The sequence below is a fragment of the Chiloscyllium plagiosum genome, unplaced genomic scaffold (assembly GCF_037043375.1).
Source record: "Chiloscyllium plagiosum isolate Xiang-an unplaced genomic scaffold, Cpla_swu_hap1 HiC_scaffold_47, whole genome shotgun sequence".
Lineage (NCBI taxonomy): Eukaryota > Metazoa > Chordata > Chondrichthyes > Orectolobiformes > Hemiscylliidae > Chiloscyllium > Chiloscyllium plagiosum.
Window position 1 is genome coordinate 21,768,910 of NW_028270185.1, and position 72,089 is coordinate 21,840,998.

Here is a 72,089-nt window from a genome sequence, read left to right on the forward strand (position 1 = left end):
GGCCTGATTGGCACTGCGTCCATAAGTATCCACTCCCCCCTCCACCGATGCTCAAACAGCAGCAGTGTGTACTATCTACGAGAAGCACTACAGACATTCACCAAACATCCTTAGGTAGCACATTCCAAACCCAAGGCCACACCCACCTAGAAGGACAAGGGCAGCAGATACATGGGAACACCACCCCCTGCAAGCTCCCCTCCAAGCCATTCACCATCCAAACTTGGCAATGTATCACCATTCTTTCATGGTCACGGGGTCGAAATCCTCCCGAAGGGCATTGTGGGTCAACCCAGCACAAGTGGACTGCAGCGGTTCAAGAAGGCAGCTCACCACCACCCTCTCAAGGGCAACTAGGGATGGGAAATAAATGCCAGCCAGCGATGCCCATATCCCACCGAGTGAATAAAAAAATCCAAAGCATCACTGACCCTTTACGTAAGTCTATTATATTGCTCTTTATCAAATGCCTCTCGAAAGTGCACTACCTCGGGATGCACTGGCTCTTTCAAAGAGCAATCTCAGCTGGTCCCACTCCATTACATTTTCCCCATATCCCTGAGTATTAGTCCAATTCCCCCTTTTGAATAGTTCCAGGAACCAGGAATGTGGATTGAGTTGGAGAAATAAGGGATGTTCCCCTAAGAGCAAAAGAGATTTCTGGGAAATCTGACAGAAGTGCACCAGATTAACCATGTAGACACGGTCAGGCTGCTTTCATTCCTTGTTGGTGCTGGGCCTTAGAGCGGGGCTGAAGGAGGGATGGGGGTTGTGAGCAAGAACATTTTTGACTGAAACACCTGGAACTTGCTGCCTACAAAGGTGATGTAAATGAGTGGATTAATTATTCTGAAAGAAAATTGGATCAACACTTGTGAAGAATATATTGGCAAGCGCTGCAAGTGGGAAAGCAGGAATCTGGGAGTGGCTACACTCTTCAATGGAGAGAGACTGAAAAACTGCAGATGCTGGAATCCAAAGTAGACAGGCAGGAGGCTGAAAGAACACAGCAAGCCAGGCAGCATCAGGATGTGCAGAAGTCAACATTTTAGGTGTAACCCTTCTTCAGGACTGAAGAAGGATTACACCTGAAACATCAACTTCTGCACCTCCTGATGCTGCCTGGCTTGCTGTGTTCCCCCAGCCTCCTGATGCTGCCTGCCTTGCTGTGTTCCCCCAGCCTCCTGATGCTGCCTGCCTTGCTGTGTTCCCCCAGTCTCCTGATGCTGCCTGCCTTGCTGTGATCCCCCAGCCTCCTCATGCTGCCTGCCTTGCTGTGTTCCCCCAGCCTCCTGATGCTGCCTGCCTTGCTGTGTTCCCACAGCCTCCTGATGCAGCCTGTCTTGCTGTGTTCCCCCAGCCTCCTGATGCTGCCTGCCTTGCTGTGTTCCCTCTCCCTCCTGATGCCACCTGGCTTGCTGTGTTCTCCCAGCCTCCTGATGCTGACTGCCTTGCTGTGTTCCCCCAGCCTCCTGATGCAGCCTGCCTTGCTGTGTTCCCCCAGCCTCCTGATGCTGCCTGCCTTGCTGTGTTCCCTCTCCCTCCTGATGCCACCTGCCTTGCTGTATTCCCCCAGCCTCCTGATGCAGCCTGCCTTGCTGTGTTCCCTCAGCCTCCTGATGCTGCCTGCCTTGCTGTGTTCCCTCTCCCTCCTGATGCCACCTGGCTTGCTGTGTTCTCCCAGCCTCCTGATGCTGACTGCCTTGCTGTGTTCCCCCAGCCTCCTGATGCTGCCTGCCTTGCTGTGTTCCCCCAGCCTCCTGATGCTGCCTGCCTTGCTGTATTCCCCCAGCCTCCTGATGCGGCCTGCCTTGCTGTATTCCCTCAGCCTCCTGATGCTGCCTGGCTTGCTGTGTTCCCTCAGCCTCCTGATGCTGCCTGCCTTGCTGTGTTCCCCCAGCCTCCTGATGCTGCCTGCCTTGCTGTGTTCCCCCAGCCTCCTGATGCGGCCTGCCTTGCTGTGTTCCCTCAGCCTCCTGATGCTGCCTGCCTTGCTGTGTTCTCCCAGCCTCCTGATGCTGCCTGCCTTGCTGTGTTCCCTCAGCCTCCTGATGCTGCCTGCCTTGCTGCGTTCCCTCAGCCTCCTGATGCTGCCTGGCTTGCTGTGTTCCCTCAGCCTCCTGATGCTGCCTGCCTTGCTGTGCTCCTCCAGCCTCCTGCTCACCTACTTTGTTCCATGGGGAGTCAGTATGGATTTGAGGGGCTGAATGTCCTCCTGTTGTGCCATGGTGGTAGCGAAATGGACAGCACTTAGCTCATAAAATGTGAACTTTCTGGTGGCCTGAGCTTGTATTGTTGAATTATGACGTCTACAATCTGGAATGGAACTGTAACAGCTGCGTCGTTTCAAAGGGGACCCCTTTTGTGAGATCACGATCCGAACCACACAGAATGTGTATTGTGGCATCATCTCCTTATCAACTGGGGGCTTGGGCTCTTGGGTTGAATTTGTTTTCTTTTATTTTTGTGACAGTACCCCGGGCGTCTCAGCAGGATTCCGAGGGATCCCAGGACAATGCGTTTCTCAGCGGGCGTCTGACTGCTCACCGTCATGAACATCGCCCATGAAGCACTGGCCAAGGAACTGTCATGCCCTGTGTGCCTGGAGCTGTATACCCCACCCGTGCTCGAACTGCCCTGCGGTCATAATTACTGCAAACAATGCATCGAGGCAACCCTCTTCTCTCAGAACTGCACCCACGTGAACGGTCACTTCTTTTGTCCCATGTGTAGAAAAGTAGGAATAGATTGTTGTTCTTAAAATGATCGTTAAAGCTTGGGGGCTCTGCCCCCCTCATTGTTTCAAGTTAAGTGTTGTCAGAAAAGCTTCTATTATCTGGTATATCTTAATATACATAATTAGACAATTGGCACTTAGCATCCAGAGTGGAAGTACAATGGGGATATAGGAAAGGTGAGGCGGATACGGAGAGTCTTCAGAATGACAGAGAGAGATTGGTGAAACAGGCAGCCATTTTGTGGATGACGTTTAGGGGAGTGTTTGTGATACATTTTGGAGTGGTTAAGTCCTTAAAGGTCGCAGGAGCTAAAACGATAAATTCGTAAAGGGGGCGCAGGCACAGAAAGATTTGTGCAAACGCAAATCAGTGAAGGCGGCAGAGTAAGCTGATAAAGCTGCTAAAAAGATACTCCAATGATTCAAATGAACAATCTCAAGATAGGGATCAACAGATTTTGAGATAATCACCACAGCGAGGGACAGCACTGGAAAATGGCATCAAGGTAGATGACCAGCCATGGTCCAGAATGGTGGAGCAGCCTTAACTGTGTGAATCGCTTCATTTTGTTCCAACGTCCTGACAGGATTCTTGAGTTTGCCAAAAGTAAACCGGTGCTCACCCATTGGAAATCACAGGTTTGGCCTTTGTTGGAGTCCATGTCTGTGCACTCCACCTTAGGAAGAGAGCCAAGGGTGCAGAGGAGAGTTAGGAAAATGGTACTAAGGAACTAGGGCTTCAGTTATTTGGAGAGGCAACAGAAGCTGAAATGATTCTTGTTTGAGCAGTTGAGATTAAGGAAATTTTATTGCAGCACTCAAAATTATGAAGAAGGGTCAGTAGCAAAGCAAATTTAAAATATTTTCCAAACAAACAGCGAAGATGAGGACAGGGAAAGGGACATTATAAAATGAAGAGAACAACTTCAAAGAGTGTGCAGAAGGAGACATCTGGATGTAATCAGTGAATAGGTTTTATTAATAGGGGCATACAGCCCACAGTCAAGGAAGTTATAATGAACTTATATAAAACACTAATTCAGTTTCAACTGAAGAACTTTATCCAGTTCTGGGCTCCATACTTTAGAAAAGATATGAAAGCTATGGGAGCAGGGTAAATAGACAAGGTCTTTTCCCTGGGGTGGGGGAGTCCAGAACTACCAGGCGTAACTTTAGGGTGAGGGGGGCAAGATTTAGAAGGGACCTAAGGGGCAACTTTTTCAAACAAAGCGTGGTGCGTGTTTGGAATGAGTAACCAGAGGAAGTGGTGGATGCTGGTACAATTATAACCTTTAATAGGCATCTGGATGGGTATACAGGAAGGGTTTGGAGGGATATGGGCCAAGTGCTGGCAAATGGGAATTGATCATGTTGAGATTTCTGGTTGGACTGAAGGGTCTGTTTCCGTGCTGTATATTTCTATGTCTCTATGACTCATAGTCATTCAAAAGGGGCAAGAACATTATCCATTGGGTTTATGTGCCTCCCTCTCCTTCTCTTTGGAGGAGGTTGTAGCCATAGGAACAGGTGTTGATGTAACCTTGGAAAATTGCTGCTGTCCATCTAATATATTTGTGTACGGTTCTAACAGAGCACCTACACAAAGAGGGAGCAGAAAGGTAATGGGGCTGTTGATCAAGTTGACTGTTTCGGCCTATTGAACTATGTAACACTCAAAATAACACCATTCGGTTTTAATGCTAAAAGGCTTCATCTTTGAGCTTACGACGTCAATTAGAGTTTAACTGTTATCTGATGAAGGTTGGTTTATGTGTGGGTTTTAATTGCTTCTCTTAAACTGAAAGCGTTTACAACAAAAGGTGACATGACTATGATAAGGCACACTGTACTTCCAAATGCATTTCTCTAACCCATTGTCCTCTTCATAAAATAACCTTTTAAAATAAATCGCAAAAATTGTCATTTGCAGGTAAAAGCCATTGTTGACAAAGAAAATTATCATTCATGATATCAGTCTTCCCACGTTTTTCAGTCTCTACACACACATTGCATACATAATCATAGAATCCCGACAGTATGGAAGAAGGCCATTTAGCCCATCGAGTCCACACTGACCCTCCAAAGAGCATCCCATGCGGACCCACTCCCATACTCTATCCCCGTAATCCTGTGTTGCCCACAGGCTGATCTACTCAGCCTGCACATCCCTGGTCAATTCAGCATGGCCAATCCACCGAACCTGGACATCTTTGGACTATGGGAGGAAACCCACACGGACATGGGGAGTATGTGCATGCTCTGCTCTCCCACGGCTGGAATCAAACTCAGGTCCCCGAAGCAGAACTAACCATGGAACCACCGAGTGCCCAATCGGATCACTTTCAACTTTAAAGTGATCGGATCTTCGAAGGACCCATGTGCACATTGTTGGCTATTCGTCTGAAATCTGCTCAATGAAGGGATAATGTTCTTTCTCTAGGAGCTGCGAGGAGAGTTCAATTTCCTTGGCAATTCCTTCAGAACATGCTATGATGGGAACTCTGTCCGGGTACATAAAGCCCACAACATGCAGGTACAGCAGTTCATAAGTCATTCAGAGGGAATGTTGGCATTTGGTGCAAGGCGAATGGAAAATAAAAACTGGAATGTGTTGCTATAGTTGCGCAGGTTAATTGGTGGGACCATACCGAGAGTGTGATGTAGTTTTGGTCTCCTTTTCTTGCCTCCCCGCGCTACAAGCTGTAATTTTGTGTAGTAGCATTTAATAAGGCATATCATCAAAAGCCTTTTGGAAATCTGACATACAGTGCAACAGGCTGCCCTTAATCTGTCGAGAGAGTGTTGCTGGAAAAGCACAGCAGGTCAGGCAGCATCCGAGGAGCAGGAGAATCGACTGTTTTGGGCAAAAACTTTTCCAGCAACACACTCCTGACTCTGATCTCCAGCATCTGCAGCCCTCACTTTCCCCTTTATCTGTTCTGATCGTTGCTGTTTCAAAGGGCTCCAGTAAGTTAATGAAATACTGTTTCCCTTCCACAAAACCATATCAACATTGCCTGATTGCACAGAGATTTTCTATGTCTCCTGCTCTAACCACCTTAATAATAAATTCCAGTCTTTTTTTCATGATGGATGGGAAGCTAGCAGGATCTAGTTGCTTGCTTCTTGTCTGATCTCTTTCTTGATCAGAGACATTACATCTGCTGTTTTCCAATCTTACTGGAGTTTTTCAGAACCTCAGGAATTTTTGGAAAATTAGAACCAATGCCAATTAAAAACTATAATTTCAGCAGCTATTTATTTCACCAACCCAGAATCAGTCCTGTGGACTGGTCGATTTTCAGTCCTAATAATATTTGCAGTGCCCTTACCCTGGTGATCGTAATCGCTTGAAGCTCCTCCCTCCTTCTCACCTCCTTATTTATAATTATTAACCGTTTCTATTCTCTACAGTAAAGACAGACTCAAAAATTTATCCACTGGTTTTTCCTATTTTCCTATTTAATTCCCCAACACACTTTCTCCAGAAGACACTCATTTACTTACTTTTTGCTTCTAAGTATCTGCAGAAACTCTTGACATGTGTTTTCACATTTCTAGCTAGCTTTCTTTATTAATCTTAAGTCATTTTTTACTGACCTTGATATTCTGTCCAATCTTTGAGAAGATTTGGAGCTCAGGTTGATGAGGTAACATCAGTGACGAAACGTCTGAAAGCAAACCTTCCAGCTCAGCGAGCTAACTTACAAAATTATTCTGCCCGATCTTCTGACCTTCGACCATCTTGTGGAATTATACATCTTTTCTCTCAATTTAATACTAACTTTAACCTCATTCATTTGCCAGTAGTGATATTTCTCATTATTCTGTACCCTTTTCTGAGTATTCTGAAATATCTCCTTAAATATCTACCACTGTATTTCCGCTGACCTATCCTGTAAGTTAATTTTCCAGGTGCACTTCAGTCTGTTGCCATGTCCTCATAATTGCCCGTATTTAAGTTTGAAATATTAGTTTTCAATTCATTCTTCTCTTCCTCAAAGTAAAATGTGATATTAAGTTCAATTATGATCACTGTTTCCTTGGGGCACTTTCACAATGAGATCAACAGTTTTAATTGCACGTTGCCAAATCTAGTATAGCCTGCTCACTGTTTGGATCTAGAATATGAGGTGTTAAGAAACTATCCTGAAAATACTAAAACTCATTGCCCATGTCACCTTTGCCAAGATTATTCATTCACCCATCATAGTTTAAAATCTCCTAAAATCATCACCGTATCTTTCTCATAAGCCTCCATTATTTCTTCTGTTATGCCTCATTATACAGCGAGATTATTGTTAAAGGGTACATAAACCACATGACGAGTGAATTCTTACCTTTACTATTTCTTGTCTCCACCCAAACTGATTCGATAGCTCAGTGTCAGAAATAAATAAATCAATTCTATACTTCCAATGTCATCGTTGATTAACAGAGCTACTCCTCCATATTTTCCTTGCTGCTAACATCTAAAATGTTATGTACTCTTAAATACTCATGCACTCCTAGGTTGAATAGCTCTGTCACGTCCTGCCACACTCTGATCATAATTTTTCTACTTAGTTCTTTTCCTTCGTTTTCTTTATTCATTGCAAGTTTGATCTCACGTCGCCAGCATTTAGCTTAAAGCTCTTTGTCCCACTTGGCTATACCAGCATGACACTGGCTTTCCAACTCACCAGAGCAATAATCCCAGTGTGGTTCAGATCAATGCTGTCCCAACAGTACAGTTCCCACTTTTCCCAGTATTGGTACAAGTGTCCCATGAATTGAAATCTGTTTATTGCCCATCAATCTTTGAAACCCTCAGTCAGTTTATTAATCTAATTTACCAATTTCAATTCGCAGGCGGCTCATGGAGTAATCCAAGCATATTATCTTTGGGCCTCTGCTTTTCAATTTAGCCCAAGCTGCTCTTTCTTCCTCAGTAAATCCTCTTTCCTAGTTGTATTTATGTCATTAGTCTCCATGGACCACAGACCCCTCCCACTGCAAATTCCTCTCCAGCCCACAGTAGATGTTCCAAACGATAACACTGTACTGACAACTCTTGCCCTCAGCTGCAGACAACTGTGTTGATCTCCCTGACTATATTGTTCCCTAACAGCACCACGTTCCTATTAATGCACCACTTGAATAACTTCCTGTGCCATGGTGCTGTGGTCAGTTTGTAATCCACCCCTCAACCACTCCTTTCATCCAAGCCTTGAACCAGTTTTACAATTGCAAATCAAGATTAGGATGGTGCTGGAAAAGCACAGCAGATCAGGCAGCATCCGAGGAGCAGGAAAATTGACGTTTCAGGCAACAGCCCTTCATCAGGAACTTTCATAATTTCTGATGAAGGACTTTTGCCTGAAATGTCGATTTTCCTGCTCCTCAGATGCTGCCTGATCTGCTATGCTTTTCCAGCACCACTCTAATCTTGACTCTTCGGCCGGCACGGTGGCACAGTGGTTAGCACTACTGCCTCACAGCGCCAGAGACCCGGGTTCAATTCCCGCCTCAAGCAACTGTCTGTGTGGATTTTGCACATTCTCTCCCTGTCTGCGTGGGTTTCCTCCGGGTGCTCCGGTTTCCTCCCACAGCCCAAAAATGTTCAGGTTAGGTCAATTGGCCATGCTAAATTGCCCGTAGCATTAGGTGAAGGGGTAAGTGTAGGGGAATGGGTCTGGGTGGGTTGCTCTTCGGAGGGTCAGTGTGGACTTGTTGGGCTGAAGGGCCTGTTACTCTAATCTCCAGCATCTGCAGTACCCACCTCTGCCTTACCATTGCAAATGCTGAGTTTCTCCTCCTTCTACTTGATGTGCCTCCACACTTTCCTCACTCACAATCACACCTTCCTGAAGCGGAGCACTGACCAAATCAGATGTGACTGCCTCCTGAGGCAGTGTCCAGGTGATGTTCACCACTTCTTGAAGTGTTGCAGTGTCTGCAGCTGGATCTCCAACTCAAATCCTGAACCAAAGTTCCAGGAGTCACAGACTCTTACTGTAGCGATTGCACCAAGGGCAGCCAGATGGACCACATAGAATAGGAGTTCCCTGATTGGGGCTATTAACCCGGTCCAATCAGGGAGCCCTGGCTGACATGTAAACAGGAGTGTCAGAGGATCTGTTCACTCTGAGGGAGCAGGATCAATGTCAAAGGTTCTCCAAATGTAAATAAAGGGTGACTTGGTGATGGGATACTGACCTCTGGAGTTATTTCATTACACCGGACGGATTTACCCTGAATCACATCACCATCCAAGAGCTTCTACATTCACACCATCTGCCATGCTTTTTTTCCTGTGCCTTAACTAATTAGTTATTTCATTATAATTAAATTACTATTTCATCTCACTACCACTTATGGGATAAGTAAACCTTAAATATCCAATAAAACTCACCATTTAAGAATAAATGAATGATGGAATATTAGTTTCTTTTATAACAGTAGATATTTTAGATTGTTCAAAAAATTTTACATTAGTTTTTCCAAATTCCAGCACTTTACACACACTCGCTAATAGCAGCTACTAACCAATCAACTTCTGGATTTCTTGTGATGTTATTGTTTGCTTATTTGCATCTTTTCAGTTGGATCTTTTTCTTGTCCAGCCTCAGGTTTATCAAGCTCTCTCCAGCAGTTATATTAGATTCTGTCTGCGGTCTGCGATGGTTTCCTCAAGTATATTTCCCCATCCATTTAGTCAGGAGATCAGCCATGATAGCGTCCACTCCAGCAAAATCGCTGACTGTCTCATACTCTGCATTGATCCCCTTCTGACGCAGTAGAAATGCCGAGCAGCTTGCACAATTACCTGATTGGCATTCAGTATGTCATTAGAAAGCTGTTCCTCCCATCCAACTTCACTCAACAGTAACCAGCCTTCACATGCCCAGTGATAATGGCCTTTACCCTTGGCGTGCTTAGCAAAATTTCTTTCAATAGTTGGCATGGCATGTTGAGATCTCTTCAAAGCCTTACTGCAGTCCATTACTATGGTTCGAATCCATTCTGCACGAGTTGTCACCTTTGCAATTACTCCCTTCTTTTCTCACTCCTATGTTTTTGTCTTCAGATTGGACTGGAGAGCAACAGGGACTCTCCTTGGCAATTATTGAATTGCTCTCACACTCAACCACTACAATAAATGGCAGATGTACAGATGGATCTGGGCATAGAGGTCCATAGGTCCCTGAAAGGGCCAACACAGGTGGATAAGGTGGTCATACTGCACCCTTCCCTTCATTGGCCGAATATAACAGTTGGCGAGTTATGTTATAGCTGTATAAAACTTTAGTGAGGCCATATTTGGAATATTCTGGTCGCCTCACGACCAGAAAGATGCTTTGCAGAGGTTCCAGAGAAGTTTTACCAGGATGTTGCTTAGTCTGGAGGGGGTTTTAGCTATGAACGGAGGTTGGACAAACTCCGAATTGTTTTCACTGAAAAGGCAGGGGGTGAGGGGACGATCTGTCAGAGCTCTACAAAATTAGGTGAGGCACAGGTAGGGTGGACAGTCGCAGGCTTTTTTACCCAGGGTGGGCGCAGTTCAAAGTGAGAGGGGGAGGTGTGGGGAAAATCTTTCACCCAGAGGGTAGTCAGCATCTGGAATGCTCTGCCAATGGAGGTGCTGGAAGCAGGCATGTTAGCAACATTTAAGGGGTATCATGGTAGACACGTTAGTGGGAGGTGAACAGAAACGGTGTAAGGGCAATAAGTGGTTTGCTGGCCAGTGGGTCCTGTTCTTGTGCTGGATTGTGTACTATATTCATCAGCTAGGCATCAGCTAACCTGTAAAAACATTTCTGTGATCTTCTATGATATGTCCAATAATAAATTGTTTGGTGCCCTGCAAAATGCTGGGACATTTGCGGTTATTAATTCAAGCTTTAACTTTCTTCAGTTGAGGTGAGTGGATTTTGTTTAATGTCCACTGTCTGGAACTGAGGTCTTCATTCTTCCCAGTGCACTGGGCTCTCAGTTTCACTACCTCGACACTGTCCTATCCCCCCTAGTCCAGGAACTCCCCACATACGTTCGAGACACCACCCACGCCCTCCACCTCCTCCAAGACTTCCGTTTCCCCGGCCCCCAACACCTCATCTTCACCATGGATATCCAATCCCTCTACACCTCCATCCGCCATGACCAGAGCCTCCAAGCCCTCCGTTTTTTCCTCTCCAGACGTTCCCAACAGTACCCCTCCACCGACACTCTCATTCGTTTGGCCGAACTGGTCCTCACCCTTAACAATTTCTCCTTTGAATCCTCCCACTTCCTCCAGACCAAAGGGGTAGCCATGGGCACACGTATGGGCCCCAGCTATGCCTGTCTCTTTGTTGGCTACGTAGAGCAGTTGATCTTCCGTAATTACACCGGCACCACTCCCCACCTCTTCCTCCGCTACATTGATGACTGCATTGGCGCCACCTCGTGCTCCCGCGAGGAGGTTGAGCAATTCATCAACTTCACCAACACATTCCACCCTGACCTTAAATTTACCTGGACCATCTCTGACACCTCCCTCCCCTTCCTGGACCTCTCCATCTCCATCAGTGACGACCGACTTGACACTGACATCTTCTACAAACCCACCGACTCCCACAGCTACCTGGATTACACCTCTTCCCACCCTACCTCTTGCAAAAATGCCATCCCGTATTCCCAATTCCTCCGCCTCCGCCGTATCTGCTCCCAGGAGGAGCGGTTCCACCATAGAACACACCAGATGGCCTCCTTCTTTAGAGACCGCAATTTCCCTTCCCACGTGGTTAAAGATGCCCTCCAACGCATCTCATCCACATCCCGCACCTCCGCCCTCAGACCCAACCCCTCCAACCGCAACAAGGACAGAACGCCCCTGGTGCTCACCTTCCACCCTACCAACCTTCGCATAAACCAAATCATCCGCCGACATTTCCGCCACCTCCAAACAGACCCCACCACCAGGGATATATTTCCCTCCCCACCCCTCTCCGCCTTCCGCAAAGACCGTTCCCTCCGTGACTACCTGGTCAGGTCCACGCCCCCCTACGACCCACCCTCCCATCCTGGCACTTTCCCCTGCCACCGCAGGAACTGTAAAACCTGCGCCCACACCTCCTCCCTCACCTCCATCCAAGGCCCCAAAGGAGCTTTCCACATCCATCAAAGTTTTACCTGCACATCCACTAATATCATCTATTGTATCCGTTGCTCCCGATGCGGTCTCCTCTACATTGGGGAGACTGGACGCCTCCTAGCAGAGCGCTTTAGGGAACATCTCCGAGACACCCGCACCAATCAACCACATCGCCCAGTGGCTCAACATTTCAACTCCCCCTCCCACTCTGCCGAGGATATGGAGGTGCTGGGCCTCCTCCACCGCCGCTCCCTCACCACCAGACGCCTGGAGGAAGAACGCCTCATCTTCCGCCTCGGAACACTTCAACCACAGGGCATCAATGAGGATTTTAACAGTTTCCTCATTTCCCCTTCCCCCACCTCATCCTAGCTTCTAACCTCCAGAAACTCGATCCCCTGACCTGTCCGGACTTGTCCGACCTGCCCAGCTCCTTTTCCACCTATCCACTCCACCCTCTCCTCCCTGACCTATCACCTTCATCTCCTTCCCCACTGACCTATTGTACTCTATGCCACTCTCTCCCACCCCCACCCTCCTCTAGCTTATCTCTCCATGCTTCAGGCTCTCTGCCTTTATTCCTGATGAAGGGCTTTTGCCCGAAACGTCGATTTTGCCTGTCCTCGGATGCTGCCTGAATTGCTGTGCTCTTCCAGCACCACTGATCCAGAATCTCAGTTTCACTTGTCCCCCTGGGGTGACTATTATTCCATCAGATAAACCTCAACCTTATCTTCCATGTTTCCATTCCTGGGTCACCATTTTGCACCACGTTGTAAGGTCTGGGATGCTCACGATGTTACAGGAATCACCAGTGTCTGTCTGACACATCATACTCTCCTTCTGCAGTCATCACCTTTAACAGTCACAATCCAGATCTAACAATACCACCTTGGTGTATAGTGTAGAGTGAGTCATCAGCATCATCTGTTATCTCTCCAGCAGCCGGTTTTAAAGACTTGCTTCTCTTCCTTGAAAACAAAGTGATTTAGCTTCTTCCAGTTAAAGCACTGCTTTCTCTATGCTGGATATCTTTCCTTTCCATTCACCAGGCATCCTCCACAACATTTAAATCCTGTCATCTAGCCTTGATCTTTATTCTGCCTCATATGGAAATACTTTACTTTTCCCATTATGCTGGGCTTGTTTACTCTCAGTATAAGGTCTTGACTGTCCTTGCATTAATATTGAATGTAGGTTTGCTCGCTGAGCTGCAAGGTTCACTTTCAGACGTTTCGTCACCATACCAAGTAACATCTTCAGTGAGCCTCCGGACAAAGCCTTTCATATTCTCTATTTGATGACTGATAACCTCAGAGCTTCTGCACAGGGATAGCTTTCCCTCAGTAAATGGCAGGATCTCTTTTCCTAAAACAACCCAATTCCTGATCTCTCAGGTTTGGTCAAAATTAAGATTCAGCCTGACGTCACAGTGCAGTCATGTATTGATCAACATTTTCCCTTTCTTCCTGATCTGTGATGTTAAACGCATATCGTTTACAAGTAAAATTGGCCTTTAATATTTCTCCAATTTAGATTTCCTGCTTCTCAATAAGAACTACGGTACAATAAAGTTTGCAGCACATTTCCCTAGCATTGACAAAATTGCTACCCTTGTTTGTTCTGGTATTCTGTTCAACTCTCTATTTATTTCACAATTTTGTCATTAAGATGAGTAGTCATCCCAACTCTATCTTGTCTCATTTTCCATCACCATTGTAGCAGGGATTGGAAACTTCAAAGCCACCCTGACTCACCCAGTAATGCAAAGTTGTAGATACAATTCCAAATATTCCATACTGTTTCTTACCCTAGCTAGCTCTCCTCCAGCTTTCAAAATCCACATTATTTCACCTGCTCAGTTCTGACACTGTGGTTCACATGTTAGCTTTAATGCTTTGCCTTAATAAATTGAAAGCACTTGGAAAGATCAAGTCACTGTGCGCATTTCATAGAGTCCCTACAGTGCCATTCAGCCTACTAAGTCTGCACTAACCCTCTGGAGAGAATCCCACCCAAACCCAGACCCCTACTCTATCCCCGTAATATGACTAACCCACCTAGCCTTCACATCCCTAGACATTATGGACAATTCAACATGGCCAATCCACCTAACCTGCACATCTTTGAACTGTGGAATGGGAGGAACCATAAACATAGAAAATAGGCACAGGAGGAAGCCATTCGGCCCTTCGAGCTCGTGAGCACCCGAAGGAAACTCACGCAGAGAACGTGCAAAATCCACACAACAATCATCCAAGGCTGGAATCGAACTTGGGGCCTTTGCGCTGTGAGGCAGCAGTGCTAACCACTGACCAAAGTGTTGCCCCCGACTCCTTAGTGGGGGAGTAGGGGTTGGAGTTGGGTGGGGGGTGCATGTCGATTGGTTGGATGACCAGCGTGGATCAGATTGATCCTCATTCTGGCCGAGATGGATTTTGGATCTGTCTCCTTGCCCCACCCACAGTGGAGCTCATTCGGACCTGGACCTGCCTTTGGACTAAACCTGGAGCTGATAAATCTATCAAAACTTGGTACAGATTGAAAAGAATATTGTTTTGAAAAGTGGCTTTTCTGATGTTAAGCAGAAACCAAGAAATGCAACTTATTGCCAATTCGAAAGAGAAAGCATTGCGTATGGAACAAGAGAGGGTTGCTGAAATTAGCCTGTAATTGACCTCAGAATGAGTTAACTTACAATGATCATAGCAGGGATAAGTAGTTTCTCTAGGCCAGGCGACCCATGTTCAAGTCTCATCTGTCCTGAGCCCCATTCCTGATGAAGGGTGCTTGCCCAAAACGTCGATTCTCCTGCTCCCCGGATGCTGCCTGACCTGCTCTGCTTTTCCAGCACCACACGCTTGACTTGTGAACTGACTGGTTCAACCTTAGAACACAGCTCACTGCAATAACATAATGCAAAGCCTTATGTAATGTAGCTTGCTCTGAACAAAACCAACAGACATACACCAGTCACTCATGAGAAGGATCTCAAATGGTGAGAACAGTTGTATTTATATAATGCTGTTAACAACAACAGAATGATCCCAAATGCTTTAAAACAACACAAGGGAGTATACTTAAGTGAGAAATCAGGAGGGCAGAAAAGGGACATGAGATATCTTTGGCAAGTAAGGAGAATCCAAATGGATTTTAGAATACATTAAGGACAAAAGGGCAACTAGGGAGAGAATAGGATACCCTCAAAGATCAGCAAGGCGGCCTTTGTGTGGAGCCGCAGGAGATGGGGCAGATACTAAGCGAGTATTTTGCATCAGTGTTATTGTAAGAAGGACATGGAAGATATAGAATGTGAGGAAACAGATGGTAACATCTTGAAAAATGTCCAGATTACAGAGGACGTGGTGCTGGATGTCTTAAAATGCAAAAAGGTGAATAAATCCCGAGGACTTGATCAGGTGTACCCGAGAACTCTGTGGGAAGCTAGGGAAGTGATTGCTGGGCCCCTTGCTAAAATATTTGTATCATCGATAGTCACAGGTAAGGTGGCGGAAGACTGGAGGTGGTGCCATTATTTAAGGAAGGTGGTAAGGAAAAGGCAGGGAGTTAAAGCCTGACATCAGTGGTGGGCAAGTTGTTGGAGGGAAAATGAGGGACAGGATTTGTATGTATTTGAATAGGCAAGGACTGATTCGGGATAGTCAACATGGCTTTGTACATGGGAAATCATGTCTCACAAACTTGACTGAATGTTTTGAAGAAGTGATGAAGAGGACTGATGAGGCAAAGCGGTAGACGTGATCTATATGGTCTTCAGGAAGGTGTTCGACAAGGTTCCTCATGGTAGACTGGTTAGCAAGGTTAGATCTCATGGAATACAGGGAGAACCAGCCATATGGATACAGAACTGTCTCAAAAGGTAGAAGATTGAGGGTAGTGGTGGAGGGTTGCTTTTCAGACTGGAGGCCTGTGACCAGTGGAGTGCCACAAGGCACTCCACTGGGTCCTCTACTTTTTGTCATTTATACAAATAATTTGAATGTAAACATAGAAGGTATAGTTTGTAAGTTTGTAGATGACACCGTGGACAGTGAAGAAGGTTACCTCAGATTACAATGGGATCTTGATCAGATGGGTAAATGGGCCAAGGAGTGGCAGATGGAGTTTAATTTAAATAAATGTGAGGTGCTGCATTTTGGAAAGGCAAATCAGGGCAGGACTTATACACTTAATGGTAAGGTCCTGGGGAGTGTTGTTGAACAACGAGACCTTGGAGTGCAGGTTCATAGCTCCTTGAAAGTGGAATCACAGGTAGATAGGATAGTGAAGAAGGCATTTGGTATGCTTTCCTTTATTGGTCAGAGTATTGAGTACAGGAGTTGGGAGGTCATGTTGCGGCTGTACAGGACATTGGTTAGGCCACTGTTGGAATATTGCATGCAATTCTGGTCTCCGTCCTATCGGAAGGATGTGGTTGCCAGGGTTGGAGTGTTTGAGCTACAGGGAGAGGCTGAATAGGCTGGGGCTGTTTTCTATATAGCGTCGGAGGCTGAGGGATGACATTACAAAGGTTTTTAAAATCATGAGGGGCATGGATAGGGTAAAGAGGCAAAGTATTTTCCCTGGGGTAGGGGAGTCCAGATCTAGTTCAAAATTGGTGCAAAGATTTGTAGCTCGGGTGCTCGTTGTTGTGGTTCTGTTCGCCGAGCTGGGAATTTGTGTTGCAGACATTTCGTCCCCTGTCTAGGTGACATCCTCAGTGCTTGGGAGCCTCCTGTGAAGCGCTTCTGTGATATTTCCTCCGGCATTTGTAGTGGTAGTTCAAACCACTACAAATGCCAGAGGAAAGATCACAGAAGCGCTTCACAGGAGGCTCCCAAGCACTGAGGAGTCCAGATCTAGAGGGCATAGGTTTAGAGTTAGAGGGGTAAGATATAAAAGAGATCTAAGGGGCAACCTTTTCATTCAAAGGGTGGTGCATGTATGGAATGAGCTGTCGGAGGAAGTGGTTAAGGCTGGTACAATTACAGCATTTAAAAGGCATCTGGATGGGAACATGATTAGGAAGGGTTTAGAGAGATATGGGCAAAGTGCTGGCAAATGGGACTAGATTGGGTTGGGATATCTGGTCAGCATGGATGAGTTGGACTGAAGGGTCTGTTTCCACGCTGTACATCTCTATAACTCTAAATACTTTTGACGCACCGCCTCATTTCAAATTTAGGAAGCATGGCAACCAATTTGCACAGAGCAAGCTCCCACAAACAATAACATGCTAATGAACAGGTAACTTACTGAATTTAGCCAAGACAAGCTTGAAACTCACATAAACAGGAGAACAATTGCTCTAATGGATCTGTTGTTTGCTTAATTAACATCCCTTCTCAGCTCACCTACCTGCGTGGAAAAGGGATCGGGATCTTAAAACGAAACATTTTTGCAGAAAATGTGCTGGACAAGTTTAAGCAGGAGTTGGAGATTATCTGCAACAAGGAACTGAGCCAGAAAACTCAAATGTGTGACAAGCATGAAGAGGAACTCATGAATCTGGTGAGTGTTGCAGCTCCATTTTAAAGAAACTACACACATTTCTTTTTCCCCAAAGTAAGTCCATTTCCTTCATGGTTAATTCAGTTGGCTACAAATTTTTGGACTTGGATAATTTGTTTCGGTGAGGACGCAGACTTCAAACACCAGCTGAAAAGGGGGCGACACCGAGCGAGAAACCACCCCACCCCAATATACCCCCCTGGGTCCATGCCATTTCTTTCGGGGAGCAACATTTCCTCCTGTCTCCCCAACCCTTAAAGTGACCAGAGGCTTTGCAGGCAAATTCCACAAACTTTCCACTTCTTGCCCGTGCTGAGGCTGAACAAACATAAACGAAGCTGAGGAGAAAATGGCAACCCATCACCCTCACACACACTCAACGAAGGTGTCGCACCAGAAACTTCTTGCCTCCTCTGATTCCCAACAACAGTCCCTCCACAACTGGATAATCTGGGAGAGACAAAATACAACTGAGAATACCAACTTCAGGTGAACTGGTCTATAGTTTCTGATTTTCTCTGCCTCCCCTATTTAAAAGTGAGCATTTGCTATCCTCCAATCTGTAGCAACTGTTGTTCAATGGAATCTTGGAAGTTGACCATCGACACGTCCCACTATTTCTAGGGCCTCTTCCTGAGATGTAGCTTATCAGGCCTTGGGGATTTATCAGCCTTCAGTCCCACAGATTTCCTCAACTCCATTTCCCAACGAATACTGATTTCCTTCACTTCCTCCCTCTCACTAAACGCTGTGCTCCCAACATTTCTCGTATTTGTGCCCTCCTTTGTGAACACCGAATCAAAGCGTGAATGTAGCTTATCAGCCATTTCTTTGTTCCCAATTATCAAGTCTCCCATTTCTGTCTGTAAGAGAGCTACATTCATCCTTAGCAACACCTTTCTCCTCACAAACCTATAAAAATCTGACTGTAAAAGTTGTGTGTTCCTCAGAAGCTTACACATGTGCTCTATTTTCCCTTTCTTAATTAATCCCGTTGTCCTCCATTGCTGAATTCTAAACCGTTTCCATTCCTCAGGTCAGTTGCTTTTCCTGGCCGATTTATACGTCTCTTCCTTGGATCTAACACTATCTCTAACTTTCCTGGTAAGCCACGATTTGGCTTCCTTTTCCATTTTACTTTTGTGTCTGAGGAGAATGAATAATTACTGCAGTTCACCTGGGCACTCTTTGAATGTTTGGCATTGCCCTGTCACCTTCATCACTTTAAGGAACATTCCCCCAATCTATCATAGCCAACTCACACCATTGTGGCTTCCTGTATTTGCATCCAGGACCCCAGTCTCAGAATCAACTTGTGTCACTCTTCTCCTTGACTATAAATTCTATGATGAGCTTGGAAGTAGGCCATTCAGCCCATTGAGCCTGCCCTGCTGTTCATAACGATAATGGCTGTCCAAACACTTCACTGCCTTTTAGCCACCCTACATCCACTGTAAACCACTGGTAATCAGAAATCAATCAATCTCTGCTTTCTACACAATCACAGACTGAGCTTCCACAGCCTTCTGTGATAGAAGATTCACAACCCTCTGAATAAACAAAATGTCCTTATCTCGGACCTAAGTGGCATCTCTCTCATTTTTAAATTATGTCCCCAGTTCCAAACTCCACAGCCAAGGGAAACACCAACCTATATCTATCCAGTTGCATCTACCTTGTCTTCCCTTTAATTAAATTTCCAAATCAATGCTCACAGCTGTGGCCCACGTCCGGATTCTTGTGGTCATAGTCTCCCAAAATGAGATCGATCTACTTATGTCGAGAGCGTGGTGCTGGAAAAGCACAGCAGGTCAGGCAGCATCCGGGGAGCAGGAGAATCGACGTTTCAGGCAAACGCCCTTCATGCGTTCTTAATAGACAGAAAACAATCCTCAATCCATGTCAGTATCTTAAAGCATATGGAATAGGAGGCAATGTTTACTGACCAGCCTCCAGAGACACTTTAACAAAAGCCTTCTGAAACTCTAAATATACTACATCCATGGACCCTCCTTTGTGAACACCGAATCAAAGTATGAATGTAGCTCATCAGCTAATTCTTTGTTCCCCATATTCTGTCTGACAGAAAGCAGAGAGTTGGGATAAGAGGTTCTTTTTCGGAATGGTAGCTGGTGACAAGCGGTGTCCCACAGGGTTCACTGTTGGGGCCGCAGCTGTTCACATTATATATTAATGATCTGGATGAAGGGACTGGGGGCATTCTAGCGAAGTTTGCCGATGATACAAAGTTAGGTGGATAGGCAGGTAGTACTGAGGAAGTGGGGAGGCTGCAGAAGGATCTAGACAGTTTGGGAGAGTGGTCCAGGAAGTGGCTGATGAAGTTCAATGTGAGCAAATGCGAGGTCTTGCACTTTGGAAAAAAGAATACAAGCATGGACTACTTTCTAAACGGTGAGAAAATTCATAACACCAAAGTACAAAGGGATCTGAGAGTGCTAGTCGAGGATTCTCTAAAGGTAAACATGCAGGTTGAATCCGTGATTAAGAAAGTGAATGCAATGTTGTCATTTATCTCAAGAGGGTTGGAATATAAAAGCACCGTTGTGCTACTGAGACTTTATAAAGCTCTGGTTAGGCCCCATTTGGAGTACTGTGTCCAGTTTTGGGCCTCACACCTCAGGAAGGACATACTGGCACTGGAGCGTGTCCAGCGGAGATTCACACGGATGATCCCTGGAATGGTAGGTCTAACATATGAGGAACGGCTGAGGATCCTGGGATTGTATTCATTGGAGTTTAGAAGATTAAGGGGAGATCTAATAGAAACTTACAAGATAATACCTGGCTTGGAAAGGGTGGACGCTAGGAAATTGTTTCCGTTAGGCGAGGAGACTAGGACCCGTGGACACAGCCTTAGAATTAGAGGGGGTAAATTCAGAACAGAAATGCGGAGACATTTCTTCAGCCAGAGAGTGGTGGGCCTGTGGAATTCATTGCCGCAGAGTGCAGTGGAAGCCGGGATGCTAAATGTCTTCAAGGCAGAGGTTGATAAATTCTTGATGTCACAAGGAATTAAGGGCTACGGGGAGAATGCGGGTAAGTGGAGTTGAAATCCCCATCAGCCATGATTGAATGGCGGAGTGGACTCGATGGGCTGAATGGCCTTACTTCCACCCTATGTCTTATGGTCTTATGATCTTAACCATAATGCTGAGTCAAAATCCTGGAACTCCCTCCCTAATGGCATTTGTAGGTGTATCTCCAGCACACAGACTTCAGTGATTCAAGAAAGGAGCTCACCACCATCTTCTCAAGGGCAGCTCGGAAAACAATAAATGCCCATATGCCCACGAATGAACAAAATAAAACTCAAAAACTCCAACAATTTTGTCAAACGTGATTTCCTATTCACAAATCCATGCCCAGCATGTCCAACCAGATTATTATCAAAAAAACTGTCTGTTTTTCCCCATCCTTTACAATTGACTGCAGCATTTACCTATCCTGGTGTAAGGCTATCACGTCTGTTTTTCTCTCTCTCTCTCTCTCCCTTCCTAAATAGTGGGGTGACATTAACCAATTTGCAGGAACCATTCCAGAATCTGTAGGAATTTGGAATATAATTTGGAGTTTTATGGGACTGCTGGGGATTACAAAGCAAGGGAGGGGCAGACCATACAGACTGAAGTTTTACATCAAGGGCTACGTTTGACTGGGGCTAAAGTGCTTTGGAAAATTCATCTCGTTCAAATAATGGAAACATTGTAACCCCTCAATCAGCACCTCCATCCTCTCTTGCTTTCTGCTGCATTTGTTTTATTTGTGGGAAATGTAATTGTCTCTCAGACGCTCTGATCTGCCTAGATGCTGGTCTCTCTTCTCTGTCCACCTTACTTAGCCTTAGTTCCTATCTCTCTCTCGCTTCAAACCTCTCATTCCCCACTTTCCTACCTCTTGCAATTTTTCTTTTTGATCTCAATCTTGTCCCTTTCACTACCTCTTCCCATATTCGCCTTCGATCTCGCTCCCTCTCAAAGCGCAATATGGGGGTGGTTTTGAGATTTTCGTCCCCTGCAAAGGGACAGCACGGTGGCTCAGTGGTTAGCACCGCTGCCTCACAGCACTAGGGACCCAGGTTCGATTCCAGCCTTGGGTGACTGTCTGTGTGGAGTTTGCACATTCTCCCCGTGTCTGCATGGGTTTCCTCTGGGTGCTCTGGCTTCCATCCAAGGCCTGCAGGTCAGGTGAATTGGCCATGCTAAATTGCCCATAGTGTTAGGCGCGTTAGTCAGGGATAAATATGGGAAATGGGTCTGGGTGGGTTACTCTTTGGAGGGTCGGTGTGGACTTGTTGGGCCGAAGGGCCTGTTCCCACACTGTAGGGAATCTAATCTAATCAGATAGACTCAGACTCTGCAAATGAATCAGAGGCCAGTCAATTTGCATGTTCCTGACATCACAATGTGCAATTTCTTCTCTAATGTAAGATTCTAAGTGAGTCTCAGGGCTGTGTTGGTGAACCAGAAGGTGAGATGCACCACACAGTGTCTGACAATGTTCCTTCACTATCCCAAGTTGTGCTGTTTTCACAGATGTGCTTACACGATGATATGCCCATATGCAGCATCTGCAAGCTGTTTGGAGACCACAAGTCTCACAACGTCGCTAAGCTCTCCGATGTTTATCAACAAAGGAAAAAATGCTTCACTGAAGATATGAAGTCTCTCCACATGAGGAGTGAGAACGCGTCAGGAACCATCCAGGTACCTGCCCCAATCTGATCAACCATTCTCATCTGCAGAAATATCTAGTGTTTATACTCTATCTCAAATCTGACTGAGCCAAAGACAGGGATGTGGCCCCTTACTGATCAGGTCTGAATCACCTCCCCACTCCCATTGGCTATCAGAGACACCTAACAATGAGCAGGCAGCTTAGCAGGTCGAGGGGGTAGCTCAGTCGGAACATGTCCCATATGAGAGTAGGCAGTTCAGTATTTGGAAGGTTCTCAGGTTCTTGTTTAGTGTCTCAGGGCTCCGAGAACACCACTGACTGCTGCTGATCTGCTGAAAACCACATGTGCCAGGTGAGGAAGACAGGACAGACTCAGCCCTGAAGGCCCAAAGTTTGGCAATCTCTCACTCATCCATCTCCAGGTATTCCTAATGATCAGTGGTTACTCAGGAGAGGAAAGTTTTCCAGATATGAATTAGATCCGGTGTGAGGTATGGAGAGTGTTGGAACAGTCAATAATACTGGCCCGAGACTAAGCAAAACATTGACCATAAACACATCCCACACTGACCCCTATACTAATGTCCATACTGATTCTATACTGAGCTCAGTTCTGATCCTGTACAGAAGATATATTGATGCCCATAGTGATTCCCAAAATGATCCTATACTGACCCCGATACAGACCCTATACTGACCCCTATACAGACCCAATACTGAGGTCCAATCTGACCCAATACTGAGGTCCATACAGACCCAATACTGAGGCCAAAAGTAAATCACCCCACCCCACTCCAATGCTATGTAAACATATATTATGAAGAAATTCTGTGCGTATGCCAATGGAAAACGCAATTCCTACATCTGTATGAACACTACATAACTGTACCAACATCACATAACCAGTACTCATAGTCCATATGAGTAACAACAGTCCAACCCTGTACCGACACCTTTAATGGAAAGGTACACCCGTAACAGTACCTTCACCACATTCCAAATTCCGTACATAGACCTCGTACTGACACACCACTCAGCAAGCACTGAGCACTGTACCAAGACCCAACGGGGAAACCCATGCTGAGATTCAGCACAGACACCACACTGATATCCCACATCAAGACCCCATACCAGTTCCCCTAATGAAACGCTGCACTGAGACCTACGACCCAAACGACTCACCGAGACCCCACACTGAGGGACACAGTGAGACCCCACACTGAGGGACCACAGTGAGACCCCACAGTGAGACCCCACACTGAGGGGACACAGTGAGACCCCACACTGAGGGACCACAGTGAGACCATACACTGAGGGACCACAGTGAGACCCCACACTGAGGGACCTCAGTGAGACCCCACACTGAGGGACCACAGTGAGACCCCACACTGAGGGACCACAGTGAGACCGCACACTGAGAGACCACAGTGAGACCCCACACTGAGGGGACACAGTGAGACCCCACACTGAGGGGACACAGTGAGACCCCACACTGAGACCCCACACTGAGGGACCACAGTGATACCCCACACTGAGGGGACACAGTGAGACCCCACACTGAGGGACCACAGTGAGACCCCACACTGAGACCCCACACTGAGGGACCACAGTGATACCCCACACTGAGGGGACACAGTGAGACCCCACACTGAGGGGACACAGTGAGACCCCACACTGAGGGACCACAGTGAGACCCCACACTGAGGGACCACAGTGAGACCGCACACTGAGGGACCACAGTGAGACCCCACACTGAGGGACCACAGTGAGACCCCACACTGAGGGGACCACAGTGAGACCCCACACTGAGGGACCACAGTGAGACCCCACACTGAGGGACCACAGTGAGACCCCACACTGAGGGACCACACTGAGGGACCACAGTGATACCCCACACTGAGGGGACACAGTGAGACCCCACACTGAGGGGACACAGTGAGACCCCACACTGAGGGGACACAGTGAGACCCCACACTGAGGGACCACAGTGAGACCCCACACTGAGGGACCACAGTGAGACCCCACACTGAGGGACCACAGTGAGACCACAGTGCCACAGATTCACCTGCACTTCCATATCCGCCACAGATTCACCTGCACTTCCATATCCGCCACAGATTCACCTGCACCTCCACCCACATCATCTACTGCATCCGCTGCAGCCGGTGTGGCCTCCTCTATATTGGGGAGACAGGCCGCCTACTTGCGGAGCGATTCAGAGAGCACCTCTGGGCCACCCGGACGAACCAACCCAACCAACCTGTGGCACAGCATTTCAACTCCCCCTCCCACTCCACCGAGGATATGCAGGTCATTGGACTCATCCACCGCCAAACCACAACAACCCGACGGTCGGAGGAGGAGCGTCTTATCTTCCGACTGGGAACCCTCCAACCGCAGGGGATGAACTTGGACTTCACCAGTTTCTTCATCCCCCCTCCCCCCACCTTGTCTCAGCCGGATCCTTCCAGCCCGGCACCGCCTTCCTGACCTGCAGTCTTCTTCTTGACCTCTCCGCCTCCATCCTACTCCGACCTATCACCCTCACCTTGACCTCTTTCCACCTATCACATTTCCAACTCCCCTCCTCCAAGTCCCTCCTCCCTACCTTTTATCTTCTCCTGCTGAACACTCTCTGCTCATTCCTGAAGAAGGGCCTGTGCCCGAAACGTCGAATCTCCTGTTCCCTGGATGCTGCCTGACCTGCTGTGCTGTTCCAGCAATAAAGTTTCAACTTTGATCTCCAGCATCTGCAGACCTCACTTTCTCCCCACAGTGAGACCCCACACTGAGGGACCACAGTGAGACCCCACACTGAGGGACCACACTGAGGGGACACAGTGAGACCCCACACTGAGGGGACCACAGTGAGACCCCACACTGAGGGGACACAGTGAGACCCCACACTGAGGGGACACAGTGAGACCCCACATTGAGGGACCACAGTGAGACCCCACACTGAGGGGACACAGTGAGACCCCACACTGAGGGACCACAGTGAGACCCCACACTGAGGGACCACAGTGAGACCCCACACTGAGGGACCACAGTGAGACCCCACACTGAGGGGACACAGTGAGACCCCACACTGAGACCCCACAGTGAGACCCCACACTGAGACCCCACACTGAGACCCCACACTGAGGGACCACAGTGAGACCCCACACTGAGGGACCACAGTGAGACCCCACACTGAGGGACCACAGTGAGACCCCACAGAGAGACCCCACACTGAGGGGACACAGTGAGACCCCACACTGAGGGGACACAGTGAGACCCCACACTGAGGGGACACAGTGAGACCCCACACTGAGGGACCACAGTGAGACCCCACACTGAGGGACCACAGTGAGACCCCACACTGAGACCCCACACTGAGGGACCACAGTGAGACCCCACACTGAGACCCCACACTGAGACCCCACACTGAGGGGACACAGTGAGACCCCACACTGAGGGACCACAGTGAGACCCCACAGTGAGACCCCACACTGAGGGGACACAGTGATACCCCACACTGAGGGGACACAGTGAGACCCCACACTGAGGGACCACAGAGAGACCCCACACTGAGGGACCACAGTGAGACCCCACACTGAGACCCCACAGTGAGACCCCACACTGAGGGACCACAGTGAGACCCCACACTGAGGGGACACAGTGAGACCCCACACTGAGGGACCACAGTGAGACCCCACACTGAGGGACCACAGTGAGACCCCACACTGAGGGGACACAGAGAGACCCCACACTGAGGGACCACAGTGAGACCCCACAGTGAGACCCCACACTGAGGGGACACAGAGAGACCCCACACTGAGGGACCACAGTGAGACCCCACAGTGAGACCCCACACTGAGGGGACACAGTGAGACCCCACACTGAGGGACCACAGTGAGACCCCACACTGAGGGACCACACTGAGACCCCACACTGAGGGACCACACTGAGACCCCACACTGAGGGACCACAGTGAGACCCCACACTGAGGGGACACAGTGAGACCCCACACTGAGGGACCACAGTGAGACCCCACACTGAGGGACCACAGTGAGACCCCACACTGAGGGGACACAGTGAGACCCCACACTGAGGGGACACAGTGAGACCCCACACTGAGGGACCACAGTGAGACCCCACACTGAGGGGACACAGTGAGACCCCACACTGAGGGGACACAGTGAGACCCCACACTGAGGGGACACAGTGAGACCCCACACTGAGGGGACACAGAGAGACCCCACACTGAGGGACCACAGTGAGACCCCACAGTGAGACCCCACACTGTGGGACCACAGAGAGACCCCACACTGAGGGACCACAATGAGACCCCACAGTGAGACCCCACACTGAGGGGACACAGAGAGACCCCACACTGAGGGACCACAGTGAGACCCCACAGTGAGACCCCACACTGAGGGGACACAGTGAGACCCCACACTGAGGGACCACAGTAAGACCCCACACTGAGGGGACACAGTGAGACCCCACACTGAGGGGCCACAGTGAGACCCCACACTGAGGGGCCACAGTGAGACCCCACACTGAGGGGCCACAGTGAGACCCCACACTGAGGGACCACAGTGAGACCCCACACTGAGGGGACACAGTGAGACCCCACACTGAGGGGACACAGTGAGACCCCACACTGAGGGGCCACAGTGAGACCCCACACTGAGGGACCACAGTGAGACCCCACACTGAGGGGACACAGTGAGACCCCACACTGAGGGGACACAGTGAGACCCCACACTGAGGGACCACAGTGAGACCCCACACTGAGGGGACACAGTGAGACCCCACACTGAGGGGACACAGTGAGACCCCACACTGAGGGGACACAGAGAGACCCCACACTGAGGGACCACAGTGAGACCCCACAGTGAGACCCCACACTGTGGGACCACAGAGAGACCCCACACTGAGGGACCACAATGAGACCCCACAGTGAGACCCCACACTGAGGGGACACAGAGAGACCCCACACTGAGGGACCACAGTGAGACCCCACAGTGAGACCCCACACTGAGGGGACACAGTGAGACCCCACACTGAGGGGCCACAGTGAGACCCCACACTGAGGGGACACAGTGAGACCCCACACTGAGGGGACACAGTGAGACCCCACACTGAGGGGACACAGTGAGACCCCACACTGAGGGGACACAGTGAGACCCCACACTGAGGGACCACAGTGAGACCCCACACTGAGGGACCACAGTGAGACCCCACACTGAGGGGACACAGTGAGACCCCACACTGAGGGACCACAGTGAGACCCCACAGTGAGACCCCACACTGAGGGACCACAGTGAGACCCCACAGTGAGACCCCACACTGAGGGGACACAGTGAGACCCCACACTGAGGGACCACAGTGAGACCCCACACTGAGGGACCACAGTGAGACCCCACACTGAGGGACCACAGTGAGACCCCACAGTGAGACCCCACACTGAGGGACCACAGTGAGACCCCACACTGAGGGGACACAGTGAGACCCCACACTGAGGGGACACAGTGAGACCCCACACTGAGGGACCACAGTGAGACCCCACAGTGAGACCCCACACTGAGGGACCACAGTGAGACCCCACACTGAGGGAACACAGTGAGACCCCACACTGAGGGGACACAGTGAGACCCCACACTGAGGGGCCACAGTGAGACCCCACACTGAGGGACCACAGTGAGACCCCACACTGAGGGGACACAGTGAGACCCCACACTGAGGGGACACAGTGAGACCCCACACTGAGGGGCCACAGTGAGACCCCACACTGAGGGACCACACTGAGGGGACACAGTGAGACCCCACACTGAGGGACCACAGTGAGACCCCACACTGAGGGACCACAGTGAGACCCCACAGTGAGACCCCACACTGAGGGGACACAGTGAGACCCCACACTGAGGGACCACAGTGAGACCCCACACTGAGGGGACACAGTGAGACCCCACACTGAGGGGACACAGTGAGACCCCACACTGAGGGGACACAGTGAGACCCCTCACTGAGACCCCACACTGAGGGGACACAGTGAGACCCCACACTGAGGGACCACAGTGAGACCCCACACTGAGGGACCACAGTGAGACCCCACACTGAGGGGACACAGTGAGACCCCACACTGAGGGGACACAGTGAGACCCCACACTGAGGGACCACAGTGAGACCCCACACTGAGGGGACACAGTGAGACCCCACACTGAGGGGCCACTGTGACACCCCACAGTGAGGGGACACTGTGACACCCCACACTGAGGGGACACAGTGAGACCCCACACTGAGGGGACACAGTGAGACCCCACACTGAGGGGCCACTGTGACACCCCACAGTGAGGGGACACTGTGACACCCCACAGTGAGGGGACACTGTGACACCCCACACTGAGGGACCACAGTGAGACCCCACACTGAGGGGCCACTGTGAGACCCCACACTGAGGGGCCACTGTGACACCCCACAGTGAGGGGACACTGTGACACCCCACACTGAGGGACCACAGTGAGACCCCACACTGAGGGGCCACAGTGAGACCCCACACTGAGGGACCACAGTGAGACCCCACACTGAGGGACCACAGTGAGACCCCACACTGAGGGGACACTGTGACACCCCACACTGAGGGGACACAGTGAGACCCCTCACTGAGGGGACACAGTGAGACCCCACACTGAGGGGACACTGTGACACCCCACACTGAGGGACCACAGTGAGACCCCACACTGAGGGGACACAGTGAGACCCCACACTGAGGGGACACAGTGAGACCCCTCACTGAGGGGACACAGTGAGACCCCTCACTGAGGGGACACAGTGAGACCCCACACTGAGGGGACACAGTGAGACCCCACACTGAGGGGACACAGTGAGACCCCTCACTGAGGGGACACAGTGAGACCCCACACTGAGGGGACACAGTGAGACCCCTCACTGAGGGGACACAGTGAGACCCCACACTGAGGGGACACAGTGAGACCCATCACTGAGGGGACACAGTGAGACCCCTCACTGAGACCCCACAGTGAGACCCCACACTGAGGGGACACAGTGAGACCCCTCACTGAGGGGACACAGTGAGACCCCTCACTGAGGGGACACAGTGAGACCCCACACTGAGGGGACACAGTGAGACCCATCACTGAGGGGACACAGTGAGACCCCTCACTGAGACCCCACAGTGAGACCCCACACTGAGGGGACACAGTGAGACCCCTCACTGAGGGGACACAGTGAGACCCCTCACTGAGGGGACACAGTGAGACCCTTGCACAGACACCCCATTGTGATCCTCCGCACTAAGCGTCTGCGCCGCTCTTGAAATTTAAAGGAAGAACAAATAAAATACTTCAAGCTAAAATGTACCATGTGCAAATCAAACAGAATCCTCAAACTGATTGTTGATATTACGGTGAAAACCTCTCGGATCCTCCTCGTCCTGCAGTGCTGACCTGGTCATACCAGATCCCAGATGGTGGGGACCACTCTCCCCTGTACAGGATCACCTGGAATGGCTGTCCAAGTCAACATCAGAGTGTCACACCCGCTTCATTTCAGCCCCCATGACAACAGAACGAGGAAGAGATGTGCAATCCCTGCCCAGGGCTGAGCTCGGCACTCTCTCGTACAGGTGGCTTGGCACTAGGCCATGAGGGAAGCTCTGATTCACTCAATACTGATTTAAATTACACAAGTCAGTGATTGGGAGAGCAGCCCCATTCATTTCAATGGAGAGCAATTAATCACACAATATGCTTAATTGCAGGGTAATCACAGGACACAGTTGAACAGCATTCAGATACTCAACCATTTAATAACATTGACTCACCTTTCAGTGCTCTTTCCAGCATCTCGAGGGGGGAAATCTTTTGTCATGAGATACGGTTCATGAGTCATGACTAATCCCACCCACGGAATGTCCTCAGGGCTCCTGTTGCTGGTGAACTCACCAATGCAGCTAAATACCAAAGTCTGCATCAAACCACCGCTGTGTTGCTGCTAAACAGAGAAATCAGACACATGTCCGCTTGGGCAGATGCTGACAGCTCTCGGATTTGTGAAGAACACGGAGCAGTCCCTCATCCATCACCATCCGAATAAGGAGGGTGGCGCCAATGAAAGGCCGATCTAAATGCAGGGCTCAAGATGATGGAGGGCTTTGATGGAGTCGAACATCGAGATGTGAACTCCTGTGATGAGTGCAGGGATGGTGGGGTAGGGCCTTAAAATTCACAGCATCATTACAGTGCAGGAGAAGGCCATTGGGCCCATCGTGCCTACACTAGCTCTATTACTGGGCGGCACGGTGGCACAGTGGTTAGCACTGCTGCCTCACAGCGCCAGAGACCCGGGTTCAATTCCCGACCCAGGCGACTGACTGTGTGGAGTTTGCACGTTCTCCCCGTGTCTGCGTGGGTTTCCTCCGGGTGCTCCGGTTTCCTCCCACAGTCCAAAGATGTGCAGGTCAGGTGAATTGGCCATGCTAAATTGCACGTAGTGTTAGGTAAAGGGGTAAATGTAGGGGTATGGGTGGGTTGCGCTTCGGCGGGTCGGTGTGGACTTGTTGGGCCGAAGGGCCTGTTTCCACACTGTAAGTAATCTAATCTAATCTAATTATTGAGTGCCAATCTCCTGCCTTTTCTGCATATCCACGCAGACCATTACTGTTCAACCGACAGTCCAATGCCCTGTTGAATGTTTCAGTTTGAACCTGTCCCCAGTACCTTTCGAGAACAGTGAATTCCACACACTAATCCTTCACTTCTTTTCTCACATCACCCCGTTTCATTTGCACATCACGTTAAATCTCCCCTGCCATTCTCGTTTCTTTAACAAGCAAGCAGCACCATTCAGAAATTAGATTGGATTATTTACAGTGTGGAAACAGGCCCTTCGGCCCAACAAGTCCACACTGACCCGCTGAAGAGTAACCCACCCAGACCCATTATCCTACATTTGCCCCTTCACCTAACATTACGGGCAATTTAGCATGGCCAATTCACCTAACCTGCACATTTTTGGACTGCGGGAGGAAACCAGAACACCCGGAGGAAACCCACGCAGACACGGGGAGAATGTGCAAACTCCACACAGTTGATGTCAGGAAACACTATATTATTATTCATTCACGGGAAATAAGGGCATCACTGGCCAGGTCAGCACTTATTGCCCATCCCTAATTGCCCAGAAGGCAATTAAGAGTCAACCACATTGCTGTGGGTCTGGAGTCACGTGTAGGCTGAACTGGGTAAGGATGGCAGTTTCCTTCCCTAAAGGACATTAGGATTACACACAAAGGGGAGTGGAAATCCGGAACTCCCACCCTGAAATACCGGTGGCCAATTGAAAATTTCAAACAGGGGTTAATAAATTGTTACTTGGTTAAAGATTCTATAAGTGAGGTGGGAAACTGAAGTAAAGATTAAACTCAGCAATGATCTAACTGAATGGCAGAACAATCCCAAGGGACTGCTCCCACCTTCGATCATAAAGCCCTTTGCACAATTAAATTATGTTTTTCCCACAAAAACGGAAATTGCTGGAGAAACTCAGCAGGCCTGGCAGCATCTGTGGGAGAAAGCAGAGCTCTGAGACCAGTGATGCTTCCTCAGCAGTGGTAAGTAAGTAAGTGCCATGCAATGACCATCTCCAACAAGAGAGAATCTAATCGTTGCCCCTTGACATTTAATGATATCACCATCACAGAATTCCCTCAATATCAAAATCCCAGGGGTTACCAATCACCATAGCCCTTGGAACAGCACCATCCAAACCCACAACCACTACCATCTCGGAGGACAAGAGCATTGGATATGCTGGCACACCACCAGCTGCAAGTTCCCTCTGACCCACTCACCATCCTGATTTGGAAATCTATTGCCGGCCCTTCATTGCCACGGGGTCATGATCCTGGAATTCTCTCCCGAGTGGCACCATGCATGTACCTACAGCATATATACTGCAGCAGCTCTAGAGGTAGCTCACCATCACCTTCTCCATTGCAATGGGGGATGGGTAATGAATGCTGGCCCAGCTAACAATGCCCGCATCCCATGAAGGGAATCGGGACGGTGTGTGAGTTGGCAAGGAATTTGCAGATGGTGCTATTGCCACGCATCTTTGACATTGGGGCATTGGAAGGTACTGAAGAAGTCTGGGTGAATTGTTGCTGTGAATCTTGTAGATGGTACACACTGCTGCTACTGAGGGCCAGTGGTGAAGGAAATGGTCAAGTTGGTGGTGTAGTGTTAAGCAAGCAGGCTGCTTTGTTGTGAAGGGCTTACACCTGAAACGTCGATTCTCCTGCTCCTCGGATGCTGCCTGACCTGCTGTGCTTTCCCAGCAGCACACTCTCAACTCTGATCTCCAGCATCTGCAGCCCTCACTTTCTCCAGGCTGCTCTGTCATGGATGGTGTCGAATCTTTTTGAATGTTGTTGGAGCTGAACTCATTCAGGCAAGTGAGGAGCATTCTATCAGAGTCGAGAGCGTGGTGCTGGAAAAGCACAGCAGGTCAGGCGGCTTTCGAGCAGGATCGACGTTTCGGGCAAAAGCTCTTCATCAGGAAGAGCTGGCCTGCTGTGCTTTTCCAGCACCACACTCTCGACTCTAATCTCCAGGCTCTGCAGTCCTCACTTTCGCCTAGTATTCCATCATACTCATGACTTGTTGCCTTGTAGATGGTGGAAAGGGTTTGGGAGAGTCGGTTTGGGGGGGGCGGAGGGGTGAGTTACATGCCACTTACCTCTTGTGGATCCCTGACGTCTGACCTGCTGATGTAGCCGCTGGATTATCCAGTTCAGTTTCTGATCAATGGCAACTCCCATGTTATTTGCCAATGGGAGATTCAGCGAAGGTAAGGCCATTCCATTTCAGGGGACAATTGTTTGATTCTTGCTTGCTGGAAATGGTCATTAGCTTGCAATTGAGAGTCCAGCCAATCACTGTGCATCCACAGTCTCTAGCTGCTCACTTTCACTGTACGGGTCTATTCTCCAATCATTTCCTTTCCCTGTCCCAACAGGAGATTGAGAAGTTAATAACTGACATAGTGTCCGCCTGCAAAGACACAAAGACAATGATCGACGCTGTCGGGGCGAGTCTCCTGACCGAACTGAAGTCTAAGATTAATACGTTGAAGATGAAAGTGGAGAGCGAGAGGATCCAGAAGATTGAGAAGCTACAGGAGATCTTAGCTGCTCTCCACGGTCCGACCCAGCTCTACCTGCAGATGAAGCGGTTACTGGATTCCCATTTGAACCCCGTGCACTTCCTTAAGGAGGACAAGCAGCTTCGGGGAGAGGTGGCCAGGTTCTCCCAGCAGGAGGCACTGCCCCAGATCCCGAAGGAAGGCAGCATCTCAGTCTCCCACTACTTCAAGGAGCTGGTCAAGGGCATTGACATGAAGGACTTTGTTTCCTCGGAGACCAACAACCTGCTACTGAAGAGCGCAGAGGAGCATGATGCCTGGATGTCAAGCTGCTCAAACCTAAACGTTCCCTCGGCAGACGCTCTGGATGAGATCATCCACAAAATTATACTGAGTTTGGGCTTCAAAAGTAAAGAGGCAGACACGAGTTACGATGAATATGAGTCCTTCCTGTCCACCTCCAGTACATCCAACTGCCTTGATCCAGCCCAGGAGATGGAGGTGCTGCCACTGGATGGGATAGATGTATAAACAATTTATTAAGGATAAACAACATATTTAATTCACAATCCAAAGCATTTAGGATATTTTATTAATAATAAATATCAAATACTTTATTCAACACCTCTGAAAACACTTTGTACATTTTGTCTTTGTTCCACATCTTTTCCTTCTCACATCTCTAGTCCTTATTATCCACTAGAGTTACAGCAGGGAGTATGCACAGGTAGCGAGCTGGGCAATTTGGGTCCCCTTCATAGGCAGAGGGATTTACTCATCACAAACACAGTCCAATGGATGTTCAGCAGGCTAATGCCTGCAATGGCAGGGCTGTCAGTACAAGGAGAGATTGAGAAAACCAGGGGGTCTGTGTTCCCCACAGGTGATCTCATTCTGTTCCAGCTAAGCTCCAGGTGAGGGTTTGGTTCGAGGTGGGATAACTCGAACATTAGGCTCCCAGATGAAGAGGGACGAGCTAGCGCTCCACCCAGCCCCTCCTTTGGTTACAATGAAAACATCCCTGCTTCCGAATGATCTCGTTTTGCAAGGACGAGCAAATTACTGCAGATGCTGGGGTCTGTCGTGAAAACAAAAACCGCTGGAGATCACAGCGGGTCAGGCAGAATTCATAGAGAGAAAGCACGCTAACGTTTCAAATCGAGATGACTCTTCGTCAGAGCTGATGTGATGGCTTAATCTGCACTATCAACATCCTTTCTCTCCCAGCACTACACCACCACCATTCCCCACCACCACTACTGCATAAATGCTGGCCCCTCCACACTTCATGTCAGCTCTGATGAAGAGGCAACTTGACTCGAAACATTAGCTTGCTCTCTCTCCACAGATGCTGCCTGACCCGCTGTGCTTTCCAGCATTTCTTGTTTTGAAAAGAGATGAACAGTCAGTTTATTCATTACTACAAACAAGAAATACTAATGCAACACATATATTTCCAATCCACGTGTAAGAGGAGAGTCCAAAAAGATAAATTTTATAATCAACAGATACACAGAGCAGTGTCTGAATTGTTCATGAAGAGTGGATAGTTAAATGTAGCCATCACTGGTAGCATTGCCATTGGGAAGATGTTTCCCTTGGAGGAATAGACCAGGACACGAGGGCACAGCATTAAAGGCAAGACCTTTTAAAACAGAGATAAGGAGAAACTTTGTCAGCCAGGGAGTGGTGAATCTATGTAATTCACTGCCATGGAAGGCTGTGGATGCCAGGATATTGAGTGTCTTTAAGACGGAGATAGATAGGTTCTTGAGTGTCCAATGGATCAAGGGGAGAAAGTGGGAGAATAGGGTTGAGAAGTTTATCAGCCACGATTGAATGGCGGAGCAGACTCAATGGGCTGAAAGGCCTAGTTTCTGTTCCTACGTCTTATGTTCTTATGATATGTGAACAGCAAACTTCACAATCCTTAGCTTCGCAGATTGGTTGAGATTCTGTAGTTATGATGCCTTGCAACCTGATTGAATTCCAGCATTCAGGAACCTGAGAGAATCCTTTATTGCCCTGTCTACATTTTAACTGAATTGCAGCACTCAGATTTGAAGAGATTTTCACTTGTGACATAGGGGTAAGCAGGGGAATATTTCTTCAACTGTGGTCTTCACAACATGTAAATGTCCAGGGATGTGCAGGCTAGGTGGATTAGCCATGGGAAATGCATGGTTACAGAGATAGGGCAGGGGGGTGGATCTGGGTGAAATGATCTTCAGAGGATCAGTGTGGACTCTATGGGCTAAAAGGCCTGCAGGGATTCTATGATAATAGGTGGTACACATGAAAACATTCATTTTCATTCATCCCCTCCCAGTAGAGTTGAAACTAACTTTTGAACTCTTACTGTTGTGTATTCCTGGAGGATAAAACAAACATGCCTGCTAGATACGGCTTTCTGTCACTTGGAAGCAATCGTCAGTCCCTTAGTTATCTTGTTAAGCTTCTCCCTGTTTGAAGTTTCCCTGAGAATATGTGCATGTAATATTTCAGGCCCTGCAGTCCTGTTCTCTGACACATACTTAAATCATGCTTCTGAAAAGACTGACCTAATTAATTTTTAAACCCCTCCGCAAAAATAGACTAACACCCATATGCCACTAGTTTAAAATCCAAATGCTGAAAAATTAATATATATTAATCACATCTGTCCTAACACCTTCCACAAAGATAATTGAAAATGTCTCATTAAGAAGTATTCCCCGGTAAATACCACTTTTCATTTTTGGACGATGCAAATATAACGTGGGAAAATACGGCTTTAAACCGTGGAAGTAAGTGTCACAGTTGTAAAAGAAAATAGCTACTGGAACTCATTTTGAGTTGTATCTCCAATGTTGTCTAATTCAAGCAGTGGAGAAGAATGCTAGTTACCTCAAGTGTGTGCGTGTGTGCATGCGCATTCCAGACTGTTCTGCCCACTGATAGACTTTTGTTTGTTTTTTTTTCAATCAAGATCAATTTTGTGTGTGTGCGTGTACAGGAATAATCAGCATAGTAACAACTTCTTGATTTGCTCCTGGGTGAGTGGTTACAGCTGGGTGGTTGATAATGTAAGTACTACTGTTCAGCTCTTTCTCTTCTCTGAGAGGAGAAATAAAACAATTATTTTGTGCAGCTAATTCCGTGTTATTGCTCACCTTGCAAATTCCCTTCTTGAAAGAATGAGGGGTGGGTGTCTACTTTCAGAGACCCAGAAAGGGTAAATCTTCAAGGAGTGAATGAAAAGATTGAGAATCAGTTTGTTGTCAAATTTGTGTCCTCATCAAAATATTGAAAGGAATTGAAAGGAAAACAATGTATTGATGCTATAATTCAGACTCGTGTCAGGACTAAGCTTCAGTGACTTCCTTCTCCAACCATAATGTTCATGTCTTGTCTCATGTGTTTGTTTGTATGTGTCTAGGAATATTTTAAAAGCGGTAGAGTTTAAGTTCAGAGAGTTATAAGTTAGCTGTTCATGTTTCTTTCTGATCATCAGAGCTGATTGATTGCAAGAAGTTTTGGTTTTCTTGTTAAAGGTAAAAATCTGGTGTGTATATCACTTCAAGTGAACAGTTAGGTTAAACTGACAATTCAGTGGTTTAATTAAATTTTCACATTTGAGACAACTTCAAGAATGATGGGACTTGATTTCCAGAGTATTACCTCAGTGAATTGTGATACTCATAAAAAATTATTTTCAACTCTATTTCTATGAGACATTAACAGTAGTAATAATTGGATATTATACATACAATGAGTTACAAGCCAACCATACTTAAGTCCATTTTCATCATAGCAACCAGTTTCTGTCATACGTCCTTTTGACAATGTGTCTGCTATAACATACTCTTTTTCTGGCACATGAATGATTTTTAAGTTGTACAGCTGGAGAATTAAACTCCACCGAAACTACTGTACATTCTTGCCCAAACATTTGTCAAAAGAAAGGATGGTGGTTCATATAGATAGCAGCTACTTTCACGTTATTGGTGATATCTATTTCAAAATGATATAGAGCCAACATACAACTGAAATGTCTCCTCCATCGTCAAATATTTCTGGTGATATGCTGTTAGTTTCTTTGAAAAATACCTGACAGGCTGTTTGATACCAATTGCGCCATCTTGTAATAAAATAGCACCCAGACGAATGTCACTGACCTCGACAGCCAATGTGAGTGGCATTTTATAATTCACAGCTACCAAACTGCCGTCAGCAGATAGAAAGTCCAGCAGTGGAGGACAAAACTGAGCCAATCTTTAAACAAATAAAGATTTTATTTACCAAGGTACACAGACATGTACCTCCTAACCTAGGTACATTCCATTTATAGCAGCACAACTGTTACATACATAGGTGTTTTTGTACATTTGTTATAAACATAAATGATACAGATGAAAATGTGAGGGGAATGTTCAGCAAATTTGCAGATAACATCAGGAACGGTGGAGTGGTTAAGAGCAAAGATGTTTGTAGGTTACAGGAAAATATAATTGGGTCAGTTGGGCAGACCAGTGGCAGATGGCATTTAACCCTGATAAATGTGAGGTGGTGCACTTTGTAAGAAGAAACAAGCTGAAGGGGTATTTAATGATGGCAGTACACTGGGTAGCTTAGAGGAACAGAGGGATCTCTAGGTATTTATTCACAGATCCCTCAAGTCGGCGGAGCACATGAATACGTTTGTTAAGAAGGCATATAGGAAACTTGCTTTCATCAGTCATAGCATAGACTATAAGAGCAAGGAGGTAATGTTGCGGCTGTAGAGAGCATTGATCAGGCCACAGCTGGAGTACTGTGTGCAGTTCTGGTCACATCACTTTGGAAGGATGTGATAGCACTGGAGGGGGTACAGACAAGGTTCACGAGGATGTTGCTTGGGATGGGGAAATTGAACTAAAAGGAGAGACTAGGTAGGCTTGGATTGTTTTCTTTGGAACATAGAAGACTGAGTAGGGGACATGATTGAGGTGTGTAAGATATGAGAGGTGTGGGCAGGGTGAATAGAGAGCAGCTATTCCCCTTGATTGAGGGGTCAATCACGAGGGGGGATAATTTCAGGGTGGATTTGGGAAAAAAAACATTCTCACTCAGTGAGTGGCGGGAATCCAGAACGCACTGTCTGGGAAGTGAGCAGAGACTTGAAACTTTACAACGTTTAAAAATATTTGAAAGAATATAACATTCAAGGACATAGGACAAGTGAAGGAAATTGGGATTAGTGCATCTTTAGTGGTAGTATGTTGGTGCAGACTCAATGGGCTGAAGGGCCTTTTCTGTGCTTTATGAATCTATGAAATGATCCCCATTGTCTCCATCCAATTAACAGATGGGGGCCTCGATTTAATAGCTCATCAAAAAGATTGAAGCTTCAACAGTGCAGTATTCCCTCAAGTGTGTTTTACACTGAAGTCTCTTGCTCTCTCAATCTCTCCATTACTGTCTGCTTCCTTTATACATGTTGACAAAACACTTTATCCTGTTCCTAATGCCTTATGAATGCAAGATCTTGGTGTTGTCAGAGCATTGATTTCTCAGGAACAGTGCAGTACTTTAAGGTGTAATTGGAAAGTGGAATAATGGAGCATATGCATTGGGAAGTGTTAGAATTGATAGCAGAAACATCTTCATTGCCCAAGAGGAAGCAGTGGTGTTGATTAATTGCTCTGTGGCGAGGGGCTAACATGTACTCAGCAACCTCTGCCGAAATTCATCATCATTTTTTTCCAACACATCAAGATAGAGGTTGGAGTCTTCAATTTGAAGAGACACAACCCTTAAGTTCCTGTGATGGGCACTCATCCAGTTTTTAGCAAGGCTGGGAGAGTTGGCAAAGAGTCAAACACTTTGTTTTGTTTCTGAGGCAGAACAAATTAAAATTTCTGCAATCAAATAAAATCTGCTGTGTTAATTTTCCATCACTACCTGCTCTTTGGTGTTAATAAATTTTAGATGCAGCTTCCAACAAGTTTTTGATCATGTTTATTCTCCTGTTATTCAGAGACTAACAGAAGCTTGTGTTGATTTAGAAAGTTAATTCCGATAATAAGTTTCAGATCAATGATTATTCCCTTCTACAGAGGATTTTGCAACACATTGCCAGAAGTCTAGTTACAGAACAAACTAGCAGACAGGTTCATGACAATATAGCACCATTTGGTTTCTAAATTCAGTCAGAATGTGGGAGGACAGCAAAAGAACAGGGGGTGAGGGAGATGGAGCTTAAAAAAGTTAAAATGTGGAATCCAGAGGAGACTTTGCCTCCTCAAGGACCATTTGGTGTTAATCCTAGTGATATTCTCATGGACAGACGCATCCCTCTCCCCCCACCCCGCCAGTCCCCCCCCCCTCTCTCTCTCTCTCCCTCTGTCTCTCTCTCTGTGATAAATGGATTGGTGTGGAGGATAGGGATGGCAGGCTACCTGCCACAGATCTCATCTAGTAGTTATGGCCTTAACGATTCAGTCAGCAATGCTGCTACCAAGCCATTCTTGTTAACGGCCATTGAATACCCCCATCTGGAATGCATTCAGTGTCTTTGCCACCCTCAGCACTTCCTCTGAGTGTTATTCAACTTGGAGGAGCACTGATTCATTGCACAGTACTTCGGAGCACAGATTTATGTGCTCCTTTCATTTTTCAATTCTGAGCATCACCATGTGGGATATGCAAATTTATACAAAGGAGCTACTGCCAACTTTGTTGCTTCCCAACATCTGCCACATGCAAAAAGTCAGAAAAACCTTTCGAGTAACACTAGCCAGAATATTCAATTGACAACACTATCTAACACTGGTCAACAAACACTTTGTAGGTTAATGTCTTCCAGAATCCAGCAACATATTATTTAATACCCTGGGCTAAATCATACACGTCTGCATGTAATCTCGTTAAAACAGATATTCTTGGGTATCAGCCATTGTTCAGTGGGTCTCAAATCTGAGTTATAAGGTTCGGGGTTCAAATCCCACTCTCAGGACTCAAGTACAATAATCTAGACTGATAATTCAGTGGTGCACTGTCAGCTTATCATATTCCAGGTGAGCTTTCTTTCGTCATTCATGGGATGTGGGCATTGCCAGCTGGAGCAGCATTTATTACCCGTTCCTGGTTTTCCTGGTGAAGGTGGTGGTGAGCTACCTTCTTGCAGTAAGCATACCCACAATGCCATTAGCGAACTCCAGGATTTTGATCTAGTGACACTGAAGGAACGGTGGAATATTTCCAAGTCTGGATGGTGAATGACCTGGAAGGGAACTTTCAAGGGGTGGTGTTCCCATGCATATGCTGCCCTTGTCCTTCTAAGTGGACATGATCATGGAAGGTGCTGTCTAAGGAGCTTGGTGAATTTCTGCAGTGAGTCTTGTTGATCACACCAAGTGGATGACCTCTCTTGTCTAAATTGAAATCTATTTGCCTTGGTTTTCTCCATGTTCCTGAATTTACCTGTGATTTTTTTCTGATTTTCTTTTTCCATTTACACAACTTACCCCCCCACCCACCCCCTATTTATCTCTCCACCCATTCCTGATGAAGGGCTTTTACCTGAAACATCGATTTTCCTGCTCCTCGGATGCTGCCTGACCTGCTGTGCTTTTCCAGCACCACTCTGATCTACACTCTGGTTTCCAGCATCTGCAGTCCTCACTTTTGCCCAACTTATAATGCTGCCTACTTTGGAATCGTCAGCAAGTTTCAGTATCTGGTTTTCTATCCAGTTATCTAAGTAGTTATTAAATAAAGTGATTATTTGTGGCCTCCTCACATTAAAAACAGGAGGAGGAGTAGGCCATTCGGCCCTTTAAGCTCAGGCGAAGTGGGGACCCATTTACACACTCGTATCAGCCACATCAGGACTGCAGATTGTCCTCAATGAGGGAGTTTGTACCACGGACTGGCACTGCTCTGGATCTCTTCACTTCTGCCTGTGGATCCCATACTCAGGGTCTTGCCTCCTTCTCAACCATCCTCCCTCTCTGATGGCTGTCCTCCAAGTGCAGCTGGAGAGATCCTCATCTCTGACAGCCTCGATCTCAGAGGAGCCAGCTCCCATTCCCAGTCGTTCACTTCCTGATGTTCAGGTGGAATCTTAAGCAGCAGCTGTCTTGATGCCAGGAGGATGACCATCTCCAAAACTGGCAAAGTTTCGCATTCTATCCAGACTTCTCTCCTGACTTGTCACGTGCTGCTATAACATTTACTTCAAGGAGGTAGGCATTTAGACTTACCTTTTAAAACTTATCCTGCCTCATCACTCACCCTGAAATGAATAGGAAGGGTTTACAGGGATATGGGCCAAATGCTGGCAAATGGGACTCGATCGGTTCAGGATATCCGGTCGGCAATTTGGACCAAAGGGTCTATTTCCATATCATATGACTCTCTGAGTCTCTGGTCTTTGCTTGCCTCCAGCTACTTTCCAAGAAAATGCAAAAGGTTTCCAGAGATGGGCTTTAACAAGCCATTACCGAGATTAAATGGGCTGCTTGGGGGCTCTGGTGAGATCAGATGTACGCACACCCTTTCTCAGTCTCACAATGGTACTGGACACAGAGGTGGGGTGTTTGGCTGCATAATGCTTCCTGCCATTTCTCGGTCCATCTGCTCTATCTCAAAGCAAGCCACAGACTCTGGCCCCATAGTGCCTGCCTTTAGCTACACTAACTGGTGGATGATTCCCATTGAAGAAGGGAAACACAGAAAAGCTACAACGCAGAGAAAGGCCATTCACCCCATCATATCTATACTGGCTGGATAAACTAGCAGCCCATTCTAATCCCCTTACCAGCACCTGGTAGCTAGCCTCACACTTCAGAGGCAGATCCAGATTCATTTTAAATGAGTTAAGGGTCTCTGGCCCAACGACCAAACTGGGAGGCGTATTCTGGATCCTGACCAGCCTCTGGGTGAAAACTATTTTCCTCATGTCCCCTCCAAATCTCCTGTCAATCACCTTAAATCTGTATGCCCTGGGTCACTGATTTCTGGTGGGCAAACAATTACAGAGTCATAGAGATATACAGCACAGAAACAGACCATTCAGTCCAACTCATCCATGCCACCCAGATATTCTAATCTGATCTAGTCCATTTGCCAGCACTTGGCCCATATCCCTCCAAACCCTTCCTATTCATATATCCATCCAGATGCCTGTTCAATGCTATAATTGCACCAGCCTCTACCACTCCCTCTGGTAGCTCATTCCATACATGCACCACTCTCTGCGTGAAAAAGTTGCCCTTTAGTCTCTTTTTTATCTTTCCCCTCTCACCTTGAACCTATGCCCTCTAGTTCTGGACTCCCTCACCCCAGGGAAAAGGCCTTGTCTATTTATCCCGTCCATGCCCTCATGATTTTATCTATATCTGTAAGATCACCCCTCAGCCTCCAATGCTCCAGGGAAAACAGCCCCAGCCTGTTCAGCCTCTCCCTAGAGCTCAAATCCTCCGAACCTTAAGACATCCTTGTAAATTCTTTCTGAACCTTTCAAGTTTCACAACATCTTTCCAATAGGAAGGACACCAGAATTGCACACAATATTCCAACAGTGGTCTAACCAATGTCCTGTACAGACGCAACATGACCTCCCAACTCCTGCATTCAATACTCTGTCCAATAAAGGAAAGCATACCAAATGCCTTCTTCACTATCCTATCTACCTGTGACTCTCCAAGCTCCTCATTATATTGGATGTAAATTTGCTTGCTGAGCTGAAAGGTTCATTTCCAGATGTTTCGTTACCCTACTAGGTAACATCTTCAGTGGGCCTCAAGTGAAGCAATGCTGAAAACTCCTGCTTTCTATTAATAAATTTAAATTTCAATTAAGAAATTTAAAATACAAACAAAAAGTGCTAGAGAAACTCAGCAGATCTGGCAGTATCTGTAGACAGAGACACAGTTGTAACATTTGGAGTCCAGTATGACCCATCTAATCTTTTTTCACAGTTGCAATTTTCAACACTGTGGAATGCTCTTGTAGTTCACCTGATAACTCCTTATTTTTCTCTCTAAACTTTCTTAGAGAGCAAAGGGGCAAGCATCTTACTGCAATTTAAGGGAATTTATCCCGAACAGAACTTTAGAAGGTTATAATTAAGGAATAAGGGTGGCATGGTAGCTCAGCAGTTAGCACTGCTGCCTCACAGTGCCAGGGGCCTGGATTCAATACCCACCTCAGGCGACTGTGTGGAGTTTGCACATTCTCCCCGTGTCTGCGTGGGTTTCCTCCGGGTGCCCTGGTTTCCTCCCACAATCCAAAGATGTGCAAGTCAGGTGAATTAGCCACGCTAAATTGTCCATAGTATTAGATGCATTAGTCAGGGTAAATATAGGGTAGGGGTCTGGGTGGGTTGTTACTCTTCAGAGGGTTGGTGTGGACATGTTGGGCCAAATGGCCTGTTTCCATACTGTAGGGATTCTAATGTAATGAATTCGCACTCACTTCCTTTAAAATCCTGGAATGGGGACTATCTGATTCTGGGGGCTTGTCATTCTTCAAACCCATTATCTGCTTCATTATTGATTTTTTTATTGACATTAATTTTGAGAGTCCTTGATCCCAATTCAATATCAGCCTCCTTGGAATTTCCAAAATGACTATTCCACACTTTGTTCTTTCAGTATTTGTGTTCTCTTCCATTCCTTTTTTCATCATCTATGGTTCTAATTTCGTCCTAAGTGTATAAATGGACTCGGTATCACATTAAGTTGTTTTGCAGTGACTCCCGCTAATCTTCCATTTTTACCCTATCAGACTTACCGAACGCTAGCCTCTCAGCCGCTCTTTCACCTTTCTCCCCTTCAAGCACTATGTTGAATTTGACCTACGCTGGTCTCTCAATCCTCCCTTCCTTGACCTTTCACCTTCCCTCCCACCCTTTCTGGGGCACTGAACATTCTGCCTTTGACCAAAGTTCCCAGTATCTCATTGCTCTCACTGTGTGCAGGCTACAGCATTAAAACACTGACACGGAAAGGCAACGAAACAGTGCACACCCCACAAAAAGATTTGGCCTGATCAGTTGCCTTCCTGAAATTCAGCTCCTTAACCCAACAGCTCATTTTCCAATTGTGGGAATATTTAATCTGCAGCATGTAGTTGGCGGGAGGAGACCTGGCAGTTCCTTCAACAAGGAGAAAGTGAGGACTGCAGATGCTGGAGATCAGAGCTGAAAAATGTGTTGCTGGAAAAGCGCAGCAGGTCAGGCAGCATCCAAGGAGCAGGAGAATCGACGGTTCGGGCATGAGCCCTTCTTCAGGAATCATTCCTGATTCTCCTGCTCCTTGGATGCTGCCTGACCTGCTGCGCTTTTCCAGCAACACATTTTCAGTTCCTTCAAACAACACTGTCTCAGGTCAAAGAACTTGCATACTCACAAATAACCTGAAATGCTCTGTGTGGTTATTCATTCTTAAACATTTTAATCCCCTTATTTCAATATCTGAAAAAAAAAATCAATATTTTTTTTGTTGCGAAGTTTCAAAATACAACAAAAACAACAGATGGCAATTTTTCAATATATAATTTACTCTGCTTCTGTATTACAAAGAGAAAAATTAAATTATGACAGGCTGTCTCCAACTGACAAAATAACATAAGGGAAAAGCACACAGTTGAATTTATTAACTGATGTATAATTACCTTTAACATGCAAATGAGGGCAATGTTTTGATCTTTGGTACATACATAGGTAAAGAGACATTGCCATCACATATGCATTCCAGTATCTAGTTGTGTGCAAAATCAAAACCTTCACACCCCCACCCCCGTTCTAATGTACATCATTTGCATCCACCTTAAAGAGCACCTCCAACCAAGTGTGAGGATGTGGGACCCCGACAAATGATCTGATATCTAATTGAAATGTTCTACCTGCTTAAGTATATGGGATCGTTCCGTACCACATGTCCATCGTGGAGAAATTTATGAAGAAAAACACCTTTGACCACAAGTCCGTCAGGAAGTGGTCAGCACGTAGTGTCCTTGAGACCCTTCGGGAAAAGGAGAGGGCGGATCCTGTCGAGCGGTTCCCTGAGCAGACTGTCATCACCACCAGAAGAAGAGACAGAGCGCCGTAGATACAGAGGAGGGCATTTCCTCCCTACCAGGAAACAACGGACCCCCCGAAGTCCACCCTCCACCCAGTGAGAACCAGGGGGTACCCACTGCCCCACAACTACAGGCAACTGAGAGCTGCGATCCTCTGACAGTCCCATTGTCAGACACAGAACTGGACAGTGCGGACCCTTGCCTTGGCTCAATGACACCAAAGCAGGTAAATGACCCCAGTGAGAGCCTGGATAGCTACCTCAGCCCAGCGAGGGTCCAGCAGTTCGTGCTCATCATGGGGATGCAGACAGCTACCCCAGAGATAGGACAGTCAAATGGACAACGGTAACCCCATAAACTGGGGGTTAAAGAAGGTTCATTTGCTATCGTATAACAGGGCCCCCACTCAGTAGGTGGGTCCTGCTGAAGCCACAGCTAAATAACAAGAGACTGGATGGTTAATAAAGGGAACTGTAAATAGGATAACTGTAAATTCGATTAATTCAATCTGTTCTTTGTAATGTTAAGACATGCAATGTATATATCTATGAATGACATGACAAATTGTACAAGTACCAAAGATTTATTTCTATGAATAAAGTATATTTTGAAATTAAAAAAAAAGTCAAAGCCATTTGGCAGAATGCCTCATCGCCAGAACTCTCCAACAAGCACCAGGACATGGCTTGGCTGGTGGTGAGAAGGGCTCTGCCTGTGAGGTTCTTTATGCACGCCCGGACTCTCAGCCGCACCGCACGCTGCCCTCGAAGGCGGCTGTGGGGGGGACAAGACTGTCACACACCTCCTTCTGGAATGTGCCTATGCAGAGGAAGTCTGGAGAGGAATGCAGTGGTGTTTGTCGAGGTTCGTCTCAAGCAGCGCCGTGACGCGGGACTCCGTGCTCTACGGCCTGTTCCCCGGGACGCACACCGAGGCGAACATCAACTGCGCCTGGAGGATCATCAACTCGGTGAAGGACGCTCTCTGGGTGGTCCGAAACCTGTTGATCTTCCAGCTGAAGGAGTTGACCCCGACTGAGTGCTGCAGACTGGCACATTCCAAGGTCCAGGACTACGTGTTGAGGGACGCGCTGAAGCTTGGGGCAGCTGCCGCCAAGGCGCGGTGGGGAAAGACCACCGTCTAACATCTGCCTGCCTAAGCACAGGGGTCCGACGCAGTAAAGGGGCTCCGCTGACCCCCCAACTAAATATGTGGAGAGTAATCGTACAGACCTGTACATATGAATGATTACTCTGTCTCTGTATGCAAATAAATGGAATGTTTACAGATGTATGGCATGACCAATTGTACAGATCATCAAAGTATTTTATGAATAAAGTATATTTTTGAAATATTAAAAAAAATTTTGAAATATAAAACAAATCACTGCCTTCCCTCAGTCTCCTTACACATGGGCGTCACTGGCTGGGCCTTGCATTTATTGCCCATTCCTAGTTGCCCCTTGAGAAGGTGGGGGTGAGCTGCCATCTTGAACTGCTGCAGTCCACCTGCTGTGGGTAGACCCACAATGCCCTTAGGGAGACAATTCCAGGATTTTGGCCCAGCGACAGTGATTTCCATTTCAGGATGGCGAGTGGCTGATGGGGAACTTGCGGGTGATGGTGTTCCCATGTATCTTCTGCCCTTATCCTTCTAGGTGGAGTAGTCATGTGTTTAGAAGGTGCATTTGGAGGAGCCTTGGGTGGGTTACTGCAGTGCATCTTGTAGGTGTAGCACACTGTGGTGGGTGGAGGAGGGACTGAACTTAGAAGGTGGTAGATGGGGAGCGCACTGTGCTGGCTTTGTCCTGGATGATGTTGAGCTAAAGTATTGGTGCAGGTGTATTCATCCACACACCCTTAGAGCTTTACAATGCTCCATTTCACCCGAAGACATTGGAGGCCCCAGTCTCAGCTATTCAATGGCCTCAACGTTCTCCCAGCACCACCCATCTCCTGTGTGCCCGCTTTGAAATTCTTATGCATGCCCTCAAGTCTCGGCACAGACATTCCCAATCCTACCTGAAGGTCACCACCTGGATATTCTCTGCGCTCTTCAAAATGTATTCCTCAGGTACAGCATTCCCAAGGCGCAGCATTCCCCAGAAACAGCATTCCCCAGGTACAGCATTCCACAGGTACAGCATTCCCCAGGCACAGCATTCCCCAGGTACCGCATTCCCCAGGTACAGCATTCCACAGGTACCGCATTCCCCAGGTACCGCATTCCCCAGGTACAGCATTCCACAGGTACAGCATTCCCCAGGTACAGCATTCTCCAGGCGCAGCATTCCACAGGTACAGCATTCCCCAGGTACTGCATTCCCCAGGTACCGCATTCCCCAGGTACAGCATTCCACAGGTACAGCATTCCCCAGGTACAGCATTCCCCAGGCGCAGCATTCCCCAGGTACCGCATTCCCCAGGTGCAGCATTCCCCAGGCGCAGTATTCCACAGGTACAGTATTCCCCAGGAACAGCATTCCCCAGGAGCAGCATTCCCCAGGAGCAGCATTCCACAGGAACAGCATTCCCCAGGTGCAGCATTCCCTAGGAGCAGCATTCCCCAGAAACAGCATTCCCCAGGAACAGCATTCCCCAGGTGCAGCATTCCCGAGGAGCAGCATTCCCCAGGTGCAGCATTCCGTAGGAGCAGCATTCCCCAGGCAGAGCATTCCCCAGGCATAACATTCCCCAGGTGCAGCATTTCCCAGGTACACCATTCCCCAGGTACAGCATTCCCTAGGCACAGCATTCCCCAGGTACAGCATTCCCCAGGTACAGCATTCCCCAGGTACAGCAATCCCCAGGCGCAGCATTTCCCAGGTACAGCATTCCCCAGGCACTGCATTCCCCAGGTACAGCATTCCCCAGGTACAGCATTCCCCAGGCGCAGCATTTCCCCAGGTACAGCATTCCCTACGCACAGCATTCCCCAGGCACAGCATTTCCCAGGTACAGCATTCCCCAGGTACAGCATTCCCTAGGAGCAGCATTCCCCAGGTACAGCATTCCCCAGGTACAGCATCGCCCAGGCGCAGCATTCCCCAGGTACAGCATTCCCCAGGTACAGCATCCCCCAGGAACAGCATTCCCTAGGAGCAGCATTCCCCAGGCACAACATTCCCCAGGTACAGCATTCCCTAGGAGCAGCATTCCCCAGGAACAGTATTCCCCACATACAGCATCCCCCAGGTGCAGCATTCCCCAGGTACAGCATTCCCCAGGTACAGCATTCCCCAGACACAACATTCCCCAGGTACACCATTCTCTAGGAGCAGCATTCCCCAGGAACAGTATTCCCCAGGTACAGCATTCCCCAGGTACAGCATTCCCCTGGCACAGCATTCCCCAGGCACAGCATTCCCCTGGCACAGCATTCCCCAGGTACAGCATTCCCCAGGCGCAGCATTTCCCAGGTACAGCATTCCCTAGGCACAGCATTCCCCAGGTACAGCATTCCCCAGGTACAGCATTCCCTAGGAGCAGCATTCCCCAGGTACAGCATTCCCCAGGTACAGCATTCCCTAGGAGCAGCATTCCCCAGGCAGAGCATTCCCCAGGCTTAGCATTCCCCAGGCACAGCATTCCCCAGGTACAGCATTCCCCAGGCAGAGCATTCCCTAGGCACAGCATTCCCCAGGTACAGCATTCCCCTGGCACAGCATTCCCCAGGCACAGCATTCCCAGGCACAGCATTCCCCTGGCGCAGCATTTCCCAGGTACAGCATTGCCAGGGCGCAGCATTTCCCAGGTACAGCATTCACTAGGCACAGCATTCCCCAGGCAGAGCATTCCCCAGGGTTAGCATTCCCCAGGCACAGCATTCCCCAGGTACAGCATTCCCCAGGTACAGCATTCCCTAGGCACAGCATTCCCGAGGTACAGCATTCCCCAGGTACAGTATTCTCTCGGAGCAGGATTCCCCAGGTACAGCATCCCCCAGACGCAGCATATCCCATGAACAGCATTCCCCAGGTACAGCATTCCCCAGGTACAGCATTCCCTAGGAGCAGCATTCCCCAGGCTCAGCATCCAACAGATGCAGCATTCCCCAGGTACAGCATTCCCTAGGAGTAGCATTCCCCAGGTACAGCATTCCACAGATGCAGACGTTCCCAGATACAGCATTCCCCAGGTACATCATCCACCTGCGCAGCATTCCCCAGGTACAGCATTCCCCAGGTACAGCATCCCCCAGTTAGAGCGTTCCCCAGGTACAGCATTCCCCAGGTACAGCATTCCCCAGGAGCAGCATTCCCCAGGTACAGCATTCCCCAGGTACAGCATTCCTCAGACACAACATTCCCCAGGTACAGCATTCCCTAGTTGCAGCACTCCCCAGGTACAGCATTCCCTAGGAGCAGCATTCCCCAGGAACAGCATTCCCCAGGTACAGAATCCCCCAGGTGCAGCATTCCCCAGGTACAGCATTCCCGAGGTACAGCATTCCCCAGACACAACATTCCCCAGAAACAGCATTCCCTAGGAGCAGCAATCCCCAAGTACAGCATTCCCTCGGAGCAGCATTCCCCAGGAACAGCATTCCCCAGGTACAGCTTCCCCCAGGAACAGCATTCCCCAGGTACAGCTTCCCCCAGGTGCAGCATTCCCCAGGTACAGAATCCACCAGGTACAGCATTCCCCAGACACAACATTCCCCAGGAACAGCATTCCCTAGGAGCAGCATTCCCCAGGTACAGCAATCCCTAGGAGCAGCAGTCCCCAGGAACAGCATTCCAAAGTTACAGCCTTCCACAGGCACAGCATTCTGCAGGCGCAGCATTCCCTAAGAGCAGCATTCCCCAGGTACAGCATCCCTCAGGTACAGCATTCCCCAGGTGTAACATTCCCCAGGCGCAGCATTCCCCAGGTACAGCATCCCTCAGGTACAGCATTCCCCAGGTGTAGCATTCCCCAGGCGCAGCATTCCCCAGGAACAGCATTCCCCAGGTACAGAATCCACCAGGTGCAGCAGTCCCCAGGTACAGCAATCCCCAGACACAGCATTCCCCAGGTACAGCATTCCCCTGGCACAGCTTTCCCCAGGTGTAGCATTCCCCAGGCGCAGCATTCCCCAGGTACAGCATCCCTCAGGTACAGCATTCCCCAGGTACAGCATTCCCCAGGAACAGCATTCCCCAGGTACAGCATCCCCCAGGTGCAGCATTCCCCAGGTACAGCATTCCCCAGACACAACATTCCCCAGGTAGAGCATTCCCTCGGAGCAGCAATCCCCAGGTACAGCATTGCCCAGGAGCAGCATTCCCCAGGAACAGCATTCCCCAGGTACAGCATCCCCCAGGTGCAGCATTCCCAGGTACAGCATTCCCTAGGCACAGCATTCCCCAGGTACAGCATTCCCCAGGTACAGCATTCCCTAGGAGCAGCATTCCCCAGGTACAGCATTCCCCAGGTACAGCATTCCCTAGGAGCAGCATTCCCCAGGCAGAGCATTCCCCAGGCTTAGCATTCCCCAGGCACAGCATTCCCCAGGTACAGCATTCCCCAGGCAGAGCATTCCCTAGGCACAGCATTCCCCAGGTACAGCATTCCCCTGGCACAGCATTCCCCAGGCACAGCATTCCCAGGCACAGCATTCCCCTGGCGCAGCATTTCCCAGGTACAGCATTGCCAGGGCGCAGCATTTCCCAGGTACAGCATTCACTAGGCACAGCATTCCCCAGGCAGAGCATTCCCCAGGGTTAGCATTCCCCAGGCACAGCATTCCCCAGGTACAGCATTCCCCAGGTACAGCATTCCCTAGGCACAGCATTCCCGAGGTACAGCATTCCCCAGGTACAGTATTCTCTCGGAGCAGGATTCCCCAGGTACAGCATCCCCCAGACGCAGCATATCCCATGAACAGCATTCCCCAGGTACAGCATTCCCCAGGTACAGCATTCCCTAGGAGCAGCATTCCCCAGGCTCAGCATCCAACAGATGCAGCATTCCCCAGGTACAGCATTCCCTAGGAGTAGCATTCCCCAGGTACAGCATTCCACAGATGCAGACGTTCCCAGATACAGCATTCCCCAGGTACATCATCCACCTGCGCAGCATTCCCCAGGTACAGCATTCCCCAGGTACAGCATCCCCCAGTTAGAGCGTTCCCCAGGTACAGCATTCCCCAGGTACAGCATTCCCCAGGAGCAGCATTCCCCAGGTACAGCATTCCCCAGGTACAGCATTCCTCAGACACAACATTCCCCAGGTACAGCATTCCCTAGTTGCAGCACTCCCCAGGTACAGCATTCCCTAGGAGCAGCATTCCCCAGGAACAGCATTCCCCAGGTACAGAATCCCCCAGGTGCAGCATTCCCCAGGTACAGCATTCCCGAGGTACAGCATTCCCCAGACACAACATTCCCCAGAAACAGCATTCCCTAGGAGCAGCAATCCCCAAGTACAGCATTCCCTCGGAGCAGCATTCCCCAGGAACAGCATTCCCCAGGTACAGCTTCCCCCAGGAACAGCATTCCCCAGGTACAGCTTCCCCCAGGTGCAGCATTCCCCAGGTACAGAATCCACCAGGTGCAGCATTCCCCAGGTACAACATTCCCCAGGTACAGCATTCCCCAGACACAACATTCCCCAGGAACAGCATTCCCTAGGAGCAGCATTCCCCAGGTACAGCAATCCCTAGGAGCAGCAGTCCCCAGGAACAGCATTCCAAAGTTACAGCCTTCCACAGGCACAGCATTCTGCAGGCGCAGCATTCCCTAAGAGCAGCATTCCCCAGGTACAGCATCCCTCAGGTACAGCATTCCCCAGGTGTAACATTCCCCAGGCGCAGCATTCCCCAGGTACAGCATCCCTCAGGTACAGCATTCCCCAGGTGTAGCATTCCCCAGGCGCAGCATTCCCCAGGAACAGCATTCCCCAGGTACAGAATCCACCAGGTGCAGCAGTCCCCAGGTACAGCAATCCCCAGACACAGCATTCCCCAGGTACAGCATTTCCCTGGCACAGCTTTCCCCAGGTGTAGCATTCCCCAGGCGCAGCATTCCCCAGGTACAGCATCCCTCAGGTACAGCATTCCCCAGGTACAGCATTCCCCAGGAACAGCATTCCCCAGGTACAGCATCCCCCAGGTGCAGCATTCCCCAGGTACAGCATTCCCCAGACACAACATTCCCCAGGTAGAGCATTCCCTCGGAGCAGCAATCCCCAGGTACAGCATTGCCCAGGAGCAGCATTCCCCAGGAACAGCATTCCCCAGGTACAGCATCCCCCAGGTGCAGCATTCCCAGGTACAGCATTCCCTAGGAGCAGCATTCCCCAGGAACAGCATTCCCCAGGAACAGCATTCCCCAGGTACAGCATTCCCCAGACACAACATTCCCCAGGTACAGCATTCCCCAAACACAACATTCCCCAGGCGCAGCATTCCCTAAGAGCAGCATTCCCCAGGAACAGCATTCCACAGGTACTGTCTTCCCTTGGCACAGCATTCCCCAGGCACAGCAGTCCCCAGGCGCAGCATTCTTCAGGCGCAGCATTCTCCAGGTACAGCATTCCCCAGGTACAGCCGTCCCCTGGCACAGCATTCCCCAGGAACAGCATTCCCCAGGTACAGCATTCCCCAGACACAACTTTCCCCAGGTACAGCATTCCGCAGGTGCAGCATTCCCCAGGCGCAGCATTCCCTAAGAGCAGCATTCCCCAGGAACAGCATTCCACAGGTACTGCCTTCCCCTGGCACAGCATTCCCCAGGCGCAGCATTCCCTAAGAGCAGCATTCCCCAGGAAAAGCATTCCCCAGGTACAGCTTCCGCTGGCATAGCATTCCCCAGGCACAGCATTCCCCTGCCACAGCATTCCCCAGGTACAGCATACACCAGATGCAGCATTCCCCAGGTACAGCATTCCCCAGACGCAGACGTTCCCAGGTACAGCATTCCCCAGGTACAGCATTCCCCAGGTACAGCATCCCCCAAGCGCAGCATTCCCCAGGTACAGCATTCCGCAGGTGCAGCATTCCCCTGGCGCAGCATTCCCCAGGTACAGCATTCCCCAGACACAGCATTCCCCAGACACAGCATTCCCCTGGCACAGCATTCCCCAGGCGCAGCATTCCCCAGGTACAGCATCCCCCAGGTACAGCATTCCCCAGGTACAGCATTCCCCAGGAACAGCATTCCCTAGGAGCTGTATTCCCCAGGAACAGCATTCCCCAGGTACAGCATCCCCCAGGTGCAGCATTCCCCAGGTACAGCATTCCCCAGACACAACATTCCCCAGGTACAGCATTCCCTAGGAGCAGCATTCCCCAGGTACAGTATTCCCCAGGAGCAGCATTCCCCAGGAACAGCATTCCCCAGGTACAGCATCCCCCAGGTGCAGCATTCCCCAGGTACAGCATTCCCTAGGAGCAGCATTCCCCAGGAACAGCATTCCCCAGGTACAGCATCCCCCAGGTGCAGCATTCCCCAGGTACAGCATTCCCCAGGTACAGCATTCCCCAAACACAACATTCCCCAGGCGCAGCATTCCCTAAGAGCAGCATTCCCCAGGAACAGCATTCTACAGGTACAGCCTTCCCCTGGCACAGCATTCCCCTGGCACAGCATTCCCCAGGCGCAGTATTCTTCAGGCGCAGCATTCCCCAGGTACAGCATTCCCCAGGTACAGAATTCCCCAGGTACAGCATTCTCAAGGTACAGCATTCTACAGGTACAGAATTCCCCAGGTACAGCATTCCCCAGGTACAGCATTCCCCAGGAACAACATTCCCCTGGCGCAGCATTCCCTAAGAGCTGCATTCCCCAGGAAAAGCATTCCCCAGGTACAGCATTCCCCAGGTACAGCATTCCCCAAACACAACATTCCCTAGGCGCAGCATTCCCTAGAGCAGCATTCCCCAGGAACAGCATTCCACAGGTACTGCCTTCCCCTGGCACAGCATTCCCCAAACACAACATTCCCCAGGCGCAGCATTCCCTAAGAGCAGCATTCCCCAGGAAAAGCATTCCCCAGGTACAGCATTCCCCAGGTACAGTATTCCCCAAACACAACATTCCCCAGGCGCAGCATTCCCTAAGAGCAGCATTCCCCAGGATCAGCATTCCACAGGTACTGCCTTCCCCTGGCACAGCATTCCCCAGGCGCAGCATTCTTCAGGCGCAGCATTCTCCAGGTACAGCATTCCCCAGGTACAGCCTTCCCCTGGCACAGCATTCCGCAGGCACCGCATTCCCCAGGTACAGCATTCCCCAGGAACAGCATTACCCAGGCGCAGCATTCCCCAGGTACAGCATTCCCCAAACACAACATTCCCCAGGCGCAGCATTCCCTAAGAGCAGCCTTCCCCAGGAACAGCATTCCACAGGTACTGCCTTCCCCTGGCACAGCATTCCCCAGGCACAGCAGTCCCCAGGCGCAGCATTCTTCAGGCGCAGCATTCTCCAGGTACAGCATTCCCCAGGTACAGCCTTCCCCTGGCACAGCATTCCCCAGGAACAGCATTCCCCAGGTACAGCATTCCCCAGACACAACATTCCCCAGGTACAGCATTCCGCAGGTGCAGCTTTCCCCAGGCGCAGCATTCCCTAAGAGCAGCATTCCCCAGGAACAACATTCCACAGGTACTGCCTTCCCCTGGCACAGCATTCCCCAGGCGCAGCATTCCCTAAGAGCAGCATTCCCCAGGAAAAGCATTCCCCAGGTACAGCTTCCCCTGGCACAGCAATCCCCAGGCACAGCATTCCCCAGGTTCAGCATTCTTCAGGCGCAGCATTCTCCAGGTACAGCATTCCCCTGGCATAGCATTCCCCAGGCACAGCATTCCCCTGCCACAGCATTCCCCAGGTACAGCATCCACCAGATGCAGCATTCCCCTGGTACAGCATTCCCTAGGAGCAGCATTCCCCAGGTACAGCATTCCCCAGACGCAGACGTTCCCAGGTACAGCATTCCCCAGGTACAGCATCCCCCAAGCGCAGCATTCCCCAGGTACAGCATTCCCCAGGTGCAGCATTCCCCTGGCGCAGCATTACCCAGGTACAGCATTCCCCAGGTACAGCATTCCCCAGGTACAGCATTCCCTAGGAGCAGCATTCCCCAGGAACAGCATTCCCCAGGTACAGCATCCCCCAGGTGCAGCATTCCCCAGGTACAGCATTCCTTCGGAGCAGCATTCCCCAGGAACAGCATTCCCCAGGTACAGCATCCCCCAGGTGCAGCATTCCCCAGGTACAGAATCCACCAGGTGCAGCATTCCCCAGGTACAGCATTCCCCAGGTACAGCATTCCCCAGACACAACATTCCCCAGGTACAGCATTCCCTAGGAGCAGCAATCCCCAGGTACAGCATTCCCTCGGAGCAGCATTCCCCAGGAACAGCATTCCCCAGGTACAGCATCCCCCAGGTGCAGCATTCCCCAGGTACAGCATTCCCTAGGAGCAGCATTCCCCAGGAACAGCATTCCCCAGGTACAGCATCCCCCAGGTGCAGCATTCCCCAGGTACAGCATCCCCCAGGTACAGCATTCCCCAAACACAACATTCCCCAGGCGCAGCAATCCCTAAGAGCAGCATTCCCCAGGAACAGCATTCCACAGGTACTGCCTTCCCCTGGCACAGCATTCCCCAGGCACAGCATTCTTCAGGCGCAGCATTCTCCAGGTACAGCATTCCCCAGGTACAGCCTTCCCCTGGCACAGCATTCCCCAGGCACAGCATTCCCCAGGTACAGCATTCCCCTGGTACAGCATTCCCCTGGCATAGCATTCCCCAGGCACAGCATTCCCTAGGTGCAGCATTCCCCAGGTACAGCATCCCCCAGGTACGGCATTCCCCAGGTACAGCATTCCCCAGACACTGCATTCCCCAGGTACAGCTTTCCCCTGGCACAGCATTCCCCAGGTGTAGCATTCCCCAGGCGCAGCATTCCCCAGGTACAGCATTCCCCAGGTACAGCATCCCCCAGGTACAGCATTCCCCAGGTACAGCATCCCACAGGTACAGCATTCCCCAGGTACAGCATTCCCCAGGAACAGCATTCCCTAGGAGCTGTATTCCCCAGGAACAGCATTCCCCAGGTACAGCATCCCCCAGGTGCAGCATTCCCCAGGTTCAGCATTCCCCAGACACAACATTCCCCAGGTACAGCATTCCCTAGGAGCAGCATTCCCCAGGTACAGCATTCCCCAGGAGCAGCATTCCCCAGGAACAGCATTCCCCAGGTACAGCATCCCCCTGGTGCAGCATTCCCCAGGTACAGCATTCACTAGGAGCAGCAATCCCCAGGAACAGCATTCCCCAGGTACAGCATCCCCCAGGTGCAGCATTCCCCAGGTACAGCATTCCCCAGGTACAGCATTCCCCAAACACAACATTCCCCAGGCGCAGCAATCCCTAAGAGCAGCATTCCCCAGGAACAGCATTCCACAGGTACTGCCTTCCCCTGGCACAGCATTCCCCAGGCACAGCATTCTTCAGGCGCAGCATTCTCCAGGTACAGCATTCCCCAGGTACAGCCTTCCCCTGGCACAGCATTCCCCAGGCACAGCATTCCCCAGGTACAGCATTCCCCTGGTACAGCATTCCCCTGGCATAGCATTCCCCAGGCACAGCATTCCCTAGGTGCAGCATTCCCCAGGTACAGCATCCCCCAGGTACGGCATTCCCCAGGTACAGCATTCCCCAGACACTGCATTCCCCAGGTACAGCTTTCCCCTGGCACAGCATTCCCCAGGTGTAGCATTCCCCAGGCGCAGCATTCCCCAGGTACAGCATTCCCCAGGTACAGCATCCCCCAGGTACAGCATTCCCCAGGTACAGCATCCCACAGGTACAGCATTCCCCAGGTACAGCATTCCCCAGGAACAGCATTCCCTAGGAGCTGTATTCCCCAGGAACAGCATTCCCCAGGTACAGCATCCCCCAGGTGCAGCATTCCCCAGGTTCAGCATTCCCCAGACACAACATTCCCCAGGTACAGCATTCCCTAGGAGCAGCATTCCCCAGGTACAGCATTCCCCAGGAGCAGCATTCCCCAGGAACAGCATTCCCCAGGTACAGCATCCCCCTGGTGCAGCATTCCCCAGGTACAGCATTCACTAGGAGCAGCAATCCCCAGGAACAGCATTCCCCAGGTACAGCATCCCCCAGGTGCAGCATTCCCCAGGTACAGCATTCCCCAGGTACAGCATTCCCCAAACACAACATTCCCCAGGCGCAGCATTCCCTAAGAGCAGCATTCCCCAGGAACAGCATTCTACAGGTACAGCCTTCCCCTGGCACAGCATTCCCCAGGCACAGCATTCCCCAGGCGCAGTATTCTTCAGGCGCAGCATTCCCCAGGTACAGCATTCCCCAGGTACAGAATTCCCCAGGTACAGCATTCTCCAGGTACAGCATTCTCCAGGTACAGAATTCCCCAGGTACAGCATTCCCCAGGTACAGCATTCCCCAGAAACAACATTCCCCTGGCGCAGCATTCCCTAAGAGCAGCATTCCCCAGGAAAAGCATTCTCCAGGTACAGCATTCCCCAGGTACAGCATTCCCCAAACACAACATTCCCTAGGTGCAGCATTCCCTAAGAGCAGCATTCCCCAGGAACAGCATTCCACAGGTACTGCCTTCCCCTGGCACAGCATTCCCCAAACACAACATTCCCCAGGCGCAGCATTCCCTAAGAGCAGCATTCCCCAGGAAAAGCATTCCCCAGGTACAGCATTCCCCAGGTACAGTATTCCCCAAACACAACATTCCCCAGGCACAGCATTCCCTAAGAGCAGCATTCCCCAGGAACAGCATTCCACAGGTACTGCCTTCCCCTGGCACAGCATTCCCCAGGCACAGCAGTCCCCAGGCGCAGCATTCTTCAGGCGCAGCATTCTCCAGGTACAGCATTCTCCAGGTACAGCCTTCCCCTGGCACAGCTTTCCCCAGGCACCGCATTCCCCAGGTACAGCATTCCCCAGGAACAGCATTACCCAGGCGCAGCATTCCCCAGGTACAGCATTCCCCAGGTACAGCATTCCCTAAACACAACATTCCCCAGGCGCAGCATTCCCTAAGAGCAGCATTCCCCAGGAACAGCATTCCACAGGTACTGCCTTCCCCTGGCACAGCATTCCCCAGGCACAGCAGTCCCCAGGCGCAGCATTCTTCAGGCGCAGCATTCTCCAGGTACAGCATTCCCCAGGTACAGCCTTCCCCTGGCACAGCATTCCCCAGGAACAGCATTCCCCAGGTACAGCATTCCCCAGACACAACATTCCCCAGGTACAGCATTCCGCAGGTGCAGCATTCCCCAGGCGCAGCATTCCCTAAGAGCAGCATTCCCCAGGAACAGCATTCCACAGGTACTGCCTTCCCCTGGCACAGCATTCCCCAGGCGCAGCATTCCCTAAGAGCAGCATTCCCCAGGAAAAGCATTCCCCAGGTACAGCTTCCCCTGGCACAGCAATCCCCAGGCACAGCATTCCCCAGGCGCAGCATTCTTCAGGCGCAGCATTCTCCAGGTACAGCATTCCCCTGGCATAGCATTCCCCAGGCACAGCATTCCCCTGCCACAGCATTCCCCAGGTACAGCATCCACCAGATGCAGCATTCCCCAGGTACAGCATTCCCTAGGAGCAGCATTCCCCAGGTACAGCATTCTCCAGACGCAGACGTTCCCAGGTACAGCATTCCCCATGTACAGCATTCCCCAGGTACAGCATCCCCCAAGCGCAGAATTCCCCAGGTACAGCATTCCGCAGGTGCAGCATTCCCCTGGCGCAGCATTACCCAGGTACAGCATTCCCCAGGTACAGCATTCCCTAGGAGCAGCATTCCCCAGGAACAGCATTCCCCAGGTACAGCATCCCCCAGGTGCAGCATTCCCCAGGTGCAGCATTCCCCAGGTACAGCATTCCCCAGACACAACATTCCCCAGGTATTGCATTCCCTAGGAGCAGCAATCCCCAGGTACAGCATTCCCTCGGAGCAGCATTCCCCAGGAACAGCATTCCCCAGGTACAGCATCCCCCAGGTGCAGCATTCCCCAGGTACAGAATCCACCAGGCGCAGCATTCCCCAGGTACAGCATTCCCCAGGTACAGCATTCCCCAGACACAACATTCCCCAGGAATAGCATTCCCTAGGAGCATCATTCCCCAGGTACAGCAATCCCTAGGAGCAGAATTCCCCAGGAACAGCATTCCAAAGTTACAGCCTTCCCCAGGCACAGCATTCCGCAGGCGCAGCATTCTTCAGGCGCAGCATTCCCCAGGTACAGCATTCCCAGACACAGCATTCCCCAGGTACAAGATTCCCCTGGCACAGCATTCCCCAGGTGTAGCATTCCCCAGGTGCAGCATTCCCCAGGTACAGCATCCCCCAGGTACAGCATTCCCCAGGTACAGCATTCCCCAGGAACAGCATTCCCTAGGAGCTGTATTCCCCAGGAACAGCATTCCCCAGGTACAGCATCTTCCAGGTACAGCATTCCCCAGGTACAGCATTCCCCAGGTACAGCATCCCCCAGGTGCAGCATTCCCCAGGTACAGCATTCCCTAGGAGCAGCATTCCCCAGGAACAGCATTCCCCAGGTACAGTATCCCCCAGGTGCAGCATTCCCCAGGCGCAGCATTCCCTAAGAGCAGCATTCCCCAGGAAAAGCATTCCCCAGGTACAGCATTCCCCAGGTACAGTATTCCCCAAACACAACATTCCCCAGGCGCAGCATTCCCTAAGAGCAGCATTCCCCAGGAACAGCATTCCACAGGTACTGCCTTCCCCTGGCACAGCATTCCCCAGGCATAGCATTCCCCAGGCACAGCATTCCCCAGGCGCAGCATTCTTCAGGCGCAGCATTCCCCAGGTGTAGCATTCCCCAGGCGCAGCATTCCCCAGGTACAGCATTCCCCAGGTACAGCATTCCCCAGGCGCAGCATTCCCCAGGTACAGCATTCCCCAGGTACAGCATCCCCCAGGTACAGCATTCCCCAGGTACAGCATTCCCCAGGAACAGCATTCCCCAGGTACACCATTCCCCAGGAGCAGCATTCCCCAGGAACAGCATTCCCCAGGTACAGCATCCCCCAGGTGCAGCATTCCCCAGGTACAGCATTCCCTAGGAGCAGCATTCCCCAGGAACAGCATTCCCCAGGTACAGCATCCCCCAGGTACAGCATTCCCCAGGTACAGCATTCCCCAGATACAGCATTCCCCAAACACAACATTCCCCAGGCGCAGCATTCCCTAAGAGCAGCATTCCCCAGGAACAGCATTCTACAGGTACAGCCTTCCCCTGGCACAGCATTCCCCAGGCACAGCATTCCCCAGGCGCAGCATTCTTCAGGCGCAGCATTCCCCAGGTACAGCATTCCCCAGGTACAGAATTCCCCAGGTACAGCATTCTCCAGGTACAGAATTCCCCAGGTGCAGCATTCCCCAGGTACAGCATTCCCCAGGTACAGCATTCCCCAGACACAACATTCCCCAGGTACAGCATTCCCTAGGAGCAGCAATCCCCAGGTACAGCATTCCCTCGGAACAGCATTCCCCAGGTACAGCATCCCCCAGGTGCAGCATTCCCCAGGTACAGCATTCCCCAGACACAACATTCCCCAGGTACAGCATTCCCTAGGAGCAGCATTCCCCAGGTACAGCATTCCCCAGGAGCAGCATTCCCCAGGAGCAGCATTCCCCAGGAACAGCATTCCCCAGGTACAGCATCCCCCAGGTGCAGCATTCCCCAGGTACAGCATTCCCTAGGAGCAGCATTCCCCAGGAACAGCATTCCCCAGGTACAGTATCCCCCAGGTGCAGCATTCCCCAGGTACAGCATTCCCCAGGTACAGCATTCCCCAAACACAACATTCCCCAGGCGCAGCATTCCCTAAGAGCAGCATTCCCGAGGAACAGCATTCTACAGGTACAGCCTTCCCCTGGCACAGCATTCCCCAGGCACAGCATTCCCCAGGCGCAGTATTCTTCAGGCGCAGCATTCCCCAGGTATAGCATTCCCCAGGTACAGAATTCCCCAGGTACAGCATTCTCCAGGTACAGCATTCTCCAGGTACAGAATTCCCCAGGTACAGCATTCCCCAGGTACAGCATTCCCCAGAAACAACATTCCCCTGGCGCAGCATTCCCTAAGAGCAGCATTCCCCAGGAAAAGCATTCCCCAGGTACAGCATTCCCCAGGTACAGCATTCCCTAAACACAACATTCCCTAGGCGCAGCATTCCCTAAGAGCTGCATTCCACAGGTACTGCCTTCCCCTGGCACAGCATTCCCCAAACACAGCATTCCCCAGGCGCAGCATTCCCTAAGAGCAGCATTCCCCAGGTAAAGCATTCCCCAGGTACAGCATTCCCCAGGTACAGTATTCCCCAAACACAACATTCCCCAGCCGCAGCATTCCCTAAGAGCAGCATTCCCCAGGAACAGCATTCCACAGGTACTGCCTTCCCCTGGCACAGCATTCCCCAGGCGCAGCATTCTTCAGGCGCAGCATTCTCCAGGTACAGCATTCCCCTGGTACAGCCTTCCCCTGGCACAGCATTCCCCAGGCACCGCATTCCCCATGTACAGCATTCCCCAGGAACAGCATTACCCAGGCGCAGCATTCCCCAGGTACAGCATTCCCCAGGTACAGCATTCCCCAAACACAACATTCCCCAGGCGCAGCATTCCCTAAGAGCAGCATTCCCCAGGAACAGCATTCCACAGGTACTGCCTTCCCCTGGCACAGCATTCCCCAGGCACAGCAGTCCCCAGGCGCAGCATTCTTCAGGCGCAGCATTCTCCAGGTACAGCATTCCCCAGGTACAGCCTTCCCCTGGCACATCGTTCCCCAGGAACAGCATTCCCCAGGTACAGCATTCCCCAGACACAACATTCCCCAGGTACAGCATTCCGCAGGTGCAGCATTCCCCAGGCGCAGCATTCCCTAAGAGCAGCATTCCCCAGGAACAGCATTCCACAGGTACTGCCTTCCCCTGGCACAGCATTCCCCAGGCGCAGCATTTCCTAAGAGCAGCATTCCCCAGCAAAAGCATTCCCCAGGTACAGCTTCCCCTGGCACAGCAATCCCCAGGCACAGCATTCCCCAGGCGCAGCATTCTTCAGGCGCAGCATTCTCCAGGTACAGCATTCCCCTGGCATAGCATTCCCCAGGCACAGCATTCCCCTGCCACAGCATTCCCCAGGTACAGCATCCACCAGATGCAGCATTCCCCAGGTACAGCATTCCCTAGGAGCAGCATTCCCCAGGTACAGCATTCCTCAGACGCAGACGTTCCCAGGTACAGCATTCCCAGGTACAGCATTCCCCAGGTACAGCATCCCCCAAGCGCAGCATTCCCCAGGTACAGCATTCCGCAGGTGCAGCATTCCCCTGGCGCAGCATTACCCAGGTACAGCATTCCCCAGGTACAGCATCGCCCCAGGTACAGCAATCCCCAGGAACAGCATTCCCTAGGAGCAGCATTCCCCAGGTACAGCATTCCCCAGGTACAGCATTCCCTAGGAGCAGCATTCCCCAGGAACAGCATTCCCCAGGTACAGCATCCCCCAGGTGCAGCATTCCCCAGGTACAGCATTCCCCAGGTACAGCATTCTCCAGACACAACATTCCCCAGGTACAGCATTCCCTAGGAGCAGCAATCCCCAGGTACAGCATTCCCTCGGCGCAGCATTCCCCACAAACAGCATTCCAAAGTTACAGCCTTCCCCAGGCACAGCATTCCACAGGTACAGCATTCCCCAGACACAACATTCCCCAGGTACAGCATTCCCTAGGAGCATCATTCCCCAGGTACAGCAATCCCTAGGAGCAGCATTCCCCAGACACAGCATTCCCCAGGTACAGCATTCCCCTGGCACAGCATTCCCCAGGTGTAGCATTCCCCAGGTGCAGCATTCCCCAGGTACAGCATCCCCCAGGTACAGCATTCCCTAGGTACAGCATTCCCCAGGTACAGCATCCCCCAGGTACAGCATTCCCTAGGTACAGCATTCCCCAGGAACAGCATTCCCTAGGAGCTGTATTTCCCAGGAACAGCATTCCCCAGGTACAGCATCCCCCAGGTGCAGCATTCCCCAGGTACAGCATTCCCCAGACACAACATTCCCCAGGTACAGCATTCCCTAGGAGCAGCATTCCCCAGGTACAGCATTCCCCAGGAGCAGCATTCCCCAGGAACAGCATTCCCCAGGTACAGCATCCCCCAGGTGCAGCATTCCCCAGGTACAGCATTCCCCAGGTACAGCATTCCCCAAACACAACATTCCCCAGGCGCAGCATTCCCTAAGAGCAGCATTCCCCAGGAACAGCATTCCACAGGTACTGCCTTCCCCTGGCACAGCATTCCCCAGGCACAGCATTCTTCAGGCGCAGCATTCTCCAGGTACAGCATTCCCCAGGTACAGCCTTCCCCTGGCACAGCATTCCCCAGGCACAGCATTCCCCAGGTACAGCATTCCCCTGGCACAGCATTCCCCAGGCACAGCATTCCCCAGGAGCAGCATTCTTCAGGCGCAGCATTCCCCAGGTACAGCATCCCCCAGGTGCAGCATTCCCCAGGTACAGCATTCCCCAGGTACAGCATTCCCCAAACACAACATTCCCCAGGCGCAGCATTCCCTAAGAGCAGCATTCCCCAGGAACAGCATTCCACAGGTACTGCCTTCCCCTGGCACAGCATTCCCCTGGCATAGCATTCCCCAGGCACAGCATTCCCTAGGTGCAGCATTCCCCAGGTACAGCATCCCCCAGGTACGGCATTCCCCAGGTACAGCATTCCCCAGACACTGCATTCCCCAGGTACAGCTTTCCCCTGGCACAGCATTCCCCAGGTGTAGCATTCCCCTGGCGCAGCATTCCCCAGGTACAGCATTCCCCAGGTACAGCATCCCCCAGGTACAGCATTCCCCAGGTACAGCATCCCACAGGTACAGCATTCCCCAGGTACAGCATTCCCCAGGAACAGCATTCCCTCGGAGCTGTATTCCCCAGGAACAGCATTCCCCAGGTACAGCATCCCCCAGGTGCAGCATTCCCCAGGTTCAGCATTCCCCAGACACAACATTCCCCAGGTACAGCATTCCCTAGGAGCAGCATTCCCCAGGTACAGCATTCCCCAGGAGCAGCATTCCCCAGGAACAGCATTCCTCAGGTACAGCATCCCCCTGGTGCAGCATTCCCCAGGTACAGCATTCACTAGGAGCAGCAATCCCCAGGAACAGCATTCCCCAGGTACAGCATCCCCCAGGTGCAGCATTCCCCAGGTACAGCATTCCCCAGGTACAGCATTCCCCAAACACAACATTCCCCAGGCGCAGCATTCCCTAAGAGCAGCATTCCCCAGGAACAGCATTCTACAGGTACAGCCTTCCCCTGGCACAGCATTCCCCAGGCACAGCATTCCCCAGGCGCAGTATTCTTCAGGCGCAGCATTCCCCAGGTACAGCATTCCCCAGGTACAGAATTCCCCAGGTACAGCATTCTCCAGGTACAGCATTCTCCAGGTACAGAATTCCCCAGGTACAGCATTCCCCAGGTACAGCATTCCCCAGAAACAACATTCCCCTGGCGCAGCATTCCCTAAGAGCAGCATTCCCCAGGAAAAGCATTCTCCAGGTACAGCATTCCCCAGGTACAGCATTCCCCAAACACAACATTCCCTAGGTGCAGCATTCCCTAAGAGCAGCATTCCCCAGGAACAGCATTCCACAGGTACTGCCTTCCCCTGGCACAGCATTCCCCAAACACAACATTCCCCAGGCGCAGCATTCCCTAAGAGCAGCATTCCCCAGGAAAAGCATTCCCCAGGTACAGCATTCCCCAGGTACAGTATTCCCCAAACACAACATTCCCCAGGCACAGCATTCCCTAAGAGCAGCATTCCCCAGGAACAGCATTCCACAGGTACTGCCTTCCCCTGGCACAGCATTCCCCAGGCACAGCAGTCCCCAGGCGCAGCATTCTTCAGGCGCAGCATTCTCCAGGTACAGCATTCTCCAGGTACAGCCTTCCCCTGGCACAGCTTTCCCCAGGCACCGCATTCCCCAGGTACAGCATTCCCCAGGAACAGCATTACCCAGGCGCAGCATTCCCCAGGTACAGCATTCCCCAGGTACAGCATTCCCTAAACACAACATTCCCCAGGCGCAGCATTCCCTAAGAGCAGCATTCCCCAGGAACAGCATTCCACAGGTACTGCCTTCCCCTGGCACAGCATTCCCCAGGCACAGCAGTCCCCAGGCGCAGCATTCTTCAGGCGCAGCATTCTCCAGGTACAGCATTCCCCAGGTACAGCCTTCCCCTGGCACAGCATTCCCCAGGAACAGCATTCCCCAGGTACAGCATTCCCCAGACACAACATTCCCCAGGTACAGCATTCCGCAGGTGCAGCATTCCCCAGGCGCAGCATTCCCTAAGAGCAGCATTCCCCAGGAACAGCATTCCACAGGTACTGCCTTCCCCTGGCACAGCATTCCCCAGGCGCAGCATTCCCTAAGAGCAGCATTCCCCAGGAAAAGCATTCCCCAGGTACAGCTTCCCCTGGCACAGCAATCCCCAGGCACAGCATTCCCCAGGCGCAGCATTCTTCAGGCGCAGCATTCTCCAGGTACAGCATTCCCCTGGCATAGCATTCCCCAGGCACAGCATTCCCCTGCCACAGCATTCCCCAGGTACAGCATCCACCAGATGCAGCATTCCCCAGGTACAGCATTCCCTAGGAGCAGCATTCCCCAGGTACAGCATTCTCCAGACGCAGACGTTCCCAGGTACAGCATTCCCCATGTACAGCATTCCCCAGGTACAGCATCCCCCAAGCGCAGAATTCCCCAGGTACAGCATTCCGCAGGTGCAGCATTCCCCTGGCGCAGCATTACCCAGGTACAGCATTCCCCAGGTACAGCATTCCCTAGGAGCAGCATTCCCCAGGAACAGCATTCCCCAGGTACAGCATCCCCCAGGTGCAGCATTCCCCAGGTGCAGCATTCCCCAGGTACAGCATTCCCCAGACACAACATTCCCCAGGTATTGCATTCCCTAGGAGCAGCAATCCCCAGGTACAGCATTCCCTCGGAGCAGCATTCCCCAGGAACAGCATTCCCCAGGTACAGCATCCCCCAGGTGCAGCATTCCCCAGGTACAGAATCCACCAGGCGCAGCATTCCCCAGGTACAGCATTCCCCAGGTACAGCATTCCCCAGACACAACATTCCCCAGGAATAGCATTCCCTAGGAGCATCATTCCCCAGGTACAGCAATCCCTAGGAGCAGAATTCCCCAGGAACAGCATTCCAAAGTTACAGCCTTCCCCAGGCACAGCATTCCGCAGGCGCAGCATTCTTCAGGCGCAGCATTCCCCAGGTACAGCATTCCCAGACACAGCATTCCCCAGGTACAAGATTCCCCTGGCACAGCATTCCCCAGGTGTAGCATTCCCCAGGTGCAGCATTCCCCAGGTACAGCATCCCCCAGGTACAGCATTCCCCAGGTACAGCATTCCCCAGGAACAGCATTCCCTAGGAGCTGTATTCCCCAGGAACAGCATTCCCCAGGTACAGCATCTTCCAGGTACAGCATTCCCCAGGTACAGCATTCCCCAGGTACAGCATCCCCCAGGTGCAGCATTCCCCAGGTACAGCATTCCCTAGGAGCAGCATTCCCCAGGAACAGCATTCCCCAGGTACAGTATCCCCCAGGTGCAGCATTCCCCAGGCGCAGCATTCCCTAAGAGCAGCATTCCCCAGGAAAAGCATTCCCCAGGTACAGCATTCCCCAGGTACAGTATTCCCCAAACACAACATTCCCCAGGCGCAGCATTCCCTAAGAGCAGCATTCCCCAGGAACAGCATTCCACAGGTACTGCCTTCCCCTGGCACAGCATTCCCCAGGCATAGCATTCCCCAGGCACAGCATTCCCCAGGCGCAGCATTCTTCAGGCGCAGCATTCCCCAGGTGTAGCATTCCCCAGGCGCAGCATTCCCCAGGTACAGCATTCCCCAGGTACAGCATTCCCCAGGCGCAGCATTCCCCAGGTACAGCATTCCCCAGGTACAGCATCCCCCAGGTACAGCATTCCCCAGGTACAGCATTCCCCAGGAACAGCATTCCCCAGGTACACCATTCCCCAGGAGCAGCATTCCCCAGGAACAGCATTCCCCAGGTACAGCATCCCCCAGGTGCAGCATTCCCCAGGTACAGCATTCCCTAGGAGCAGCATTCCCCAGGAACAGCATTCCCCAGGTACAGCATCCCCCAGGTACAGCATTCCCCAGGTACAGCATTCCCCAGATACAGCATTCCCCAAACACAACATTCCCCAGGCGCAGCATTCCCTAAGAGCAGCATTCCCCAGGAACAGCATTCTACAGGTACAGCCTTCCCCTGGCACAGCATTCCCCAGGCACAGCATTCCCCAGGCGCAGCATTCTTCAGGCGCAGCATTCCCCAGGTACAGCATTCCCCAGGTACAGAATTCCCCAGGTACAGCATTCTCCAGGTACAGCATTCTCCAGGTACAGAATTCCCCAGGTGCAGCATTCCCCAGGTACAGCATTCCCCAGGTACAGCATTCCCCAGACACAACATTCCCCAGGTACAGCATTCCCTAGGAGCAGCAATCCCCAGGTACAGCATTCCCTCGGAGCAGCATTCCCCAGGAACAGCATTCCCCAGGTACAGCATCCCCCAGGTGCAGCATTCCCCAGGTACAGCATTCCCCAGACACAACATTCCCCAGGTACAGCATTCCCTAGGAGCAGCATTCCCCAGGTACAGCATTCCCCAGGAGCAGCATTCCCCAGGAACAGCATTCCCCAGGTACAGCATCCCCCAGGTGCAGCATTCCCCAGGTACAGCATTCCCTAGGAGCAGCATTCCCCAGGAACAGCATTCCCCAGGTACAGTATCCCCCAGGTGCAGCATTCCCCAGGTACAGCATTCCCCAGGTACAGCATTCCCCAAACACAACATTCCCCAGGCGCAGCATTCCCTAAGAGCAGCATTCCCGAGGAACAGCATTCTACAGGTACAGCCTTCCCCTGGCACAGCATTCCCCAGGCACAGCATTCCCCAGGCGCAGTATTCTTCAGGCGCAGCATTCCCCAGGTATAGCATTCCCCAGGTACAGAATTCCCCAGGTACAGCATTCTCCAGGTACAGCATTCTCCAGAAACAACATTCCCCTGGCGCAGCATTCCCTAAGAGCAGCATTCCCCAGGAAAAGCATTCCCCAGGTACAGCATTCCCCAGGTACAGCATTCCCTAAACACAACATTCCCTAGGCGCAGCATTCCCTAAGAGCTGCATTCCACAGGTACTGCCTTCCCCTGGCACAGCATTCCCCAAACACAGCATTCCCCAGGCGCAGCATTCCCTAAGAGCAGCATTCCCCAGGTAAAGCATTCCCCAGGTACAGCATTCCCCAGGTACAGTATTCCCCAAACACAACATTCCCCAGCCGCAGCATTCCCTAAGAGCAGCATTCCCCAGGAACAGCATTCCACAGGTACTGCCTTCCCCTGGCACAGCATTCCCCAGGCGCAGCATTCTTCAGGCGCAGCATTCTCCAGGTACAGCATTCCCCTGGTACAGCCTTCCCCTGGCACAGCATTCCCCAGGCACCGCATTCCCCATGTACAGCATTCCCCAGGAACAGCATTACCCAGGCGCAGCATTCCCCAGGTACAGCATTCCCCAGGTACAGCATTCCCCAAACACAACATTCCCCAGGCGCAGCATTCCCTAAGAGCAGCATTCCCCAGGAACAGCATTCCACAGGTACTGCCTTCCCCTGGCACAGCATTCCCCAGGCACAGCAGTCCCCAGGCGCAGCATTCTTCAGGCGCAGCATTCTCCAGGTACAGCATTCCCCAGGTACAGCCTTCCCCTGGCACATCGTTCCCCAGGAACAGCATTCCCCAGGTACAGCATTCCCCAGACACAACATTCCCCAGGTACAGCATTCCGCAGGTGCAGCATTCCCCAGGCGCAGCATTCCCTAAGAGCAGCATTCCCCAGGAACAGCATTCCACAGGTACTGCCTTCCCCTGGCACAGCATTCCCCAGGCGCAGCATTTCCTAAGAGCAGCATTCCCCAGCAAAAGCATTCCCCAGGTACAGCTTCCCCTGGCACAGCAATCCCCAGGCACAGCATTCCCCAGGCGCAGCATTCTTCAGGCGCAGCATTCTCCAGGTACAGCATTCCCCTGGCATAGCATTCCCCAGGCACAGCATTCCCCTGCCACAGCATTCCCCAGGTACAGCATCCACCAGATGCAGCATTCCCCAGGTACAGCATTCCCTAGGAGCAGCATTCCCCAGGTACAGCATTCCTCAGACGCAGACGTTCCCAGGTACAGCATTCCCAGGTACAGCATTCCCCAGGTACAGCATCCCCCAAGCGCAGCATTCCCCAGGTACAGCATTCCGCAGGTGCAGCATTCCCCTGGCGCAGCATTACCCAGGTACAGCATTCCCCAGGTACAGCATCGCCCCAGGTACAGCAATCCCCAGGAACAGCATTCCCTAGGAGCAGCATTCCCCAGGTACAGCATTCCCCAGGTACAGCATTCCCTAGGAGCAGCATTCCCCAGGAACAGCATTCCCCAGGTACAGCATCCCCCAGGTGCAGCATTCCCCAGGTACAGCATTCCCCAGGTACAGCATTCTCCAGACACAACATTCCCCAGGTACAGCATTCCCTAGGAGCAGCAATCCCCAGGTACAGCATTCCCTCGGCGCAGCATTCCCCACAAACAGCATTCCAAAGTTACAGCCTTCCCCAGGCACAGCATTCCACAGGTACAGCATTCCCCAGACACAACATTCCCCAGGTACAGCATTCCCTAGGAGCATCATTCCCCAGGTACAGCAATCCCTAGGAGCAGCATTCCCCAGACACAGCATTCCCCAGGTACAGCATTCCCCTGGCACAGCATTCCCCAGGTGTAGCATTCCCCAGGTGCAGCATTCCCCAGGTACAGCATCCCCCAGGTACAGCATTCCCTAGGTACAGCATTCCCCAGGTACAGCATCCCCCAGGTACAGCATTCCCTAGGTACAGCATTCCCCAGGAACAGCATTCCCTAGGAGCTGTATTTCCCAGGAACAGCATTCCCCAGGTACAGCATCCCCCAGGTGCAGCATTCCCCAGGTACAGCATTCCCCAGACACAACATTCCCCAGGTACAGCATTCCCTAGGAGCAGCATTCCCCAGGTACAGCATTCCCCAGGAGCAGCATTCCCCAGGAACAGCATTCCCCAGGTACAGCATCCCCCAGGTGCAGCATTCCCCAGGTACAGCATTCCCCAGGTACAGCATTCCCCAAACACAACATTCCCCAGGCGCAGCATTCCCTAAGAGCAGCATTCCCCAGGAACAGCATTCCACAGGTACTGCCTTCCCCTGGCACAGCATTCCCCAGGCACAGCATTCTTCAGGGGCAGCATTCTCCAGGTACAGCATTCCCCAGGTACAGCCTTCCCCTGGCACAGCATTCCCCAGGCACAGCATTCCCCAGGTACAGCATTCCCCTGGCACAGCATTCCCCAGGCACAGCATTCCCCAGGAGCAGCATTCTTCAGGCGCAGCATTCCCCAGGTACAGCATTCCCCAGATACAGCATTCCCCAGGTACAGCATTCCCCTGGCACAGCATTCCCCAGGTGTAGCATTCCCCAGGCGCAGCATTCCCCAGGTACAGCATTCCCCAGGTACAGCATCCCCCAGGTACAGCATTCCCTAGGTACAGCATTCCCCAGGAACAGCATTCCGTAGGAGCTGTATTCCCCAGGAATAGCATTCCCCAGGTACAGCATCCCCCCGGTGCAGCATTCCCCAGGTACAGCATTCCCCAGACACAACATTCCCCAGGTACAGCATTCCCTAGGAGCAGCATTCCCCAGGAACAGCATTCCCCAGGAGCAGCATTCACCAGGAACAGCATTCCCCAGGTACAGCATCCCCCAGGTGCAGCATTCCCCAGGTACAGCATTCCCTAGGAGCAGCATTCCCCAGGAACAGCATTCCCCAGGTACAGCATCCCCCAGGTGCAGCATTCCCCAGGTACAGCATTCCCCAGGTACAGCATTCCCCAGAAACAACATTCCCCTGGCGCAGCATTCCCTTAGAGCAGCATTCCCCAGGAAAAGCATTCCCCAGGTACAGCATTCCCCAGGTATAGCATTCCCCAAACACAAAATTCCCCAGGCGCAGCATTCCCTAAGAGCAGCATTCCCCTTGAACAGCATTCCACAGGTACTGCCTTACCCTGGCACAGCATTCCCCAAACACAACATTCCCCAGGCGCAGCATTCCCTAAGAGCAGCATTCCCCAGGAAAAGCATTCCCCAGGTACAGCATTCCCCAGGTACAGTATTCCCCAAACACAACATTCCCCAGGCGCAGCATTCCCTAAGAGCAGCATTCCCCAGGAACAGCATTCCACAGGTACTGCCTTCCCCTGGCACAGCATTCCCCAGGCGCAGCATTCTTCAGGCGCAGCATTCTCCAGGTACAGCATTCCCCAGGTACAGCCTTCCCCTGGCACAGCATTCCCCAGGCACCGCATTCCCCAGGTACAGCATTCCCCAGGAACAGCATTACCCAGGCACAGCTTTCTCCAGGTACAGCATTCTCCAGGTACAGAATTCTCCAGGTACTGCATTCCCCAGGTACAGCATTCCCTAGGAGCAGCATTCCCCAGGTGCAGCATTCCCCAGGTACAGCATTCTCCTGGTACAGAATTCCCCAGGTACAGCATTCCCCAGGTGCAGCATTCCCCAGGTGCAGCATTCCCTAAAAGCAGCATTCCCCTGGCACAGCATTCCCAATGTACAGCATTCCCCAGGAACAGTATTCCCCAGGTACA

At 50.8% G+C, this 72,089-nt stretch overlaps 1 protein-coding gene across 1 annotated transcript; it reads left to right on the top strand.

Moving 5' to 3' along the window:
- The first annotated feature begins 2,551 nt into the window (after positions 1–2,551).
- On the top strand, positions 2,552–33,740 carry LOC122542715 (tripartite motif-containing protein 54-like). Its single transcript, XM_043680696.2, has 4 exons — positions 2,552–2,737; positions 17,202–17,363; positions 21,917–22,087; positions 33,084–33,740. Exons 1-4 carry the CDS (start codon positions 2,552–2,554, stop codon positions 33,738–33,740), a joined length of 1,176 nt encoding a protein of 391 aa, XP_043536631.1.
- The last annotated feature ends 38,349 nt before the right edge of the window (positions 33,741–72,089 follow it).

Coding starts and splice junctions, on each gene's coding strand:
- LOC122542715 (XM_043680696.2), top strand. CDS start 2,552: ATGAACATCGCCCATGAAGCACTGGCCAAGGAACTGTCATGCCCTGTG. Junction 17,364..21,916: donor AAGAGGAACTCATGAATCTG/GTGAGTGTTGCA, acceptor CTGTTTTCACAG/ATGTGCTTACACGATGATAT. Junction 22,088..33,083: donor ACGCGTCAGGAACCATCCAG/GTACCTGCCCCA, acceptor CTGTCCCAACAG/GAGATTGAGAAGTTAATAAC.